A 72,089-nucleotide genomic window follows, 5' to 3' on the forward strand; every position below is an offset into this window, starting at 1 on the left:
CTGCAATCGGATCAATAGGAGGTAAGGTGATATTGTCTACATCATCATCCTTCATCAGGTAAGTCTGAGTTGAATTCTCGTTCTTCGATGGGGAAGCAAGTAGTAACTCATTCACCATCCAGTATCTAATCTCAGCATCTGAGAAAATGATACCTTCTTCCTCTGATGTAGGGTCACATGTCGGAGTCCTAGATCTGTAGGAAGATCTATGAGAGGACTGTGGTGAACGGACTGACTAGTGGCTAGTGTAAGGAGACCTTGGAGGAGACATCCTCGGCGAACGCTGGGGGCTTTGCGAAGCTCTTCTAAATCTTCTGGGCGAGGTAGATATGGAGCCACTTAGCCTTCGCGACCTTCGCGAATGTATCGAGTCAGTGTCCGAATCGACATATGAGCGCTTGCTTCGCGAACGACCTCTGTGTTCTACAGGGTGTGGGTTCGGCTAAGCTCTCCTTCTCCGCGATGTCCCTCGCAACTGGATAGGCTCTAGCTCCTTCGCAGAGGCGGCCTGGGACTTCCTATGCAAAGTGATCGCTACGGGCTGGGTTGCCCTTCGCGGAGGCGCGTTTGTGGGCTCTGGGGCCCTACGCGAAGCCAAGGCGGGCTCTGGGGCCCTGTATGACTTATTAAGAGTTGGGCTCTGGGGCCCGTGGCTCTGGGGCCTCTGTAAACCGTAACGGTCCTCCATCAGTCTCATGATTTGGTTAACCAGGTCGTCTGGGACGGTCTGCGCTGGTGTTGAGGGTGGCCTCTCTGTGAAAGTGACGGGACCGTCAATCGTGAAACTCAGGCCAGCGTAGGCATCTCTGGTTGCGTGTTTATCTGCGCTGTAGTGACGGTAGCAGATACTGGACGTTTCTTATGACGTACATCTGGAATGATAATCGGAATGTCATCATCATATAAACATAGTTCTGAGACAGGTAGAATATCGGAGGCAAAATTATTTGTAGCTTTCGTAGATTTCCCTTTTGACGAAGCTGTGGACCTGGGGGTTTGAAGCGTACTTTGAGATGATGTGGACGCTTTCCTAGTCTTAGACTGTGAAGACGGAATGTCTTGAGATGCAGGTCGCTTCTTGGACATAGCGGACTGCGTCCCACGCTTATCCCCTGAGGGAAACTCCGGCATGCCACCAGCCGGTGGCGGGTCATCAGTCAACAGTTGACAGGGTATAATAGCTTCCGATCTATTAGCCATGACTGAAGATTGTTTGCAAGATTTATCTGCCTTCCGTCTCAAAACGGAACATAAATATTTATCAAAGGCAGAAATTGGTAAATTAATACATAATTTACAACGAGAAACAATAGAACATGGAGTAATGCAACTAGGGCATTTTAAATGTGGATCGGCAGCGGAATAACGTAGTTTACAACCTGTGCAGATTCTCATTAACGTAAACTGCTGAACAAACACGAAAAACAGCAGAAACACGACTAATAATCAATGCAAGTTGAATAAGGATACTAGTTACACCTCTATAACTGAATATAAGAGGTACTAAACTAAATATAAATAAAGGATATAGTGTGTTGGGAGACACAGGCGCTCTCACGTCCAGCTCACTGGGCGAAGAAGGAGAGAGTGAGGCACATGGGTTCAGGTGGCGCCCTCGTTCCCGCGCTTGTGGAAGGGAGGTAACTCGTGGTGAGTACTAATTAGTGATTTTTTAATTGAAGGGAACTTCAATTGGGAGATACACGTGTTCCACTATGTTCGCAAGAAGAAGAAGACAAGCAATAAGCATGAGTCAGGATAAGGAAAAATAATATTGGCTTGCTATGCTCCTGGAGTCTGAATTGAGGACAGTTTTTGTGTGTTATTCCTTTTTGATTGGCATCAAATTTGTTCCAAATAAAATGTCTGAATTGGATACAGAGTGAGTGAGTGAGTGGGACGAGTGGATCACTTAACTATTTGGCAAACCCACCACCACTTTTATTGCTAGCTCAAAGTTTGCTCAGGATTCAATAATGGGATCTGCTATAGAAAGTTTAGTCAGATATTGACCAGTTCCTTTACACTGAAGTATCACTGAATACATACCATACTGTGTCACTGTAAAACAAATCTGGAAGGGCAAAAATACCTTGTCCTGTGTGTCGGATGGATGACATAGACTCCCTCCTCACACACACAGTCACTGCCGTCTCGGTCTAGGTTCAGCAGGGCTCGGCCAGCCAGTTGGGACAACATCAGATCCTTGTGGGACATCCACTGGGACAGTATTGGGACCCAGCCTGCAACACAAGGGATGGTTCAGTGACAGTCAGGAAAGGCAGGGCACTCGGGTCAGTGACAGTCAGGAAGGGCGGGGGACCCGGGTCAGTGACAGTCAGGAAGGAGGAGGGGACTCGGGTCAGTGACAGTCAGGAAGGAGGAGGGGACTCGGGTCAGTGACAGTCAGGAAGGACGGGGGACTCGGGTCAGTGACAGTCAGGAAGGAGGAGAGAACAGGGAAAAGGAACAGACGACAGAACTGGGAACATAGGAAAGAACAGGAGAAGGTTCAGGAACAGAGGCAACAGAGCAGGAACAGCGGAAGGATCAAGAATAGGAACAGGAACAATTAATAGAATGGGAACAGGAAGAGTATCAGGTATGGAGAACAGCAAATGGGACATGGGCAGATGACTGGGGTAAAGACAAAATATGGGGACCAGGAGACCGGCTAAAGCAAAGAGGACAGCTGGAGGGAGACAGGACAGAAAAGAGGACAGGGGACATGAGAGGGGATAGGACAGGGACAAGAAACAGGGACATATCACAGGGGCAGAGACATAAGTGGAGTGGAGAGAGATAGGTGGCAGTGGACAGGGAGGTACTCCAATATTCCCCTCATCTAAACACATCGTCATGAAAATGATAACTCTTCGTGAAGACAGTCCCATGGACTGAGATTACCATATCTCACCTGTTCTGATAATCTCCTCATGAAGACAGTCCCACAGACTGAGGTTGCCAATGATCTGTGCGACCAGGTGAGGAATATGGAGAGTGGAGTTCAATGGCAGTTCCTTCACCAGGTGCAGCAGGGCGGTGAGACCTTCTTCCTGTACAATCTGGACACACTGAGCCTTACTCTGGAAGAACACAACAATGTGCAAATGTATTGTGCCCCCATGGAGTTCACATGGTTAACAGTCCATGTACCTGTACTAGTATTTACAGTCAGCTGGCAGGATAAGTTTAGTTTGTGGCTTTATAAAGTGTTTATTGCCTTCAGTAAGCTGCGTGATGTATGGTGAATTGTGAAGACTGACTGACTGACTGAGTTTGGTTTTACGCCGCTTTTAGCAATATTCCAGCAACATCATGGCGGGGGACACCAGAAATGGGCTTCACACATTGTACCCATGTTGGGATTCGAACCCGGGTCTTCGGCGTGACGAGCCAACGCTTTAACCATTAGGCTACCCCACCGCCCCTGAATTGTGAAGAAGTAATGAGTGAGTGAGTGAGTATGGTTTTACGCCGCTTTTAGCAATATTCCAGCAATATCACGGCGGGAAGAAGTAACGAAGAAGACTGGAGTAATATCCCATTTATCTTATATCTTGCAGTATATCTATCACTATGTGAGTCCAGTTTGTTCAGCTTGACCTGATCAAGCGAATACTAATGCATTGAGTGACTGTGTCACAACCGAATGGGTCTGTTATTGTGAAGGAGAGCAATGTCCTAACTTTCTTTAAAAAGGAAGCTACAGATGGTCTAATGTTTCCGATTCGGGCTTTTAGGCATTAATCACATTAATCTGCTCCCTTATTTAATGAAGTTAACTCGACCTGCCATTTGTGCCATTTGACCTCCCGGGTCATGCATATGTAGTGTAACTCAGGTCAAGCTGAACAGGCTGTAACTCCTCAAGCTATATACAGTATATCTACCGACCTGTGTGTGATTCCATATCTTTTATCTTTGTGTGCAGGATATCTATCAATCTGTTAGTGACTCTCTAAGCTATATACAGTATATCTACCAACCTGTGAGTGACTTTCTAGGGCTTCCAGGTAGTACAAGTGCTGGATTTCTTCAGGGACGGGTCTGTCTGTTTGGTTGGTGTCGTAAGACGGATTTCCGAATGACCAGAGGACGCTCTAGACAAACAACAGATGTCTTTATCAAAGCATCATTATTTGCAAGTTATATACCAAACGAATATGATATTTCCAAATTAGGTTAAACCTAAATAGTACAATTTATGTGATTTAAAATATCCATACAATTTAAATGATGGTCTTGAAGTAATTCAATGTTTTTAATGACCCAACCACACCTTGACATGTATGTCTGTATCAGATCTTTGAACTACTTATGTAAAACCCCAACTTTCATATTTCAGTCCAATAATTTGGTAGAACAATCTGTTACTCCAAATACAGAGGGAATATTTATCATGTGCTGCAACAGCTCATTTCTTTCACTTAAAGATAACATAATGTTATCATTCATAGTTGTCACCAGTTGATCATGTGTGTGAGATATTTTCTTCTGGGGTAAACTCACCTTATCTTCTTGGACCTGTCCTTTCTCCAGTGCCAGGGATGTGAAGTACTCAACGCACTCACCGACGTTCTCCAGCGGCAATGACAACAGCAGGGACCGCAGCTCTGCAGCACAGCTCCTCTAACAGAAGCACACAATCAATGAGTGAGTGAGTGAGTGGGTTTTACGATGATTTGAACAGTATTTCAGTTCTTAACTGTGTGCCAGTTTGATGTGGAAGGTGAGGTGAGGTAGGTGAGGTGAGGTGAAATGTGGTTTGTTTAAATATGAGTTCAAGATTATTGCACTTATGGAGTGATATGCAAGCACAAGTGTGTTGCAAGTGTGAGTTTGTGTACTGGCAAACAAGGATAAGCACTGACCTGCCATTGTGAACGAAAGGGCCCCAGGTTGTCTGCGATCAAGTGTAGTGCGACCACGTGAGAGTCTTATCAGCAAGGCATGTGCAGCTACGCGCAGAAACAATTTCATCGTCATGCACTGCATGTGCACTAGCCTACATCTGCTCTAACTTTCACAAACCAAATGGGTTTGCTTATTCTACAGCTAGTAAGCGCGATCTCTGCGCCGGTCCAACTTATCCTTGTTTGCCAGTAGCAGTGTGTGTGAGTGCATGTTTGTGTGTGTGTGTTGTTGTTTTTTTTGTTGTTTTTTTTTGTGTGTGTGTGCGCGCGCACGCTCATGTGTGCGTGCGCGTGCATGCATGCATGAGTGCACTCGTATTTGCTTGTGCTAGTGTGAAGTAATTCAGTTTCAATATGCCAAGCTGACGGTACAGCCATGCCGTAATTTACCATGAACATCCCTCAAAGAAACAGTATACAAAATCCTAGCCAACCAGTTCCTTAATAAATCCCCTGAGATCATAGCTGGGGAACAATACGTGCCATGTTCTGGTAAGACAAAGCCAGGTATCAAACAACTGACCTCCCACACACAGTGCTTGTACATTCGCTTTTGTGAAACCAATAAGCATGGGTAAGAAGCTGACAAACCTCAAAACACAATCAGCAATACCATGTGATTGTCATCACATACAGACATTCCCCAACCAAGCAAGGCTTCATTGTACTAGTCAAACAACACTTACAACATGGCAGCCATTACCTTCAGGGGCACCAGCTTGGGTTGGGGCAGGAAGAAACGGTCCCCAACATCTGGTGACCGAGCCAACCCCACCAGAGTGCGGCCATCACATGCCTCTGCGATGTAGCGGTACTGGTAGTCTGGGCATATAACAAACACGTATCAAAATAGCACAGTTTCAGTGTTTATGCTGATATTTCACTGTAAATTGTCCTACTATCTCCTACATAGATTCACCTGCATTTAAAACTACAGTGGAAACCGCCTAAGTAAAGACCGCTTAACTAAACAGACCTGATAAGTAAACACTTTTCTTTGGTCCCGGCAAATTTCTTCATTAGTTATCACTATTACAGTCTGGTTAACTAAACTCGGATAAGTAAACAATACCGCTTAACTAAACGTCTTCTCACGGTCCCTGGAAGTAAATTACTTAACAAAAGAGACTGGATAACTAAATTAGTGATCACCACATAATCCGACATGTGGGGCAGTCGTGTCAGTCTCCAGTCAAACAAACATCCTACTTACAGCTCGCTGCCGTCAAGGGCTGGCAAGTTTTGGTCAGGGCAGGCAAGTTTTGGTCAGGGCGGGCAAGTTTTGGTCAGGGCTGGCAAGTTTTGGTCAGGGCAGGTAAGTTTTGGTCAGGGTAGGTAAGTTTTGGTCAGGGCTCGCAAGTTTTGGTCAGGGCAGGTAAGTTTTGGTCAGGGCTGGCAAGTTTTACATCTGACCAGTTGGCTGAAATTTTTGGGAGTTTCATACCCTGGCAACATGCTTCTTTCATTGTTTAACTTTCTAAAAATACACAAGCAGCCTCCTTCCAATCATTTTCTGAAAAACTCCTCTCAAACATTTTTGGAAAAACACATGGTCAATGTAGGATATTATTAAATATGTTCATCAGTGTATCCATGTTTTCATCTAGAGGACGAATGTCTGATTACCCTCCCAGTCTTCCATTTCGGCAATGGCCTTGACCCCCAGCCATCTTGTTTTTCTGTCTGCGGACTTGGTGAGTTTAAGCAAGGTCCAGGGATCTTGGCTGTAAGACTGTAACCATGGGAACCACGACTCTGCAACAAAAACACTATTCTTATTTTCCCCATATTTACTGCCAAGCTTTTTTATTAAATATGAATTAGGTATGTATGTGACAATGTTTTTTAAAGTAAAAATGGATTCTGTTAGATGGCTGAACCAGCTGAAAAACTGAATGCAGGGACAGGAGGAACCTCGGTACAGCTGACTATCCTGGTGTGTGAGCATTCTCCCCCATGTGTGAGCGTTCCCCAGTGTGTGCGAGTTATAACCTCTTGTGTGTGTCTCCCCCATTATGTGTGTGAATGTCCCAGCTTTAATGTAAATGTCCCCTCTCCTTCAGTGTGAGTCTCCCCTCTGTTGTGTGAGTCCTTTTGTGTGAGTGCACTCTCCCATGTGTGTGAATGTATGTGTGTGCCTTTGTATGTGTGTGACCACCCTTTTGTGTGAGTGTCCCTCATGTATCTAACAATGCAGTTAGTTAAGTCTGACTTACCCTGCTTTAATTTCTCTGGATCAAGATACTTCTTCCTGATGTCTGAAATACATAATGAAACATAAATGAATCATAAAAGCTTGTTCAGCATGCATTGTTCAACTCCTAAATCGTGCCTAAGTGATCTCTACTGAGAGAACAGATAATTTAGGGTAGTTGAGTACATGAGACAAAACCATCAATGACCATACCTTCTGACAGAGTCAGGCTCTCGAATGTATATTAATCATCTTTGGATCAAAAGAAGAATATATATTGACACAAGTATTGGAAAGGATGAATATTTTTGTGCGCCGTTTCCTACTTATACGGAGATCTAGATTTTACAACTGTTGCAAGTTTAAGCAAATATATAACTGTAACAAAGTTAGGTGGAGCATTATCAACCCTGACAATCTGCATATGACCTTCACCTTGAGACTTAGCTCTTAAGTCTCTCTGCCTGTCTTGGATGTAGATATACGGGTTGGTGGACTTGTCAAGGTCGAACACACTCAGCTGTGGGGATGAGGACAGTCTTCCTCTGATGGACTGTATCTCTATCCACAGGAGGGTGCCACTGTTTGGGGAAAAATATGGCACTGACACATGACATGTTAAAGGGGGACTATGCTCAGGCAAATTGGCAGTCCATGCCAGTTTGAATAAATAGACACATTGTTTCTTTGCTTGCTCAGTTGTTAGTGGGGGGAAGAAATTGTGAGGAGAAGGCATTATATCAGAGATGTATTGTTTCATCAGAGAAGTGTAATAACCATCCATGTCAGCCAATCCGTGTTAATACACTGACACGCCAATACCTACGTAGGTTGACCTCCGATGTCTCCTAGCAGCTACACTCACCTTGCTACCAAAGTCACAATGATAGAATAGGCTCCTGAAATCAGAAAAAATCACCTTTCAGGAAAATATAAGTGAAACCTTTCAGAATATGGACGTGATTAGGACATAATAACTCAAAAATATTTTAATACATTTTTAGAAAGAACAAATGTCTCATAACCATGAAAATCTCATTGGTAAGCCTGTCACTGAATCAATTTTCACTCACCTTAAAAAAACATGCATACACATTTTTAGACATCTGACATGTTTAAGGTAAATTTGACTGCTATGATAGGCTGGATTCCTCAAGTTTTGGCAACAACCATTCATACAATGTCACTAAAATATATTTCTGGTACAAATTTTGGATTGCTTTCTCATGTCTTTGCAGGACAGATTTGGAAACAATCTCCATGACAATGATCCTCATTTAGAAATGTTGACAGACAACATTATGTTGACAAACAAATATTATATATATTCCTGTCTTTGATGGAAGCAGGTGGCCCAGTTGACCTGTATAAAGGAAGCCAGACAGCTGTGATGATTGGTTTGAATTCTGATTATGTTTTGGGGTTTGTCAGGACCAAACTCAACTTCCATAAGTACGTCCATATGTCTCGTAAGTCCAGGTAGCTGACATGCTGTGACAACTGAAATACTGTTTAAAGCAGCATTGACCACAACTCATTCACTCGCTCATCATGGCTGAGAGAAGAAAATAGCATTTGGAAAAATACGAAATTGTCTGCGAGATTGTATGTTGTAATGTTCTCTGTCCAAAACCAAAATACAAAAGATGGCTCCTGGCTGGCCCTATCTAGTAATGGAGTACTGTTCTTTGTTTCAATTTTATGCAACAGGAGTGGGTGATTGTTGGGTGTATGACTGGTGCAATGAGTGAGTGAGTGAGTGAGTGAGTGAGTGAGGAGTGAGTGAGTGAGTGAGTGAGTGAGTGAGTGAGTGAGTGAGTGAGTGAGTGAGTGAGTGAGTGAGCGAGCAAATGAGTGGGTGTATGCATGGGTGTGTGCATGTGTGCGTGGGTGAGTTTTATGTTATTATTAGTCATATTCCAGCAATATCATGGTGGGGGACACCAGAAATAGGCTTTAAACATTGTACCCATTGCACCTGAGCCTTCTGCGTAAGGAGTGAAAACTAACCACTTGGCCACCTCACCACTCAGACTGAAGTGTAGAAATATGAATGTAGGTTTCAAGCAGTGAAACCAAGGTTGAAACCACAGTAAAAAAAATGAAATCTTCCTGTCTGAGGAAAATGGTTTCACCATTCACTGTGACCCAAACACTAGTACAGTGCTATGCTGCATTTTTCTCCGAGAGGAAGAGTGAACGTGTATCTCATAAGCAGCTTGAGTTGTATGCTCCCAAGGGAGCTGGGAATGAAAATCAAGTGCCATACTTCCCCTGATCATAACGTTAGTGCTTTGAGCATACACCCTGTGTTAGGGTCTATTAAAGGTCACATGCAACGTAAAACACAACTTTGCAGATTCTGATACCTTTCGATATGGACTTACCAAAACAAATCATCAAAAATGCAAATTCAACTTATAAAGTTGAAAAATAACGCGATGAAAAAATACCACGCGAAATCGTAGTTCAAACGATTCACTAACTTTCCCTGAGTGCTTGGGGGAATTGAAGTGGTTTCAACAGCTGGGCTGCGCTCATAGCACATGCGCAGTGAAATAGGTTCGCGGAGCTTGGAAGCAGGTTGTCCGGAGAATATTCGGTGAAGGCTTTGGTGTGAGCTATTTTTCTAATGTTTTGTTGATATTTCAAAGGCGCGAGCTTTTTATATGTTATAACAGTAGATTACTGATTTAACTGTTTATATAATTTCATTTGTCTATTTCACGTTCTTCTTACCGAGTCACTTTCTCAGTTCGATACTTAAAAGCAATGTCATTATTTAGCGTCAACAGATTTTCTAACCGTGATATAGATATGTTGTTGTCACAGACAAAACTCAATGTCTGTTTTATTGGCACCTATGTGTCTGCCTGCCCGTCTGCTAATGACAATATTCAATACACAATTTCAATCACTGACCACATGCAATTTGAACTTAACACCTATCAGGCTATACACCATAAACAAAACGCATTGATTTATGGCCCGAGTTCGGTCTCTGTCACATTATGTAATTACACAGACAGGCAGGTGTGATAATGACATGTTATGATGTCTGTTGATTGCAAAATGTTATACACAAAAAATGAGCAAAACCCAACATCTCTATATATACACACACACAATGAGCCGTGAGGGAGGCATCTGCAAAAATGAACCAGCCGTTACACTTGAGTGCACACCCACCCGCTCTGACTGGGTTCGGTATCCCGGCTGCTTCGTTTCTTGGGAAGTAAACCCAAGTACAAAATATTTCACTTTTGATTTGCGATTGTACGCTTATAATTTTGTTTTTATGTTTTTTCATAACCAGCAATGTATATTATATGTCATTAATAAGTGATAATTGTGTTTTAATTATGTTTGATTTTTTGGTTGCATGTGACCTTTAAACTTTATAAGTAGCTTCATATACAGGGATGCAGAAGATGTATTATTACCAATTTTCCTCACTGTGAATCTTGCTTTGTTGTGCGAGTTTCTGGGGTCATAGGAAGACATCCATCTTGTCACAGTCTGACATAACAGAGATGCCTGAGGACATGGTGGAAACTGTTTTATTGATTTGAAATAGAAAGTACTGACAAGGTGAGAGAGAATAACAGAATACTAATAAAAGTATATAGACATTATACAGATTGACCTGATCTTAAAAAGGTCTAATACAAAACTATATTATTTACATCTTTTTAACATAATTTAATCAGGTGAAGGAATGGCTGAGTATAATGACTAAAGGTAGAGAAAATTAGTTTCAGAACCACTAAAATGCCTGCAGAGTCTGATATTTATATCAGTTATACAATGTCTGAACCTGAATGACGCTCCCCTTGATCAATGTCTGGTGAATCGGACATTATTTCTCGCACTTTTGATGCCTGTCCTTATATGTGATAATGTGACTAATCATCCATATGTGTTGAGGAAAACCTTTCACTGGGATCATTGTTAGCCCAGATAGTACAAACTCCACCAACCACCATCGAAATTACATCAGACATTTTGCAGATTTGTTTATTTTTCGTGAAGTTTGTATCATCTGAAAAATCATAGCTTCCATATCATGAATTTGACAAGTGAAAATATATTCAAGAGTATGAATTGCATAGAGCTTTCACCATATTTCTGGTTCCACTAAAACTAGGAAGGAAACTGCTGGTGGACAAAGCAGATACATTCTCTGATGAGGTAAGGTGTATGAAAGGGAAAACTCATATACCTGTATCGCCTTCATTCAGATCTGGTGTTATGGTGGCTCACGACATGCTGGGGGACTTGGCAGGAACACGACGTTTAGCTTGCTGAACTAGAGGACTGAAAGGCAATAAAAAATTGCTTAATCTGATGTAATGATTCATCGCCCGATTATTTCTTTTCGGACGTCAAACGTTTTCGGACATTTTCGTGTATATCTCTCGCTACATAACCAGAGGGTTACGTCACACAAACATCGTATTATCGAATGATGGCTTGTGTTTGAGATACAGTTGTCCTTAATAAGTTAGCGACATGTTGTACAACTGTTCATATGATAATTAATAAAACAACGGATGTTCTTAAGCGTCCGAAACCCCACAAGACGAAGATATGAATGATAACGTACGAAAACTGGGGGACTGAAACTGAGCTGACACACATGTACGTTGTGTAAAGTCTCATGCACATTTTGACCTGACAATCGGCACATACCTCTCGACTAGTTCGTGATGACGACTACCAGGCACCTACCCTGTCACATGACAGGTTGGACATACACTTCGATGAAGAAACCGACGCTCACACACACGGAGGATTGTTTACAAAGGGAGGTAACAACAACGTCATAAGCAAATACACACCGCTAAATATTAAAGTAACCTAATTTCAGCGTGCTATTTATTTTTGGACGCTGAAGAAATATTCGTTGTTTTCTGGCTAATCATATGACTTCAAACTTCAAAACATCACAGAGGCTTGTAACGCAAAAGTTTGGCATCAAGGTACCATATTTCCTTTAATAAGCGCCGGATGTAAAGCAGCTCACTATCAGTTACGGTAATTACACCCAGTAAGCACAAAAGCGCCTGGCCTCTAATAAGTGCGGGGTCTGGAGGGTTTACTCCCATAACACAGACCTCCAAAACGCAGACCACCCAAAATGCAGATAAAAATAGCACACTTATTAATTGGGTCATGCTAGTCACCCCTAATTAATGAATGGCCTGGTCCACACTTTGATAAATATGGAGAACAAGGGACTAAGTGGACATCCTTGTCTAACATCAGTGGAACAATCAAAATAATCAGATAGTTTCTCCCTTCGCTGACAACTACAGCAGCCGTCACGTTGTCATAGAAATGCTGCAGAACACGAAATATGTTTCCATGGATACCATTTCTTATAGCCATGTCGAACGCTTTCTTGAAATCCACGAAAGCACAATAGAATCTGACTTTTCTTCGAGTTATATGCTTTTGAACAATAGATTGAACAATTACACCTTCATTCTCGACAAAGGTATTAATTATCTTGTTTATGATAGATGTTAATAATCTACACAAAGTGTTCAACAACGACAGCCCCTATAGTTACCAGGTTCATTATTACTTCCCTTGTTATATATAGGTATTATACTAGCAGTAGGCCATGCAGCTGGGAAATGACCTTTACACAAAACAATAAAGCAAGGTAAGGTGCAAGCTTATCCTTAGCTTTCTTTTAAAATTCTGTTGGAATACCGTCGTCTCCTTGTGATGTATTCAGTTTATCATCTTCTATTGCAGATATAATTTCTGCAATTGTTATATCATCATTTACACAACTAGTATAGTGTTCATAACTATGTTCAGTAATATACCGTAGTTTCCAATATAAGTATTACTTTCCTGGTCACAGTCGTCACGCGATACAGGATTGAATAAATCTTAAAAATATGTATGCCATCATTCTTATCAGATCGCCTAGATTTATAGTTTTTTATTGATTAAATAAATATTGATGAAATAAAGGATCACTTGCTACATTGTCAAAACTCGTTACATGGGTGATATCATTTTTCTTAATCAAGGGTACAGCCTACTAATCACGGGTGCAACCGACCGTAAAAAGTGTTGTTCTAACGGGTCTGCGTTTCGGGGGGTCTGCGTTTTGGGAGGATACCGTCTGGAGGTCCGTTGAAAAAATAAGCGCCCAGGCGCTTGTTAGAGGAAATACGGTGTATACTGTTACTGTATATACAGCATAGTACCTTGATGCCAGCTTTTTACATTACAAGCCCCTGTGGTGAGGTGAAACTTCTTATATTCTGTGGAGGCGACGTTTCGACATAGATTCTAATGTCGTTGTCAAACAAGTGATACATGAGTAACAAATTGAGAGACTATATACAGGAGTTGTCATTACAGTAGATAGGGAATGAGTTGTTTGTACAATTATAAATGAGGTTGATGTACAACGCTTGTATAAGAGATTGAGTAAGTTGATTGGAAGCCAGAAGGGTGAGATACAAGGACTGAATTAGAACTTATACAACTGATAGGAAGCCAGGTGGATGTATATACAATGGATGGGGTTGATGTACATAGTTGAATTGAAACAGATAATGTACACAAGAAATATTATTGATTACTTTATCAAGTGATGGTAGGCATTGGGAATGTAGTATCCTTCATCTCTGAAGATCCTATCTTCTTGATGTGTACTGCTTCCAATAGTTTACGAATTTTGTAGTCTGACTGGTTCTTTTCTATGGTTTTCTTTGAATTATGATATTGTGTGACAAATGTGTCGGAAGTGTCCGATGAAAGGGAGGGACCTATGACAAATAAGGCACTGTGACGAGTATCTTTTCATGGTGATTTCCATCACGAGTGGCCACCACTAAGACAATCAACCACATCCAAACCATCATCCTAAAATAAAATCACTGAGTGAGTGTGTGAATTGAAATATATGTCACCTAAGAGCAATATTCATGTTTTAGGTTCATTGTTGATGGTTTTGTGACGCCATATTTACGCCATCAGTTCAATTCCTACTTAATGGAATGGTGAGTTACACTTACATTTCAAACAAATTGGAACTTGCGTTTCTTTTGCAGCTCAGTTTATTACATATACGTCACATTCAGAGAGTTTTGAAGTATGTGACACTATAAATGAGCTGTATGTAGACAATTCTATAATAACTATCAGTTCTCGCTGTTTGGTTATAGGTGGAGGAATTAGAAATGAGGCATGGGAACTTAACCATTTATGTTTATGTCACTTTATTGTATTTCAGGGTGATCAAAATACAGCTGTGGTTTCTTTGAATCAATAAAGACGATGATATTTATTAACTGAAGATCTTCACCTACATGAACCTAAATCGCTCCTACCCAAAGATAGAGGAGACGCACGTGACAGTAAAGCACCTTGGTACCTTAATGTAGTAACAGAACCATTCCACAGTCAATGGTGTAATCTAAGCAAATAAAAGGATGCAGTCAAACGTTCGTCTAATCAAAGCTGAAAATAGTACGCAGTTAGACGCTGGTCTAGCCATATATAGTGAACTTCTTTGGATGGCATTTAGAAGTTGGTGTGCTGAACAACGGGGAAAGTTATATGGATATACAACTTCTTTATTATAATGTAAGCGACATTTTGGTCCGCCAATTTCAAACCCGTTCTGCCATCAAAATATCTATCAAAACCCATCTTTTCCCCCAAGTTTTCTTCTAACAAAAGTTAGATAATAGACATGTTTTACCAACAACTGATTTTCTACAATATATTGTTACACCCCGCCGCCATGTTGACTGTATGTAATAATTGATGTGTGTGATAGGTACTCTTATACCACTATTGGTGGTCTATCGAGAATAAAAGTAAAGTAAAGGTTACAGCTGGACGTGGTCGCACAGGTTTTGAAAAGCTGATTGGTGACACGTGTATCCAATTAACCTTTCGTAACATTCTCGTTTCCAGAGGAGGACTTTGAACTCGTTCCATATATGGAACTATCTACCTGTATCATCTTGTTTATAGCTTGGTCAACTCATGTCAAAACGATTCAAATCGAATGAGAGCAATAGGTGACATTCACTGGGATGCAGACAAATAAACATTCCTACACATCTACAAAACATTTATCATGTACTCACTGGAGTGAGTCACTCCCGTCCTTCTCTATCCCCAACTAAACTCCTTACAATATATAAAAAGAGGCCATAGGTGCAAAGACTAGTACCTACTACCTAGTAGTTACTAGAGGAAACCAAATTACTCAATAACTAGTATACTGGGTATGAAAACAAAATATCAAAACACAAAACAAAAAAAGGCACCCTTAAATTCAGAATAAACCCTTTAAAACATCCCTATCCAGCCACACATTACAGTGTAAACTCGATTATCCAGACTAACTCACAATGTCAAGGCCACACACCGCACGTTTCACAACCAAAACATAAACACAGTACCCTGCCTCCCCAGCCCTACTTTTAACATTTAACCCCTATACATATATTTAGTAGACTCCTTATTAGCTTACCAGAAACAGTTTAACTGTTCTGCACATTTAGTCACAATATACTTTACACCACCTACTTAGTTGAACTTATACGCAATCAACTTCCCAAACCTCTTACGGCCAACTTCTCAACTCCCAATCTAAACTAAATTATTTTCAATATACAGGTGTTTTATGATATAGTGCTTTATTCCCCAAGTAATAATTTTATTTCGTGTTTGTTAAACACACCTCGGTCGATGAATTGTGGCACTCTCTCAAGTCGATAGTTGGGATATGGGGACGGACAGACACATACGTATGTGCACAAGCCATTCTTGTTGAAGTATGAGAGACTATGGCACATACATTTAGAACAATACCTTTTTCACATAATAGTAGAAATATATATGTGTGAAAATATGCACACAGAAGAAGACCAGATGAAAGGCAAGGGATGTATAAAATTCCATCACTGATACAATAAAGCCCGACGGGGAGTTGGTTTGGTTGGTCTGTTGTTTAACACCGCACTAGGCAATATAACAACTATATGAAGGCGGTCTGTAAATAATCGAGTTTGTACCAGACAATCCAGTGATCAACATCATGAACATCGATCTACGCAGTTGGGTTACGATAACATTGTCAACCAAGTCAGCGAGCCTGACCACCCGATCCCGTCAGTCACCTTTTACGACAAGCATGAGTTGTTGAAGACCACTCCAATTAAAAAAATTGAAGAGGGTGACAACCATTATTGGCATGAGTATATAAGCCAGGAATTAATCCAGGCCTAATTAGTGATGTAATAATAAATTAAATGATTGTTATTCTTTTTACAGACTTTTTAAGAGCACTCATTTATTTCAACGAAAACACACTCGGTTTCTGGAGTTATTGTTGGATTATTGTTTGGACAAGTTAAAGGATTAATTACAAATTTGCCACAGAATTTGAAAGCATGTTCATTTTGTTTCTATAGGACTAAACCAAATGACAATAAAGCCTCCTGTTGGATTAAATCATACGGTGGCAAAAAGTCATGTGCAGACAGGGCAGAATTATGTGAAATATCGCTCTCTTGCTCCATCGCTCTCTCGCTTTCTCGCTCTATCGCGCTATCGCTTTCTTGCTCTATCGCTTTCTCGCTCCATCGCGCTATCGCTTTCTCGCTCTATCGCTTTCTCGCTCTATCGCTTTCTCGCCTCCGAACACAACGCCCGATCTCACACGGCAAAACGACGGAACTTGGAGGAACCAGAATATCCAAGTACTGCCATGGCACTCAAGGTCTCCTGATCCAAATAATATAATATCGAACATTTATGGGATGCTGAAATGACTGTAGATAAGATTCGGTTTATACTTATATCAGGGTCATTACTGATTAGTGGTCCCGCAGAAAACCCGACCAGGTGTGACCTTGACATTGGAATTGGAAGTGAAGTGTTTTCTGAAACAACGGTGTTTTGGTCGTCTCTCGTCATGGCGTGTATTGGCAACGATGACTGACTGAGTTTGGTTTTACGCCGCTTTTAGCAATATTCCAGCAACATCACGGCGGGGGGACACCAGAAATGGGCTTCACACATTGTACCCATGTGGGGATTCGAACCCGGGTCTTTGGCGCGACGAGCCAACACTTTAACCACTGGGCTACCCCACCGCCCCTATTGGCAACGATGATGGGGTGTGGGGTTGATAGTTGTTTTAAAAAGAAGACAGGATGTTCTCCTATGCGGGTGAGACCCGTGAAGATCCAGGTTAGAATTGATCTTCAGTAACCCATGCTTGTCGTAAGAGGCGACTAAAGGGATCGGGTGGTCAGGCTCGCTGACTTGGTTGACACATGTCATCGAATCCCAACTGCGTAGATCGATGCTCATGCTGTTGATCACTGAATTGTCTGGTCCACCCTCGATTATTTACAGACCGCCGCCATACAGCTGGAATATTGCTGAGTGCGGCTGAAACATTGAATTTTGACTTAATAGCTGTTAAAAGCACTCAAAAAGTGCACTTTCCTGAGTGAAAGGTGGCAGTACGTTCGAACATGTATGAATTTGACTATATTTGTAATATAAGCACGCGGAAGGAATGAAGCGAAATTTTGGGCATTCGCTGGTGGGCGCTGGCGATCTGCGATGACGTCAGCAACGGTGTATTCCCATACTGCCTACAGTTCCAAACTGCCTACAGGTTAAAACAACATGATACGGTCCAGTGATCGGGAAGTGGAGTTAATGGAAATACACCGATCTGACCTGTTCTACCCCTGCTAAAATGAACTTGACCAGTTAGTTGGTTAATGAACTGACCTGTTCTCTGGTGTCTTCCCACTCTGCTTACAGAAGTTTCAAAAAATGGCAAGTGTTGGTTGGTAAGACATCTTTATTAATTCTGAGAATTCTCAGTCTTTACATAGAGACATGGGTATATCATGAAAAATGTATAAGTTTTACAGTCTTTTACTGGTTTCACAATTACACACAACTGACAAGGATGTCTTTTTGGTCTTTTTGCTGTAGAGTAATTTCTGAGAGCCTGTATGGAGCTTAAGGAATCCGTAAAAATGCAGATGGTAGTGTTTGTTTGGTCAGATGCTGTTTGCAAGACCTGAACTATGGCTGCGAGTTCTGCTGTGAAGATACTGGAGTTTGCCGGGAGATTATAGGATTATTTAAGGCTTTTTGGGGTATGTACATACCAAAACAAGTAGTACTCTTCTGATTTCAAGCACATTCTAACAAATCCTAAATTAATTAAACCACTCACTAAATATCTCATTCATACAAAATTATACCAAACAATCTAGCAACAAAAACAATGATACCACTTTTTACCATTTTAAAAATTATTATAAATATGTATATACATGTATGTTCTTTTAACTTTTTAAATCAGTTCTCTCTTTTTATCAAGTTCATTTTTTAACCTTTTATATATTTATCATTATTCACTTAATAAATATGTTTTAAACATGGGTTGGTTAAAAAATACAATAACAATAACCATTTACTACTAATTTCTATTTTTCGTTCCCCTCATTCCTTAATAAGTGTACTATCCCGTCGCCGAAATACCTTAGTTGTGCGTGCCACATTAAATAAAGCAAATAACTACTACTACCTTACTCCAAACGACACACCCCTTCTTCATTGATAATTGGGCTGTTCCATTATTCTACAGGGCAAAAAATCATTCCCCACGCTGCCTACAATATTTTTGTTGGCAGTTTGGGATGTAGGCAATTTGGAACTGTAGGCAGTATGGGACCTAACCTCAGCAACAACCACAGAACCTCCAACAGTTTACACAAATACTGTAGGAATAGCCTTGAAATTGCTGGAATATTGCTAAAAGCGGTGTAAAACTAAACTCATTTAAAGCTACAATCGCTTTAAGGGGCGGTGGGGTAGCCTTATGGTTAAAGCGTTCGCTCGTCACACCGAAGACCCGGATTCGATTCCCCACATGGGTACAATGTGTGAAGCCCATTTCAGGTGTCCCCCGTCATGATGTTGCTGGAATATTGCTAGATGGGGCGTAACACCATACTCACTCACTCAGCCACGATCGCTGTGGTGAATGGCGCGTATATGTACAGGTTCAGTAGCCTGTTTTTTGCATGTGAACAGGCGGGACTATGTTCATTATATCAACCACTGGTTTGTTCGGACGTTATTCTGTAGGAGGCGCTGTAGTTTATCTGCTGAACTGCGCACACTCGTGCAGTGAATAGCTAAAATATTGCCGAGTGCAGTGTTAATCGACAAACAAACGAACAAACATGTTTCAACAAATTCATAATTTCAGTTGGGGCTTTGGTGTAGCCTCGAGTTTAAAACATTCGTTTGACATTTATGCGCTCCTGTAAAACCATAATTATCATACGTATATACGTTTGTGGGCCTTTGCAACGTGAACCTTGGCACGAACCTTGGGAACTGGCACTCCGATGGGAATAAGCCAGGTAAAGTCATTCACCCAGAGGTCACGCAAAGTCCTTGGTCGAGTGACCGCGATCGGCAGCTGGGTTCCTGAAAGGTTTTAGGTCACCTTGCAGAGAAAACAAATTGTCTCTTTCTTTGTATATAAAACCCATTTATCTATTTAATCTGTACCTTTTTATACTTTATACCATCGCCATCGTATATTAAAGTGCTATATCAGATATATTTTGTCTTTCAGTCATAAAATATGGCAAATTGCCATGTCAGCTCATGCATTTTGGATACATATAAAAATCCAGGGAAGACAAATGAGCACTTTCCATTGATCAGGTGTTTTGTTTTAAATATTCATCAGAAAAAGCTTGTAGCCACGACAACCCATGTCAGTTATTCGTGTGTGAAAACCATCAGTGACAGTCTCAGTGACGGTGCGGCTAACGAGCTGTCTTTGAGTTGGACATTTGTATTTCTAAAATGCAGTATATTAAAATGCCAACCTTCTAACAATTTCCACTGATATTAATATATTATATGTCTGTAAAGTGGACTGTATACACTATACAGTATTTAATATCCGAATCAGCCTCACAAACAAGCCAATAGTGATACCTATTATCTATATATGTGATATACTTTAAACATATCTTTAATCCACCCATAAAGATCGGGCTTGACTTGATCTTTAGCAACTATTTAACAAACGCCTGTTTCATTTGGACATTGAATTTGACACAATTATTTGCTATATCAACATATAAGATGTTGCTATATTCGTATTCTGTGTAAAATGTTGCATGCATGATAATTACAAATCGATGCTTGTGGTAAAACACAACTAGCAGGATCGGGTTCTCAGGTTCGCTGACTTGGTTGACACATCGTATCTCAATTGTGTATATCGATGTTTATGATGTTGATCCCTGGATTGTCTTCACAGACATGGGTACGATGTGTGAAGCCCATTTGTGGTGTCCCCAGCCGTGGTATTGCTGGAATATTGCTAAAAGCGGCTTAAAACTAAACTCACTCACTCACTATTTACAAGATTCAATGTCTAAGAACCGTACTCCCACAACGACCTTTGTCTTAGCTTATCATGAATTATTCAGTGTTCCCTTTTCTTGAATAATTAAAACAACATTCCCTTGAACGACATGCCAACAAAAACCGACCACACTAACATTTGACTATATTTCGCTATTGACTGTATTAGTTGTTTTTGTACACACTGTTTAAAATGAATATTTCAGAAGTGGAATGTGATGTATTCATGTTGTTTTAGATTGATCTAAACGTGCTCTCAATGGTAGAAGTTATTGTCACATACAAACTTCTAATAGAATCAGTGCTGGACCTTTACTGCCAAATGAAATGTTATTACTTGGAAAGAATTCTTCAAGGTAGGTTATCGTTCAACAGTCCATAAGAGTGAGTGAGTTAAAGTTTACAGTAACATCCGCAATATTTCAGCCATATTGTGACTGTACTATTATTACTCATTAAGAACACAATTTCAGACTATATATAACCTCTCAGTATCACAGATATACAACTAGTATCTAACAGTAAAATATTACCACTAATAACTGTACAGTATAAATATGGGCTGTAGATCGCCAGCTCCTAAAGATATCCCACTATAGTGGGGAGTTAAGCCAAACAGTTAAAAGTAGCACATATACTGCTTTTAAAACCACGTAAAATGAGAAATACTTTGAATGAAATTGGACTTACGTACCCTCTCAGTATGACAATTATTTTACGCTACTTCAACAACCGTTGAAGGTACAGCCACTAACGATGACAGTTATTTAATTATTGTACCAAATTAAAATCACTGACTAAACATTCCACAAGAACAGCACATGTACAACGACATGGATTGAACCTAAACACTGCGAATCATTTTGGCCATTAACAGTGCAGACATCCAAGCAGACATCCAAACGTTCAAGTGCAACCTCACATATATAATCTGTTGTGAAATACATTTCGGGAAGGGAGAACGGTATGCTTGGTCCTTTTCCAGCACCATTCCTGGAAGAACGTATGCGACTCGAGTTCCATACTCTCTGGACTTCTGTCAACCTAGCGACCCGTGAAGGTCCCGGGTTAGAATTGGTCTTCAGTAACCCATGCTTGTCGTACAAGGCGACTATGCTTGTCGTAAGAGGCGACTAACGGGATCGGGTGGTCAGGCTCGCTGACTTGGCTGACACATGTCATCGGTTCCCAATTGCGCAGATCGATGCTCATGCTGTTGATCACTGGATTGTCTGGTCCAGACTCGATTATTTACAGACCGCCGCCATATAGCTGGAATATTGCTGAGTGCGGCGTAAAACTAAACTCACTCACTCACTGTCAACCTAGCCTGCTCAACAGCAACATTAAAGTGAAAGTGGCAAACTAAGAGTAGTAATTTGGGTTGTGATGCTTTTTTTAAAAAAAACGAGACAATTAATTCCGGCATGCAAGCTGTTGTAAAGACAATTTCCACCAATAAACTTTATGGATTTTGTCACATTACAATTATTATCAAATTAGTCAGATAAACCATTTCAAAGGTCTTGTGAATAGGATGAATACCATGTCACTTATATTTACTTTCAGGATATGAAGAAACAGAATTGAATCAAACTTATGTCCAACACATCTCCCGTGAAATGCCGCTCAGCTTTCATCTATTCAAACGCACAGGTTCACCCAAAACTCTATATTCTCAACTGTCGTCTCAGAATGCCCACCAACAGCCAACTCCTTGCATGTCGAATTGTTTCAAAGAGGTAGCTCAGGTAACAATCACATGTAGTTTCGAGGAGGAATTCTGTAAATCGGCGACTCTTCGCTTTTCAGTCCCCATGTCACTGCGCACGCATGCATGAGCTCCTTCAGCATCAGTTATGGCCTGTAGGTCATATCCGGCAATACCAGGTGGGTCACTGTTTGTTTTAGCAACTTCCAGCCAGATGATTTTGCCGGAATATCCATCGATACAGACACTAATTCACAAACCATACTCTTGTTAGTTTGTCAGTGTATATGGCTAAGAAGGAAATAGAACAGGTGCCCCTTGGGCCATTGTGTATGGCTAAGTAGGAAAGAAAACAGGTACCCCTTGGGCCATTGTGTATGACTAAGAAGGAAAGCAAACAGGTGCCCCTTGGGCCATTGTGTATGACTAAGAAGGAAAGAGAACAGGTACCCCTTTGGTCATTGTGTATGACTAAGTAGGAAAGAGAACAGGTGCCCCTTGGGCCATTGTGTATGACTAAGTAGGAAAGAAAACAGGTACCCTTTGGTCATTGTGTATGACTAAGTAGGAAAGAGAACAGGTGCCCCTTGGGCCATTGTGTATGACTAAGAAGGAAAGAGAACAGGTGCCCCTTGGGCCATTTTGTATGACTAAGTAGGAAAGAGAACAGGTGCCCCTTGGACCATTGTGTATGACTAAGTAGGAAAGAGAACAGGTGCCCCTTGGGCCATTGTGTATGACTAAGTAGGAAATAGAACAGGTGCCCCTTGGGCCATTTTGTATGACTAAGAAGGAAATAGAACAGGTGCCCCTTGGACCATTGTGTATGACGAAGTAGGAAAGAAAACAGGTGCCCCTCGGTCATTGTGTATGACTAAGAAGGAAAGAGAACAGGTACCCCTTGGACCATTGTGTATGACGAAGTAGGAAATAGAACAGGTACCCCTTTGGTCATTGTGTAAGACTAAGTAGGAAAGAGAACAGGTGCCCCTTTGGCCATTGTGTATGACTAAGTAGGAAAGAAAACAGGTGCCCCTTTGGTCATTGTGTATGACTAAGTAGGAAAGAGAACAGGTGCCCTTTGGGCCATTGTGTATGACTAAGTAGGAAAGAAAACAGGTGCCCCTTTGGTCATTGTGTATGACTAAGTAGGAAAGAGAACAGGTGCCCCTTGCGCCATTTTGTATGACTAAGTAGGAAAGAGAACAGGTGCCCCTTGGGCCATTGTGTATGACTAAGTAGGAAAGAGAACAGGTGCCCCTTGGGCCATTGTGTATGACGAAGTAGGAAAGAAAACAGGTGCCCCTCGGTCATTGTGTATGACTAAGAAGGAAAGAGAACAGGTACCCCTTGGACCATTGTGTATGACGAAGTAGGAAATAGAACAGGTACCCCTTTGGTCATTGTGTATGACTAAGTAGGAAAGAGAACAGGTGCCCCTTGGGCCATTGTGTATGACTAAGTAGGAAAGAAAACAGGAGCCCCTTTGGTCATTGTGTATGACTAAGTAGGAAAGAGAACAGGTGCCCCTTGGGCCATTGTGTATGACTAAGAAGGAAAGAGAACAGGTGCCCCTTGCGCCATTTTGTATGACTAAGTAGGAAAGAAAACAGGTGCCCCTTTGGTCATTGTGTATGACTAAGTAGGAAAGAGAACAGGTGCCCCTTGGGCCATTGTGTATGACTAAGAAGGAAAGAGAACAGGTGCCCCTTGCGCCATTTTGTATGACTAAGTAGGAAAGAGAACAGGTGCCCCTTGGGCCATTGTGTATGACTAAGTAGGAAAGAGAACAGGTGCCCCTTTGGCCATTGTGTATGACTAAGTAGGAAAGAGAACAGGTGCCCCTTGCGCCATTTTGTATGACTAAGTAGGAAAGAGAACAGGTGCTCCTTTGGCCATTGTGTATGACTAAGCAGGAAAGAAGGTGCCCCTTTGGTCATTTTGTATGACTAAGTAGGAAAGAGAACAGGTACCCCTTGGGCCATTGTGTATGACTAAGAAGGAAAGAAAACAGGTGCCCCTTGGGCCATTGTGTATGACTAAGAAGGAAAGAGAACAGGTACCCCTTTGGTCATTGTGTATGACTAAGTAGGAAAGAGAACAGGTGCCCCTTGGGCCATTGTGTATGACTAAGTAGGAAAAAAAACAGGTGCCCTTTGGTCATTGTGTATGACTAAGTAGGAAAGAGAACAGGTGCCCCTTGGGCCATTGTGTATGACTAAGAAGGAAGAGAACAGGTGCCCCTTGCGCCATTTTGTATGACTAAGTAGGAAGAGAACAGGTGCCCCTTGGGCCATTGTGTATGACTAAGTAGGAAAGAAAACAGGTGCCCCTTTGGTCATTGTGTATGACTAAGTAGGAAAGAGAACAGGTGCCCCTTGGGCCATTGTGTATGACTAAGAAGGAAAGAGAACAGGTGCCCCTTGCGCCATTTTGTATGACTAAGTAGGAAAGAAAACAGGTGCCCCTTGGGCCATTGTGTATGACTAAGTAGGAAAGAGAACAGGTGCCCCTTTGGTCATTGTGTATGACTAAGTAGGAAAGAGAACAGGTGCCCCTTGGGCCATTGTGTATGACTAAGTAGGAAAGAAAACAGGTGCCCCTTTGGTCATTGTGTATGACTAAGTAGGAAAGAGAACAGGTGCCCCTTGGGCCATTGTGTATGACTAAGTAGGAAAGAGAACAGGTGCCCCTTGGACCATTGTGTATGACTAAGTAGGAAAGAGAACAGGTGCCCCTTGGGCCATTGTGTATGACTAAGTAGGAAATAGAACAGGTACCCCTTGGGCCATTTTGTATGACTAAGAAGGAAATAGAACAGGTGCCCCTTGGACCATTGTGTATGACGAAGTAGGAAAGAAAACAGGTGCCCCTCGGTCATTGTGTATGACTAAGAAGGAAGAGAACAGGTACCCTTGGACCATTGTGTATGACGAAGTAGGAAATAGAACAGGTACCCCTTTGGTCATTGTATGACTAAGTAGGAAAGAACAGGTGCCCCTTGGGCCATTGTGTATGACTAAGTAGGAAAGAAAACAGGTGCCTTTGGTCATTGTGTATGACGAAGTAGGAAAGAGAACAGGTGCCCTTAGGCCATTGTGTATGACTAGAAGGAAGAGAACAGGTGCCTTGCGCCATTTTGTATGACTAAGTAGGAAGAGAACAGGTGCCTTGGGCCATTGTGTATGACTAAGTAGGAAAGAGAACAGGTACCCCTTGGGCCATTTTCTATGACTAAGAAGGAAATAGAACAGGTGCCCCTTGGGCCATTGTGTATGACTAAGTAGGAAAGAAAACAGGTGCCCCTCGGTCATTGTGTATGACTAAGAAGGAAAGAGAACAGGTACCCCTTGGGCCATTGTGTATGACGAAGTAGGAAATAGAACAGGTGCCCCTTGGGCCATTGTTTATGACTAAGTAGGAAAGAGAACAGGTGCCCCTCGCGCCATTGTGTATGATTAAGTAGAAAAGAGAACAGGTGCCCCTTGCGCCATTGTGTATGACGAAGTAGGAAATAGAACAGGTGCCCCTTGGACCATTGTGTATGACTAAGTAGGAAAGAAAACAGGTGCCCCTTGGGCCATTGTGTATGACTAAGTAGGAAAGAAAACAGGTGCCCCTTGGGCCATTGTGTATGGCTAAGTAGAAGGGAGAACAGGTGCCCCATTGTTCTGGGCCAGTGTAAATGACTAAGAAAGAAAAAGAACAGGTGCCCCTTGGGCCATCGTGTATAACTAAGTAGGAAAGAGAACAGGTGCCCCTAGGGCCATTGTGTATGCCTAAGTAGAAAAATGAACAGGTGCCCCTCTGTGCCTATTTGGTTCAGCGGGAAACTGTACAAGAGTCCGTTATCCTACGCCACTGATTCAGTTATGCATCTATGAAGAACCTATTTATTATATCCAGCTGGATACTTGAGATTGGGCCTCCAGGACGCTCCACTCATTCTCGTATGAAATGGCAACGCTGATCAATACTATACACTAGACAGGAAAGTCTGCGCAGCACTGTGTAGCAAAGTGTAGAAGAGTGTGCATCGTTAATCATGTTGGCTCTCATCGGAGGTTGTTTACAGCTGTTCATGGTGACAGAAATCTTTGCAGGTAGTGTTGAACAATTTAATGATGATGATGATAATGACAATGATGATGTTTTATTTGGTATAGTAGTATACACAATGGAGGTACGGGACCGGGTCCCTCCCAAGGGCTCAATTTAAAAATAATAATTGAGCCCTTGGGAAGTCCCTAATCCCGTAGCCCCATTGTGTATACTACTACTGAGGTGCATGCAAAATTGGATGAAAATCGGTCGAATAGTTTCTGAAATATTTGACTTTTAAGTGAGCATGGGGTCGGTCGGGAAAAGGCAAAATGTCCAACTTTTTGTCGTAATTAAGTCTTAATTAATCTAATGAAGTCATCGAGAGTATTCCCAGTGCCGTTTTGCTATAGCGTAACCATCTGCCGAGATGCATGCAAAATTTCACGAAAATCGGTCAAATAGTTTAGGAAATAATCACTTTTTAGTGAGCATGGGGTCGGTCTGGCGAAAGGCTAACAATCCAACATATACTTGTTATATATTATCGAGGCGAGAGGTGTTTTTAGCTGAATGAAATGCAGGTCTCGGAAGTCATCACCTCGCTACCGTCTCGGGGGCTGCTTTGAGTGAGCGCCGTGGACGAGTATAAGTGTGTGTGTCTCTCGGCTCGGCTATGATGATGCACGACATGCTGACTATCGAGGCTACAGATGTCTGAAAGTGAATGAAACGCATTTCTCGGCAGTTTCCAGTGTTTTTGCTACTTCATCCACAACTGGGTACAGTCCCATCCTGTGTGTGTATATATATATTTTTTATAAAATAGTATTTAATTGGTTTTCCGTTAATATCCTATCGATGTATTTCAGGCTGATAAGGTTTAGATTATCGTACACATAAATATTCGAGACATGAATCGAACACGCACTCCATCGAAGCTTATTAAGGGTGTTGATCCCGGTCTTATGACGATACGACACAGTTGGTGATTGTGTCTGGTGAACCAGCGTATTATCAACCCAGTCAAAAGTGTTCATTCTGACCCACGAGCGTCAGCGAGATAGACATCTACTACGAGCGTGGTGTGTGATTTGATAGTCAAATTTGAATTTAAAAAATCCCGTTGGTAATTACGTCAAACCGTAAATATGAAGCCACATCGTTTGAAGCTAACATGTTGCCCGTGTGACCCGGTATTCGTAAAACTTGTACATCAAACTCTGGTGTGAAAGACGTGAGAAGGATCCCGTTGTTCGTAATTTTGGAGACGTAACCATTGTTTTTAAAAGATATGTGGGGTGAGGTGAGGGTCATGTTGATCAACCAGTCTGGCTGTTTGAAGTCTGCTAGTGACACCCACTCGTATAGGTTGTCTTTTATGTGCAGGACATACAAGGTGTTTCCTCGCCGGCAGATCGAATCCCAGCGTGTCCCCGAGATCGGCTAGCATTACGTTGGGATGATGGTTGTTCATCGGTTTTTTTATACAAAATTACGAAATGGTTTTCAATTGGATATCGGATAATTCCTTGGACGTGCACTTTAAACCCATGAAATGTACACTGAGTCAAAAAAGAAACTTCACAAAATGTAATTTGAAAAATAATGAATAATTTTTCTCTGATGATACATCTATGTATCCGAAATGGGATCCCCTATCTTTCCACTCTAGAAAAACATTAGCAAAACCCACTCAAACCCATCCATTCGTCGTGCAAATGACGTTAGTGCCAAATCAGCTTTTGCATGTGCAGTCGATCACGTGATCTTCGCATCGAAGTTTTCTTCATATCCCTCCTCAATGTTGAAACTTGCCCCATATTTAAGAAATTGTTTGACAAAAGTTAGATGTGATAATCTTAAACTTAGTTCTGAGACCAGTAGATATAACAATGTCCCTTATGATTCAAGATTTTGTCCTTTTTGCCAAAAACTTAATCTTAATTTGATTGAAGATGATATACATGTTTTACTTTATTGTAAAGCATACCTAGATACAAAGAATATATTTCTCGATAAATATGTAAAACATACTCGATCACAACACAGTTTGTCAACAAACATAAATGTTATAAATAATGTATGCCTATTTTTATATAATTTTGGGAAAATAAAAAAATCTAATGTTTTTTCTGTAAAACGCTTGTGACTTGTACTTTAGGCCAGTGGCTTATTACTGCAAATCACAGACTGAAACTTGAACATGCTGGCCCCTGCCTGCAGACTTCTACCAGTTTCCAGCAACCAATAGTCTGTAGACGTTCCGCATGTTGCAGCCTCCGGGTCGCTTAATGGATGTTACGTGTTATACCGTTTTAGCAATGTTCAAGTACTATCACGGCAGGGACACTAGAAAGGGCTTCAAACATTTTAACCACGTGTGAATCGAACCCGAGAGTTCAGCGTGACGAGCGAACTATTTAACCACAAGGCTAGCCTGTTACGTGTTACAGACATAAAGGTGCTTGCATGCATGTCGAAGCAACCCAGATGCTGGAACATTGTAGGAGGAAACTCCAAATGCAGGTGCTGGATGTTTACCATTTGGTGGATTCCTCATGGACAGGTATTATGCTGATAACCCTTGATACAACATATTGGGGAATTTGGGGTTCAGTTTTCTGGCACGCCAATGGGACGCGACATTGGATGTAGTTGGAATATTAAACAACAAACAAATACACAACCAGAAGAGAAATGTCCATGTGTCAACATCTTTATTATAGGGAACGCAGGTTTTCAGTATATGCTTAATATTTCTTCAAGCCATTGACAAGTCACTGTGGACAATGACCCCTAGTAGACAAGGTACTTCAATCTGGCATGGAGTTGTAATAGGCGTGCTTTTCTCAAAACGAGAGTGAGTGTTTACATGTCATCAACCCATGTTTGTCGAGAGAGGCGACTGACGGGATCGGGTGTTCAGGCTCGCTGGCTTGGTTGACATGTCATCGTATCCCGATTGCTTAGATACTGTTGATCACTGGATTGTGTTGTCGAGATTGGATTATTTAACTACTCCAGCTGGGATATTGCTGAGTGCGGCGTAAAACAACAACCTAACATACCTGCACGTACATCATACGTTATCACCATAACTCAGGTTTCCGACTGACTGACTGACTGAGTTTAGTTTTACGCGTTTTAGCAATATTCTAGCAATATCATGGCGGGGAACATCTGAAATGGACTTCACATTGTACCCATGTGGGGAATCGAACCCGGGACTTCGGCGTGACGAGCGAACGCTTTAACCACTAGGCTACCCCACCGCCTGTCTTAAAACGAGAGAAAATAATAACAGAAGGCTTTGTGTTTTCTATGAGGAAATATCATGCTAGAAATGTGCCGTGGTGAGCGCAGGTTTGGTGGGTCTTTCAGAAATGTCAGTAAAGGCGTTGCTTCAGGATCAAGAATTTGTGAACTCGTTTCCATTTGCTTTCCCAGCAGACAAGGTACTTTAATCTGCCATGAGGATGTAATTGGCGTGCATTTCTCAAAACGAAAGAAATTAATAACAGAAGGCTTTTTGATTTCTACGAGAAAATATGTTGGAAATGCGACGTGGTATGCGAAAATTTGCCGGGCCTTTTAGAAATGTCAGTAAAGGCGTTGCTTCAGGATCAAGAATTTGTGAACTCGTTTCCATTTACCTGTATTTCTTTTTCTTAAAAGCTAAGTCTGCAGGGATCTACAGAAACCTTGCACTGCGTAAAACTGTGAAAATGAGCAGTGTATGGAAAGACCATCTACACAAACCAGCGATGACAGTGGATGGTCGAGACAAGCTGCAGGCGACGGGGCAATGTACGTGGGCTGGAACAGTGTACGTTGAAAAGGATCCGTGGTGGTTCGTGGATCTGGGACGAATATGCCAAGTCCATGGTGTTCGACTAATACATCATCCACTTTATGGTACGTCACGTAACCTCGTTGTATGACAACAGAAAACCAATGATTCTCGTAAGTGCGACTAACGGGATCGGTTGGTCAGGCTCGCTGACTTGGTTGACACATGTCATCGTATTCCAATTGCCTAGATCGATGCTCATGCTGTTGATCACTGGATTGTGTTGTCCAGACTCGATTATTTACACACCGCCGTCATATAGCTGGAATATGGCTCTTTGTGGCATTAAAAAACAAACAAACAAACAAATCAGAGTGAAGAATAATTGTAATGTGAAATTCTTCACAGGCATTTAGAACTTGGTGTAGTAATACAAGACAAATCTTATGGATAACAACTTCTTGGTTTATTTTTCACAACGTTTCTGGGCTAGTTCTTGCCCCTTCTTTCACTTAAAGAAGGGGCAAGAACTAGCCCAGAAACGTGAAAAATACACCAAGAAGTTGTTATCCATAAGATTTGTCTGAATTGTAATATGTGCTGAAAGTTAAAGGGATGTAATGCGTTGTTAAATGGGGTTGGAATTTGAAAATCTAAGTCAGAGAGTGTTTACCCCTTTTTTAAGTAATTTGTTCTTAAGCCAAGTTTGATAAATGTGTTTTGGAATGGATGGCCCTTGAATTAAATGTTAAGTTTGATTGGTATTGTTGGACTAGTCTGCAACAGACATTCACATTATGCAATCATATTTGTCATCATTTAAGGAAATATCTTCTTTCTATGTGTTTTGATCTACGGATAACAGTCACAAGTGGTATAAAATCGTGTAGCTAAATTTATGACAAAACTTAAAAACAATATTTATGATTTTCATCTCTTAGTGTGGCAGTAAAATTTAAGAAACAACGAGGCCTTCCGTTTGCTTTTAATCGATTTGACATCGTTTATGAAACGAGTTTTTAATCGTTATGGTTATGATTGTTAACAGAACTTAAAAAACAATATTTATGATTTACATCTTTATAAGTTTAGCAGTGAAATTTAGGAAACGACGAGGCCTTCCGATTATTATTGAAACGAGTTTTTAATCATCATGTTTAAGGGTAAGGCCATAATTTATCTGTATCAAACGTCGCATCACCTGAATAAAGAAGTTGTTCACCAATAAAGTTTGGCCTTATCTAACTCTCAAACTTCTAAAAATGCCATTCACAGAAGCCATGTTTATGATTGTTAACAGGCCAGATTCATGACACAACGATTGAGGTAGTGAGTCACAACCCTAAAGACATTTCGCGACCGGGATTGTTGTGTTTTTTCCTGAAAAGAGCCGTCTCTCGAAATGTTGAAGTGGACTGCCTGTCCCCAGTAATTGGAAGATACGTCCGCCTGAGGAAAAAGACAAACCCAAGAGTACCGGGTGACACTTTGTCCCTGTGTGAAGTTTATGTTTTCGGACTCCCATACAAAGGTGAGATGCCTAGAAAACGTATCCATTGTCAATCTAAATTGTTTTAGGATAGTGTGTATTGGGTCCAGATGTATTAGTGTCTTTGCGAGATGTCTTGTTGGTTTGGTTGTTGTTTAACGCCGCACTCAGCAATATCCCAGCTGGACCAGACAATCCAGTGATTAACAGCATGAGTATCGATCTACGTTACTGGGATACGATGTGCAAACCAAGTCTGCGAGCCTGACTACCTGGTCCACTTAATCGCCTCTTACGACAATCGGGGGTTGTTGAAGACCAATTCTAACCCAGATCTTTCCCGGTGCCAGATGTCTTAACTTCCCATGAGCAGTACTGCAGCTATTTGCGGCGATTTAAAGTCTGAATGCTAAAGGGTATTCCTTCTGTCCTCCTGGAATGGAAAACAGAAAATAATGCAATGACTCTGTAGGTCACCCATATATGTGTGTTTGGTTTGTTTTTGTTTGTTCGTTGCTTAACGCCACACTGAATATCCACGCTGTGTGGCAGTGGGCCGTATGTAATCTGGACCAGACAATCCTGTGATTGACATCACATCCATTGCTGAGTGCAGCTTTAAACAAAATTAAACCAATTTGTTTACTAAATATAATTTTTGTGCTTCCGGTCAGTAACTTCCAATCAGAAGGGAGATGTGACTTTAAAACGGGATCGTCAAACAAGAACAAGACCGGCGCTCGATTCCACCAAACATAGTAAGAGTTTCGGTATGTACTTACATGAACGATTCTTATATTGATCATACCCGTGAATATCCGGGCTAGAATTGAACTTCAGTAGCCGAAGCTTGTCGTAAGAGGCGACTAACGGGATCGGGTGGTCAGTTTCGCTGACTTGGTTGACACACGTCATCGTAGATCGATGTTCATGCTGTTGATCCCTGGAGTTTCTGGTCCAGACTCGATTATTACAGAAGGCCGCCATATAGCTGGAATATTGCCAAGTGCGGGGTAAAACTAAACTCACTCACTTATATTGATCGAATAATGTCTTCAGTTCGTGCAAACCCTGCAAGTGAATGACCTGTAAATCCACTGGAAGTAATCCGACCTTGACCTTGACAGTATCCTTGACCTACCTGAACTTATTTAAATGCTGCAATAGGATAGTTCACTGCTTCTGGAAATCGTACAATTCGTGATGCCACATTTGATTGACCTTGAACTTTTTGACAGGGGACAAACCATGTGCCCCTTCGTGCATTGTATATGACAAAGATGGACAGTGAACAGTTTACCCTTGGGAACACCTCAAATTTGTCACGAGGTCACACGTGAAACAGACCCTTTTTTTCGACTTTGCATGGTCACATCTATCAAGGGGTGGTAGGGAAACATTTGAAACTATGAGATGTGACCAGGAACGATAACCCACTTTTGACATTTAGTACACTATTCATGTCTATTGGCACTTTGACGACATGTAAGGAGCTGCACAAGCCGTTGTCGTTGAGCACAGGTATGAGCTGAACGTAGACGATTTCTAATCGCCTGACTCGTACTACGCTGAAGAAAGTTTTGCAGTATTTTCTTTGTCAGTACCTGGTTTTGGATCTGTGATCATACACTCTTGTCTTTAACCTCTGACGCCTTAAACAGGGTCGATCGTCAAGAGTTTTGGTTTGTTTGTACCAGTTCGCAGTGCAGTCTGCAAATCACAGATTGAAACATGGACATACTGGCCCCTGTATGCAGATTTATCCGACCAACAGCAACCAACAGTCCGTAGATGTTCCGCACGTAACAGACTCCGGCTCGCTTAATTGATGTTACGTGTTACAGCTTGTATGGTCTTATGCCATTTTCACCAATGTCGGTATGTTTTCTATCGACTGTGGAACATGAACATATTGGCCCCTGCATGCAGACCTCTACCAGTTTCCAGCAACCAATAGTCCGTAGATGTTCCGCACGTTGCAGAATCCGGGTTGCTTAATGGATGTTACAAGTTACAGTCAGTGAGTGAGTGTGTATGGTTTTAAGAGGTTTTCTTAGCAATGCTCCAGCGGGGAATCCCGAAATGGGCATGGCATATTGTTCCCATGTCGGGAATCGAACCTGGGCCTTCAGCGTGACGAGCGAACTATTTAACCACAAGGCTACCCCGTAAATTAGATGGTTACCATTTGGTGAATTCATCATGGACGGGTATTATGCTGATAATCCTTGAAACAAAATATTGGTGAATCTGAGATTCTCAAAACGAAAGAAATTAATAACAGAAGGCTTTTTGATTTCTACGAGAAAATATCATGTTGGAAATGCGACGTGGTATGCGAAAATTTGCCGGGCCTTTTAGAAATGTCAGTAAAGGCGTTGCTTCAGGATCAAGAATTTGTGAACTCGTTTCCATTTACCTGTATTTCTTTTTCTTTAAAAGCTAAGTCTGCAGGGATCTACAGAAACCTTGCACTGCGTAAAACTGTGAAAATGAGCAGTGTATGGAAAGACCATCTACACAAACCAGCGATGACAGTGGATGGTCGAGACAAGCTGCAGGCAACTGGGCAATGTACGTGGGCTGGAACAGTGTACGTTGAAAAGGATCCGTGGTGGTTCGTGGATCTGGGACGAATATGCCAAGTCCATGGTGTTCGAATAATACATCATCCACTTTATGGTACGTCACGTAACCTCGTTGTATGACAACAGAAAACCAATGATTCTCGTAAGAAGCGACTAACGGGATGGGTTGGTCAGGCTCGCTGACTTGGTTGACACATGTCATCGTATTCCAATTGCCTAGATCGATGCTCATGCTGTTGATCACTGGAGTGGGTTGTCCAGACTCGATTATTTACAGACCACCGTCATATAGCTGGAATATGGCTCTTTGTGGCATTAAAAAACAAACAAACAAACAAACAAACAAATCAGAGTGAAGAATAATTGTAATGTGAAATTCTTCACAGGCATTTAGAACTTGGGGTAGTAATACAAGATTAAATCTTATGGATAAGAACTTCTTGGTTTATTATTGTCGTTTCTTTGTTAGTTCTTGCCCCTTCTTTCACTTAAAGAAGGGGCAAGAACTAGCCCAGAAACGTGAAAAATACACCAAGAAGTTGTTATCCATAAGATTTGTCTTGAATTGTAATATGTGCTGAAAGTTAAAGGGATGTAATGCGTTGTTAAATGGGGTTGGAATTTGAAAATCTAAGTCAGTGAGTGTTTACCCCTTTTTTAAGTAATTTGTTCTTAAGCCAAGTTTGATAAATGTGTTTTGGAATGGATGGCCCTTGAATTAAATGCTAAGTTTGATTGGTATTGTTGGACTAGTCTACAACAGACATTCACATTAAGCAATCATATTTGTCATCATTTAAGGAAATATCTTCTTTCTATGTGTTTAAATCGACGGATAACGGTCACAAGTGGTCTAAAATCGTGAAGCTAACTTTATGACAAAACTTAAAAACAATATTTATGATTTTCATCTCTTAGTGTGGCAGTAAAATTTAAGAAACAACGAGGCCTTCCGTTTGCTATTAAACGATTTGACATCGTTTATGAAACGAGTTTTTAATCGTTATGGTTATGATTGTTAACAGAACTTAAAAACAATATTTATGATTTACATCTTTATAAGTTTAGCAGTGAAATTTAGGAAACGACGAGGCCTTCCGATTATTATTGAAACGAGTTTTTAATCATCATGTTTATGGTAAGGCCATACTTTATCTGTATCAAACGTCGCATCACCTGAATAAAGAAGTTGTTCACCAATAAAGTTTGGCCTTATCTAACTCTCAAACTTCTAAAAATGCCATTCACAGAAGCCATGTTTATGATTGTTAACAGGCCAGATTCATGACACAACGATTGAGGTAGTGAGTCACAACCCTAAAGACATTTCGCGACCGGGATTGTTGTGTTTTTTCCTGAAAAGAGCCGTCTCTCGAAAGATTGAAGTGGACTGCCTGTCACCAGTAATTGGAAGATACGTCCGCCTGAGGAAAAAGACAAACCCAAAAGTACCGGGTGACACTTTGTCCCTGTGTGAAGTCTATGTTTTCGGACTCCCATACAAAGGTGAGATGCCTAGAAAACGTATCCATTGTGAATCTAAATTGTTTTAGGATAGTGTGTATTGGGTCCAGATGTATTAGTGTCTTTGCGAGATGTCTTGTTGGTTTGGTTGTTGTGTAACGCCGCACTCAGCAATATCCCAGCTGGACCAGACAATCCAGTGATTAACAGCATGAGTATCGATCTACGTTACTGGGATACGATGTGCAAACCAAGTCTGCGAGCCTGACTACCTGGTCCACTTAATCGCCTCTTACGACAATCGGGGGTTGTTGAAGACCAATTCTAACCCAGATCTTTCCCGGTGCCAGATGTCTTAACTTCCCATGAGCAGTACTGCAGCTATTTGCGTCGATTTAAAGTCTGAATGCTAAAGGGTATTCCTTCTGTCCTCCTGGAATGGAAAACAGAAAATAATGCAATGACTCTGTAGGTCACCCATATATGTGTGTTTGGTTTGTTTTTGTTTGTTCGTTTCTTAACGCCACACTGAATATCCCAGCTGTGTGGAAGTGGGCCGTATGTAATCTGGACCAGACAATCCTGTGATTGACATCACATCCATTGCTGAGTGCAGCTTTAAACAAAACCAACCAATTTGTTTACTAAATATATATTTTGTGCTTCCGGTCAGTAACTTCCAATCAGAAGGGAGACGTGACTTTAAAACGGGATCGTCAAACAAGAACAAGACCGGCGCTCGATTCCACCAAACATAGTAAGAGTTTCGGTATGTACTTACATGAACGATTCTTATATTGATCATACCCGTGAATATCCGAGCTAGAATTGAACTTCAGTAGCCGAAGCTTGTCGTAAGAGGCGACTAACGGGATCGGGTGGTCAGGCTCGCTGACTTGGTTGACACACGTCATCGTAGATCGATGTTGATGCTGTTGAACCCTGGATTTTCTGGTCCAGACTCGATTATTACAGAAGGCCGCCATATAGCTGGAACATTGCCAAGTGCGGGGTAAAACTAAACTCACTCACTTATATTGATCGAATAATGTCTTCAGTTCGTGCAAACCCTGCAAGTGAATGACCTGTAAATCCACTGGAAGTAATCCGACCTTGACCTTGACAGTATCCTTGACCTACCTAAACTTATTTAAATGCTGCAATAGGATAGTTCACTGCTTCTGGAAATCGTACAATTCGTGATGCCACATTTGATTGACCTTGAACTTTTGATAGGGGACAAACCATGGCCCCTCCGTGCATTGTATATGACAAAGATGGACAGTGAACAGTTACCCCTTGGGAACACCTCAAATTTGTCACGAGGTCACACGTGAAACAGACCCTTTTTTCGACTTTGCATGGTCACATCTATCAAGGGGTGGTAGGGAAACATTTGAAATTATGAGATGTGACCAGGAACGATAACCCACTTTTGACAGTGAGTACACTATTCATGTCTGTTTGCACTTTGACGACATGTAAGGAGCTGCACAAGCCGTTGTCCTTGAGCACAGGTATGAGCTGAACGTAGACGATTTCTAATCGTCTGACACCTACTAGGCTGAAGAAAGTCTTGCAGTATTTTCTTTGTCAGTACCTGGTTTTGGATCTGTGATCATACACTCTTGTCTTTAACCTCTGACGCCTTAAACAGGATCGATCATCAAGAGTTTTGGTTTATTTGTACCTGTTCGCAGTCCAGTCTGCAAATCACAGATTGAAACATGGACATACTGGCCCCTGTATGCAGATTTATCCGACCAACAGCAACCAACAGTCCGTAGATGTTCCGCACGTTACAGACTCCGGCTCGCATAATTGATGTTACGTGTTACAGCTTGTATGGTTTTATGCCATTTTCACCAATGTCGGTATGTTTTCTATCGACTGTGGAACATGAACATATTGGCCCCTGCATGCAGACCTCTACCAGTTTCCAGCAACCAATAGTCCGTAGATGTTCCGCACGTTGCAGAATCCGGGTTGCTTAATGGATGTTACAAGTTACAGTCAGTGAGTGAGTGTGTATGGTTTTAAGAGGTTTTCTTAGCAATGCTGTAGCGGAGGATTCCCGAAATGGGCATGGCATATTGTTCCCATGTCGGGAATCGAACCTGGGTCTTCAGCGTGACGAGCGAGCTATTTAACCACAAGGCTGCCCGGTAAATTAGATGTTTACCATTTGGTTAATTCATCATGGACGGGTATTATGTTGATAATCCTTGAAACAAGATATTGGTGAATCTGAGATTCTCAAAACGAAAGAAATTAATAACAGAAGGCTTTTTGATTTCTACGAGAAAATATCATGTTGGAAATGCGACGTAGTATGCGAAAATTTGCCGGGCCTTATAGAAATGTCAGTAAAGGCGTTGCTTCAGGATAAAAAATTTGTGAACTCGTTTCCATTTACCTGTATTTCTTTTTCTTTAAAAGCTAAGTCTGCAGGGATCTACAGAAACCTTGCACTGCGTAAAACTGTGAAAATGAGCAGTGTATGGCAAAACCATCTACACAAACCAGCGATGACAGTGGATGGTCGAGACAAGCTGCAGGCGACGGGGCAATGTACGTGGGCTGGAACAGTGTACGTTGAAAAGGATCCGTGGTGGTTCGTGGATCTGGGACGAATATGCCAAGTCCATGGTGTTCGACTAATACATCATCCACTTTATGGTACGTCAAGTAACCTCGTTGTATGACAACAGGAAACCAATGATTCTCGTAAGAGGCGACTAACGGGATCGGTTGGTCAGGCTCGCTGACTTGGTTGACACATGTCATCGTATTTCAATTGCCTAGATCGATGCTCATGCTGTTGATCACTGGATTGTGTTGTCCAGACTCGATTATTTACAGACCACCGTCATATAGCTGGAATATGGCTCTTTGTGGCATTAAAAAACAAACAAACAAACAAACAAACAAATCAGAGTGAAGAATAATTGTAATGTGAAATTCTTCACAGGCATTTAGAACTTGGTGTAGTAATACAAGACAAATCTTATGGATAAGAACTTTTTTGTTTATTTTTCACAAACGTTTCTGGGCTAGTTCTTGTCCCTTCTTTCTAAAGAAGGGGCAAGAACTAGCCCAGAAACGTGAAAAAATACACCAAGAAGTTGTTATCCATAAGATTTGTCTTGAATTGTAATATGTGCTGAAAGTTAAAGGGATGTAATGCGTTGTTAAATGGGGTTGGAATTTGAAAATCTAAGTCAGTGAGTGTTTACCCCTTTTTTAAGTAATTTGTTCTTAAGCCAAATTTGATAAATGTGTTTTGGAATGGATGGCCCTTGAATTAAATGTTAAGGTTGATTGGTATTGTTGGACTAGTCTACAACAGACATTCACATTATGCAATCATATTTGTCATCATTTAAGGAAATATCTTCTTTCTATGTGTTTTGATCGACGGATAACAGTCACAAGTGGTATAAAATCGTGAAGCTAAATTTATGACAAAACTTAAAAACAATATTTATGATTTTCATCATCTTAGTGTGGCAGTAAAATTTAAGAAACAACGAGGCCTTCCGTTTGCTATTAAACGATTTGACATCGTTTATGAAACGAGTTTTTAATCGTTATGGTTATGATTGTTAACAGAACTTAAAAATACAATATTTATGATTTACATCTTTATAAGTTTAGCAGTGAACTTTAAGAAACGACGAGGCCTTCCGATTATTATTGAAACGAGTTTTTAATCATCATGTTTATGGTAAGGCCATACTTTATCTGTATCAAACGTCGCATCACCTGAAGAAAGAAGTTGTTCACCCATAAAGTTTGGCCTTATCTAACTCTCCAACTTCTAAAAATGCCATTCACAGAAGCCATGTTTATGATTGTTAACAGGCCAGATTCATGACACAACGATTGAGGTAGTGAGTCACAACCCTAAAGACATTTCGCGACCGGGATTGTTGTGTTTTTTCCTGAAAAGAGCCGTCTCTCGAAAGATTGAAGTGGACTGCCTGTCCCCAGTAATTGGAAGATACGTCCGCCTGAGGAAAAAGATAAACCCAAGAGTACGGGGTGACACTTTGTCCCTGTGTGAAGTTTATGTTTTCGGACTCCCATACAAAGGTGAGATGCCTAGAAAACGTATCCATTGTCAATCTAAATTGTTTTAGGATAGTGTGTATTGGGTCCAGATGTATTAGTGTCCTTACCGAGATGATTATTTGTTTGTTGTTTAACGTCGCACTCAGCAATATTCCAGCTATGTGGCAGCGGTCTGTAAAAATAAATCATGTCTGGACCAGACAATCCAGTGATCAACAGCGGGGACATCGATCTACGCTACTTGGATACGATGTGTCAACCAAGTCAGTGAGCCTGACCACCTGATCCCGTTAGTCGCCTTTCACAACAAGCATGGATTTGTATTTATCGTGTATTTTTACACACAATACGAATATAGCAAAGTCTTATGAACTTAGATGTTGATATAGCAAATACTTGTGTCAAATTCAATGTCCAACTAAAATAGGCGTTTGTTAAAAGGTCTGTCCTCATCTTCCAGGAAAGACTACAAGTGGAAACCAACACAAGAAAACGGCTCACAATCCTTCTCCAACTACAATTCGAAACCCAAACAGGAAAAAGGTTCACAATCCTTCTCCTACTATAATTCGAAACCCAAACAGGAAAACAGTTCACAATCCTTCTCCTACTATAATTCGAAACCAAAACAGGAAAACGGTACACAATCCTTCTCCAACTATTCGAAACCAACACAAGAAAACGGTTCAGAATCCTTCTCCAACTATAATTCGAAACCTAAACAGGAAAACGGTTCACAATCCTTCTCCTACTATAATTCGAAACAAAAACAGGAAAACGGTACACAATCCTTCTCCAACTATTCAAAACAAAAACAGGAAAACGGTTCACAATCCTTCTCCAACTATAATTCGAAACCCAAACAGGAAAACGGTTCACAATCCTTCTCCAACTATTCGAAACCAACACAAGAAAACGGCTCACAATCCTTCTCCAACTATAATTCGAAACCCAAACAGGAAAACGGTTCACAATCCTTCTCCAACTATAATTCTAAACCAAAATAGGAAAACGGTACACAATCCTTCTCCAACTTTTCGGAACCAACACAAGAAAACGGTTCACAATCCTTCTCCAACTATAATTCGAAACCCAAACAGGAAAACGGTTCACAATCCTTCTCCTACTATAATTCGAAACCAAAACAGGAAAACGGTACACAATCCTTCTCCAAATATTCGAAACAAAAACAAGAAAACGGTTCAGAATCCTTCTCCAGCTATGATTCAAAACCAAAACAGGAAAACGGTTCACAATCCTTCTCCAACTATAATTCTAAACCAAAACAGGAAAACGGTTCACAATCCTTCTCCAACTATAATTCTAAACCAAAACAGGAAAACGGTACACAATCCTTCTCCAACTATTCGAAACAAAAACAAGAAAACGGTTCAGAATCCTTCTCCAGCTATGATTCAAAACCAAAACGAGGAAACGGCTCACAATCCTTCTCCAACTATTCGAAACCCAAACGGGGAAACAGTTCACAATATTTCTCCAACTGTTCAGAGTCCGCGCGCAAGATGTCCCTGTAGAGATGCCCCTGGTGTTCCTGCAGGAGGAAGCGACATGAGAGCTACCCAGACCAGACTTTGCAGGCATCTCTGTCGCTTGCAGGCGTCTTCTGGATACCAGATTATCGAACAGCAACTCAAGGCCATGCCAACGCACTGTTGGGTACATTAGTAACCATTCGCTCATTTCCATAACCTCCGAGAAAACTAGAACCTCTAAATAAAGTATGTTATATTTGGGATTACACTTTCTTAGTAAAGTACAGATTCTATTACTTTTGGGGAGTTGAGTCCCATCCGGGATTCGAACCCACACCCTCAGAGTCATGCACCTAATCGCCAGCACACAAAGTCAGACGCCTAGACCGCTCAGCCACCGCGGCTTCCACAAAACTGGAGCCGTGCCAATTTACACTTATCAGAGGGGTACATAAAGTCCGCAGTCTAGACTATCAGTTGTCCCACTTCCATTACATACGTTACATTTGACCGTTTTCTAAAATGGCATTGTGTATTTCATAGACCCTCTATTGCTGAATGTTAGGTGTGTAAATACAGCCAGCCATTTACAATGCGTATTGGGTACTTTGATAAAATAACCCCGCTTTAGTTGGTTATGGCACCATGTTAATGTATTGAAAAACGTGAAAAACATAAATAATGTTTGTTGACATTACAACAACCTTGGACAGGGCAATGAAAGGTGAGCTATTCAAATACACACACGTGCGTTCTTTTGACTTAATAGCTCTCATGTTTCCAAATGAATGTTTTCCCTAACGATCTTCCCACGACAACCACATTCGGCTGGTCCATCTAAAGAATCGATTCCAGACTGCTAGTTTGACTGCTCGGACCATTCCTCGCTTACGTCCAATCAGGTCCAGGACTGTACGGAACCAACTGAGCACAACATCCGGCCCCAACGGCTTGCAACACGTCCAATTTTGCTCCAACGTCACCGACAGGCACGTCTTGATGCAGGAAGCATATAGGGTACAGGAGACAAGATTGGGATAGTGTTTTATTCACTGACGAGTTGAAATTTCATCTGGACAACTCAAATGGCAGGGCGAGGGTGTACAGACGGCGAGTTGAACGGTATACTGACGCGTGCGTTGTTCAACGTGGACAGTTTGGTGACGGAAGCGTTATGGTACGGGGATTAATCACATCTCATGGTCGGACACAATGTGTTTTTGTTAATGGCCATCTGAGAGGTCTGCGATACAGGAATGATATCACTGGGCCTTATTTTTGCAGCCGTTCATTCAAGGACAGAGGCGTAACTTCACGCTTCAGCAAGATAATGCCCGTCTTCATGTTGCTCGTGTTGTGACAGACCTCCTGAGACAGCAGAGCATTCCGGTACTCCCTGGCCAGCTGTTTCTCCGGACCTGTTCCATTTCCAGCACGATTGGAATGAAATGCAACCCCAGAATCAGCCATTAACGTCAGCTGAAATGTTAGGAAAACACCACAAATCGTATTATTATCCTTTTGCATTACAAAATGGCATAACATCAAATAATGCACAGTTACTTTATTCCAGTAGTATGAGTGGTCCGAGTCGCTTTTCGGCTTGTCCCTGCATAACACGTGTAGATCTCGAATGTTTTGGGTAGAAGAATAACGACCCCGCGTGTTCTATACTACACAGACACGTAGGGAGTATGATGTTTTGAGGTGAAAGTACAAGAACGTTTCCGACACTCATGTAGACACTGTAATGACCTGTAACATTGACAATGTTGGTAACGTCACTGGCAGACGTGCACATCAACGTCAAAATCCACCTACAATCGAAATTAACTGGTTACTACTCTAATAGGCACTGGAACGAGTTCAAAATGACATTGGTGACATTAACAGAAGCACGCCTGGAGGAATCCGTGTATGTTTGGCAAACAGATGGCTTTACCCCATAATAGAGATGTGAGCTGCAAAATGCACACTTTAGATTGTACATGTAAATTATATTACGTACAGTGGTTAATGCATTCGCTCGTGACACCAAAGGCCCGGGTTCGATTCCCCAAATGGGTACATTGTGTGAAGCCGCCGTGATATTGCTGGAATATTGCTAAAAGTAGGGTAAAACACAACTCACACACTCACGATGATCGTAACTGTTATCCTCTAACAAGGACTTGAAATGTGTGTGAGCATAGGTGATAAAAGGGTATTGGCGTTGAGCCAAACAGTATTTTTTAACAACAAGAATGGTTGAATAGATGGTCCTCAATGCACAACGACATAATTGTTTTTCCAATTAACATGTATTTGTTTGCTTGTTTGATGTTTAACTCAGCACTGTTCCAGCTATATGGCGACCGTATGTAAATAATTGAGTCTGGACCAGACAATCGAGTAATCAACAACATGAACACTGATCTACGCCATTGGCATATGATGACATGTGTCAACCGAGTCAGCGAGCCTGACCACCCGATCCCGTTAGTCGCCTCTTACGGTAGGCATGGGTTATTGAAGACTAATTCCAACCTGGATCTGTTCGGGTTATTGAAGACTAATTCCATCCTGGATCTGTTCGGGTTATTGAAGACTAATTCCATCCTGGATCTGTTCGAGTTATTGAAGACTAATTCCAACCTGGATCTGTTCGGGTTATTGAAGACTAATTCCATCCTGGATCTGTTCTGGTTATTGAAGACTAATTCCAACCTGGATCTGTTCGGGTTATTGAAGACTAATTCCATCCTGGATCTGTTCGGGTTATTGAAGACTAATTCCATCCTGGATCTGTTCGAGTTATTGAAGACTAATTCCATCCTGGATCTGTTCGAGTTATTGAAGACTAATTCCATCCTGGATCTGTTCGGGTTATTGAAGACTAATTCCATCCTGGATCTGTTCGGGTTATTGAAGACTAATTCCATCCTGGATCTGTTCGAGTTATTGAAGACTAATTCCATCCTGGATCTGTTCGAGTTATTGAAGACTAATTCCATCCTGGATCTGTTCGTGTTATTGAAGACTAATTCCATCCTGGATCTGTTCGAGTTATTGAAGACTAATTCCATCCTGGATCTGTTCGGGTTATTGAAGACTAATTCCAACCTGAATCTGTTCGGGTTATTGAAGACTAATTCCATCCTGGATCTGTTCGGGTTATTGAAGACTAATTCCATCCTGGATCTGTTCTGGTTATTGAAGACTAATTCCATCCTGGATCAGTTCTGGTTATTGAAGACTAATTCCAACCTGGATCTGTTCGAGTTATTGAAGACTAATTCCAACCTGGATCTGTTCGGGTTATTGAAGACTAATTCCATCCTGGATCTGTTCGGGTTATTGAAGACTAATTCCATCCTGGATCTGTTCGGGTTATTGAAGACTAATTCCATCCTGGATCTGTTCGGGTTATTGAAGACTAATTCCAACCTGGATCTGTTCTGGTTATTGAAGACTAATTCCATCCTGGATCTGTTCGAGTTATTGAAGACTAATTCCAACCTGGATCTGTTCTGGTTATTGAAGACTAATTCCAACCTGGATCTGTTCGAGTTATTGAAGACTAATTCCAACCTGGATCTGTTCTGGTTATTGAAGACTAATTCCATCCTGGATCTGTTCGAGTTATTGAAGACTAATTCCAACCTGGATCTGTTCGGGTTATTGAAGACTAATTCCATCCTGGATCTGTTCTGGTTATTGAAGACTAATTCCATCCTGGATCTGTTCGGGTTATTGAAGACTAATTCCATCCTGGATCTGTTCGGGTTATTGAAGACTAATTCCACCCTGGATCTGTTCGGGTTATTGACATGTCTTCAGTTCACTATTTAGTATCAATATGATTCTCACAGTTTCGTAAACAGTCGATTAACATTTCAATTCACTCGAATCCTAACTGAAACCTCGAATGACGGTGGGATGGTCGTATAGCAAACAAGAAACATCACTAATAAAATGATGTGACAATTCCCAATTGGGCGAGTGTGAGTGAGTGAGTTTAGCGTTACGCCGCTGTTAGCAATATTCATGGCGGGGGACACCAGAAATAGGATTCACACATTGTACCCATGTGGGGAATCGGGCATTCCCAACATGGGTACAATGTGTGAAGACAATTTCTGGTGTCCCCGCCGAAAATATAACGTTTCAACCTTTGTTTTGAACAATAAGAGTTTGGGCTTGAAGTGAAGGACGGGATTGCTTTTAGTTAGTGTACTTTTTATATTTCTGAACAGCTTTTGTTAACGAGAAATATATTGAATTTCTTTTTATCTGTGGGTAAGTCCAAATCAATAGGTTAGTGCTCTAATGTTTGATAGGCTAGCAAATCATACCTTGATTAGAAAAACCATTCAATCAGGGAGTTTTACTATAGTTAATGTTTTTCATGTTCCATACAACGTATTAAAATCAAGTACAAAAAGAATTTGAAGTAAGAGATCACCTGATCTTTTAGGAAACCGTAGATGACATTAAATTATCTGATGAAACGTTATTAACAGTCATATAACAACTGTTTTAATTTCTTCAATCTTAAAAATACAAAACAGAATAAGCAGTTTATCTGACGAAACAGATTTCATTGCCATTTCGGCTCATTAAAAATAGAACTTTTGCGTGAAAGTTTAAGAAATTATTTTGTTCAGGCAATCACAGGTTGATGCAGGTTTAATAAACATGGATATTATCTGATTTATTACAACATCCGCTTCGAGAGATTACTGCAAGTCTTTAAAAGAAAAGAAATGTAATGGTAATTTCCTAAAAGAATCCGGCACATAATGTCTCGCTTTTGATAATAACAATTCAGAAACCTGAGTTATGGTGATAACGTATGGTGTACGTGCAGGTATGTTAGTTTGTTGTTTTACGCCGCACTCAGCAATATCCCAGCTGGAGTAGTTAAATAATCCAATCTCGACAACACAATCCAGTGATCAACAGTATCTAAGCAATCGGGATACGATGACATGTCAACCAAGCCAGCGAGCCTGACCACCCGATCCCGTCAGTCGCCTCTTACGAGAAACATGGGTTGATGAAGACCAGTTCTAACCCAGATCTTCACGGGTCCAGGAAAATGCATACAAACGTGTTGAAGCAGGGTGGAAATCATTCTCTTCCCACTTGTGTTACTTGCCATATCTTTCCACGAACCTCTGTTCTAATACGGCCATATTTCCCGGTTCTTGTAAAATCTCCTAGCGGCAAAAAATCGCAACACGAATTATCTCTTCCTTGAGTGGCATTTTAGAAGTTTGGAAGTACAATATAGAACAAACTTTATGGATAACAACTTCTTTTGCACTCAAGAATAAAAAGAAGTTGTTATCCATAAAGTTTGTTCTATATTACAACGAATTATCTGGAAAGTAAACTAAACAAGTGTGCACACAAGTATGATGATGATAAATGCCAAATAACACTACAGAAACACTTGAAAAAGGGAATGTAACTTTTGTCCAACCTGGAAAATGTCAACATTTGGTCGAGACTTCCTCTTCCATGTGCGCATGCGCAAAATTGAAGTTGCTGGCTCTTCGTTTTTTTATCCAGTTGTAGCGATTTAAAGCTGCCGTTTTTACTGTTTCAGTAGCGAGGTATTATGTTTATAAAAACTATGTCTGGTTGTATATTTTGCATTGTAATGTACTATAAGCCTGTGGCCTTATTAAGTACTGAAAATGAACATATCCACTTTTGACAAAGAATTATAAAGTTCTTGACTGGGTCAATAGACGAAACAAGAAGCGAACAACCTCAATCCGCTCACAAAGTATCACGAACAGTTTTATAAATTCATCGACCAATCATTAAGCATTAAGCAGTATGCAAACATCTCATAGGATATCCTCGTCGGACTTTGGTGTGACTCTTGAGGTCGAGATAGCAACGAAATTTGAGCAACAGTACGCTTGCACACATGGACTGAGTATTGTTTTGTGTCCACACGTTCTCCGTAATCAGGTTATATGAAGTTGTGGTCCATCTTTTAGTATGAGTCCACATACGTACTTGGCGCAACCTGCATCAGAAGTTGAAGATACATCTCTATCTTTTCTGTGGACAAGAATGGGGTATGTTTTGAGATTTGAAGATAATGAACTGCATCATGAATTATATGTACTTAATCGTACTTATAGTACGATTATCGTTGTCTTTATATGACGCACGTAAAACCTGAAAACAAAATTTTTGGGGTGTGAAAAAGTGTGATGAGTCAATATTTTCAGGCACAAATTGTACTTCCGGTCTTACTTGTCCGCTTCTTAACATGTCCGTTTCTTAATATATAACATGCACGTCAATCAGAATATCTGCCGGGATTGAAAAAAACAAAGTTAGAGAATTTGCACATGGCGTTGAAATATAGTTCAGGTATGTTGATGATTTCACATCGGTCAATAATGATCAAATAGCCCTTCCACTAAGTTACCGACCTGAACTAGAAGCATAAGATTCCCGTACAACTGTTTCAACTGTGTTGTATTTAGACGTAAGGATTTTCAGTGACAAAACGTCTTCACAAGACTGTGGCAATGGGGATGACTTCAACTTTTCAATAGTTCTTGTTATGAGGAGCTATAGCCAGCACCCAAGCCATTTGGTGTCGATATATTTATTTCATCAGTGTGTATTTGTATCTGTAGAGGTTTTTGCATATTAACCTTGTTCCTGTTATTATCTTGTGGGTGTTGGTATGATAGAATGCGTAAAATTGGTTTTGCCATCTGAATATCATGGACACCAATGAATTACATTGCATCAATCAATTCCAAGAATATCATACCATGTGAAGAACATAGATACCGTTATATACTTACCAAACCATTTTGGTTTTAAGTTGAAGTGGATGTGTGGGAAATAGACAACGAGACGCCCAGCAATGAATATGGTGGCATACAGCACCTCAATCTGTGGATTCTGTGCAATAGGTGCAACAATGAAGAACAAACAACACAGCATGAAACTGATATGGATGAGGAGGGGAACCTGAAAGAGTGAGTGAGTGAGTTTGGTTTTACGCCGCTTTTAGCAATATTCGAGAAATAACACGGCGGGGAAAACCAGAAATGGGCTTAACACATTGTACCCATGTGGGGAATCGAACCCAGGTCTTCGGCGTGACGAACGAACGCCTTAACCACTAGGCTACCCCACCGCCCCACCTGAAAGAAGAAGGCAAAATAAGGCTTACATATGCCTGCAACGTCGAATATGTCGCAGCTTGACAGCGTAACTTCTGTAGTCGAACTTTTCGCGTCTTGACAACCTAACTTATATAGTCGAATATGTTGCAACTTGTCAGCCTAACTTACATAGTCGAACATGTCGCATCTTGACAGCGTAACGAATGCGGTTGGAGGAGATAGAGGTTTAGATATTTTCCACTTTGGCGATACACATTAGGGTGCCATCAAACCTAGAAACATAATCCTGTCGTACTGGGATTTGAACCAATTATCAGGTACAGTACCTTTATTCGTTTCGGGTCGTCCTTTATTTTAAACCTCAGTACAATATAACATAGAGCACAGGCAAAGGAGATGACCCATCCGGTGAAGCCGAGGAAGTTGATGAGTCTGGTGATGGTCCCCTGTAGTACCATGAATACAGTGAGCAACACCTGCAGGGAAGCAGCAACACATGGGCATCAGCTGAGATTAGAGGAGTTTAGTAGACAATGGCATCGGTAATATTTTGGATTTTGAGAGCAGAATTTAAATATTTTGTAAAATGTTAATGTGCATATGTCATAAATACAATACAAATCTCAATGTGTGATTAGCAGTAAGACTTGCTGCTTCATAAATCCATACATCTCTCTCTCTCTCCCAAATGCTATGCTTTGGAAAAGAGCACCATCAAGAGTCAGAGCTGTGAACCTGAGTTGGTGTAAGTCTGTCATATCATTTGTTTACATCACGAGGCGGGCATTATCATCTGCTCAGGGGGGCAAATCCTGGGCCTAGATTTCGAAGCTCTCTTAGCACAAAGATAGTCGTAAGTGCCATACATTAACATTAACCTACGACTATCTTAGCGCTAAGAGAGCTTCGAAAATATAGACCCAGGTCTCTATCGATGTCATCACGGTAGCGCGTGTCATTCAAGTTTCCATAAACAAAGATGATTTTTCATCCCACGGAATACCATTAAACATTCTTCCCAAAATGACGACGTGGATTAACGTCGTCTTGACGGCTGATCACCACTGGGCGGCAATCAGAGGTCAACAAACCTCAACTCATCTGCGAATTGTATTGTAACCTACTGCTGTCTTCGGCCAACCTGATACCAAGCTTGGTCACAAAGAAAGAAGCAGCCTAGAGCGTAGTGCCCAGATGTTGTGTTCCTTTAAAGGCTTGCACAGTTTGCCACAGACTGGTCTCAACCCAGTAATTCTCCGATTCTGAAGATGCATCTTTCCATTTTTCCCAGTCGCATTAACATGCATGTGCAAATTGTGACTCATCTCAAAGTCGGGAAGATACCTACATGAAATCGTATTGAACATTGCAAAAATTGAAGCGTAAAGGTATTTGTATTCAACTTCATATCGAGTTATATTTATCCGTTGGTATATATCATACAGTGGCATTATTGGTGATTTATATAATTATACAATACAGGATACACTCACTTGACAAAAGATTGATGGAATGGGTGTGTACGTCTTCACATTGACATAGGACAGGAAGTCCCACCAGTTCCTATCACGGGCTGCAGCAAACTGTATTCTAAGAGATAGGAAGAGCAGAGGTGGACGCGTGATTCTGTTCTGTAAGTTTACTGTTGACAGCTAGGTATTCCCTGTCCTGAAAAATCTGGCAGTAACTAACACACATAGCGTTCACTTTGAATAGTGAACGTGATGTATCTTAGCTGACTCGGCAGTAAAGCAACAATTGCACACATCTTCGTCAAACCTGGCCTTTTCTATCATTCTTGCGTTGTGAAAACAGCTAGAATGAGCGAAAAACAACGTTGCAATGTTGCACAAAGCTCTAAACATGAGCAAGTACGTGGTTCAAGATTTCCTATTACCATATCTTTGTCCTGGGATTGGTGTACAGGTCGAGTGAAAGCTTTGACCGCTATGCTACCCCTCTACCGATAATGTCGATTAAGATGCATATTCCACATATTTCATCAAAAGTGTATGGAATTGTTCGCCAGTTTAGTTCTAATGTAAGAATATTTAAGAATTATCCAAGAGCATATCTTTGTATTTGTTATGGTTGTCATTGGCTTACATCTTCGAAGGGAAACGTTAATCATTAAACTCTATTGTTCTTAGGGAGAATTTGTAATATTGATTCAGCGTTGCCCTTTTTATGCTTCCAAAGAGTTCTAATTGCCAAAATTACTGAGGAGGAACCTGATACTCCGGAATATTGAATGGTTAAACGTTAATTCTCATTTGTTGATACACTCGAGTTAATACGACCTAAATAGTGACACATATGTCTAATAGTCCAGGCCCGTGTTTGTCAGTATGAAAGGATGGCCAAACGACACGAGAAGTATGAAACAGAATATTAGACCTCATGTTCAACCTTTTCACTGAATGAATTTGTATATTTGAACCAGCGAAAGACTGAATTAAAATGGTCGAAGAAACACAACCATACCGTTGTTGCTCGAATTGCACGAAATTGGCAAGAAACATGACGTATTCCAGAAATGTTCACTGTGAAACCAACCACGTATCGTTTCCGCTCATGCTGTCTTAAGAAGTGCAGAAGTCACAGAAAACACATCGCTTCATCGTTAATGGAACACGTTCGACATTCCTCGAGGAAATGGCAGATGCAGAGCTATAGGTATGCTTTAGTCTGGAACCTCGCAGTGTGATGATTCCCGTCTATTTAAGGTCCATAGACACCGCATTTGGCACTTCTGGCGACATTTTGAGGAAAACAATCAAGTTATAGACCGTCTCCTTAGTCGCCGACCACAAGTAACGACCACACATTAAGAGCGATGAATTCAAACTATGTACTTTCGACACAGGTTCCAGCCAGAAACCTTTACAGTACGTACAGAGGTGTATCGGCCTAGACCGACCGAAACATTCTGACGCCAGAAAATCGACGTGGATCATAATCCGTGGAAGCATATTAGTGGAGAAGAGTTGTACAGCATTTGTTTAAAAATTCATGCTTGTCGCAAGACATGACTAACGGGATCGGTGACTTGGCTGACACATGTCTTCGCATCCCAATTGCGTAGATCGATTCTCATGATGTTGATCACTAGATTGTCTGGTCCAGTCTCGAATATTTACAGACCGCCGCAAAAAAGCTGGAATATATTGCTGGGTGCGGCGTTAAACAACAACCAAGTAAGTCTGTAAAACTTATAATTTCTGGAATATTCTCTGTTATATCTTCAGAACTTGGGGAATAAATATTGTCATCATCTGATAATTGCTCCTTGTAGAGCAAGACTGTTGACCTCCCTACACAGCAAGAATGCCAAGGTTAACGACGCAACAGAGGGAACAAGCCATCGGCCGTCTTAAAGCTGGACACAGTGTTGCAGATGTTGCCAATGCATTCCATGTGAACATAACGACAATCTACCGTCTTCAGGAACGTTTTGCTGCTACACAGACCACTGCTGACCGCCAACGTCCTGGACGTCCGAGAGTCACAACACCAAGGCAAGATCGACACATTCAACGTTCGCACATCGGGGATCGATTCTTATCTGCCAACGAGACAGCCCGGCAGACTATAGGACATCACAACCGAGCAATAAGCGGAGATACAGTTCTGCGCAGACTCAGAGCAGTCCACCTCCGTTGTCGTCGTCCAGCTCGACGTCCTATCCTCACACCGAGACATCGTCAGAATCGTCTGCAGTGGGCTACGTTGCATCGAAACTAGCGTCAACAACAGTGGAGACTAGTATTGTTCTCTGATGAAAGTCGGTTTTGCATTTCTCATGCTGACGGCCGAGTTCGAATATGGCGAAGACGAGGTGAACGCTATGCTGACGAATGTGTAATGGAAGATGATGCATGGGGAGGTCCAAGCGTTATGGTATGGGCAGCGATTGGCCTGAATCAGAGATTAGGGCCAGTATTCTTCCAGAATATTTGGCCAGGTCGGGGAAATGGAGTCACTGCCCAACGTTATATCGACCAGATCCTCCGACCCCAGGTTGTGCCATTTTTCGTCCGACACCAGCAACACATTTTCCAGCAAGATAATGCCAGGCCCCACACTGCTAGAGTCACTCAGGGATTTTTCCAGCAGCATAACATCCGACTACTGCCATGGCCTGCTGTCAGTCCCGATTTAAACCCGATCGAACAGTTTTGGGACGAGCTGCAGAGACGACTGAATGAAGTCCGACCACGTCCGACAACTGCAGCAGAACTCCAGGCAGCCATCATCCGGACAGGTGCGGCAATCCCTAGGGCCTTTGTCAACTGTCTGATTCACTCCGTGTTCAGGCGGTGCACAGCTGTAGTGAATGTACGAGGTGGACATACGCGCTGCTGACTTGTTGGATCAATTTCGATTTTGTCTTCAATGCAAAGTAAACCAACAATGTTTCCATGCATTGACTTACATGTCCCAATCATCATGCAATAAGTGTTGATTGTTATTATGTACCTGTTTTCATGTATTATCTGTCAAAAGTAAAGTTTTTCAAAATCTGGATTTTGACTTGCGTTTATTTTGCGGTTCAGTATATGTAAGGGAAGGTGCAAGAGGTGGCACATATATAGTATTAATTATGTGAAATTTTACTTGGAGAATTGAATTAAAATTAAAATGTATAATTAAGCACCGTACACTTTACACGAACGACCGATTTCCTTATGTGGTAAGATTTTTTCCAAGGTACACACTGAGTGCTGTGAACGTAATATTATTAGACGTAACATGTGTATGCAAAGTTTCCAGATACCATTGACATATTTGGTACGACATTATGCCTTAGCAAGGCCACCCATTTTGATTTTCTTTACATTCATACTTTTTAGACAGGTGAAATTCTAGGTTAGAAACCCTGTGCAGACTTCTTATGATTATTGCAAATCCAGGGAAGGTGTTAATTGGGATAGAATATTTAAAGAGCTGATAATTTTGACGCACCTTAAGAATGGCCCGCTTAATAAACGAATGAAATATAACAAGAAGACAAAGTCATCAATATCCCCCGCAATGGCACAATACTCTTCATGATTATGTCTACGAGTTATGATTATGTCAAATATTTAGGTGTGTATATAGACATTTGGAAGGAGAGTATAGAAAGATTTTTAGAGTTCTGTTCCAGAAAGGAGCACTATCACCAATCTCAGTCTATGTCAAACTTGTTGCCACGGAAATGCCAAAAATATTTTATTCAGATTTCCAAAACTACTAAAAAGGAACCAGTGCACCACCAGATCTATGTATGTGCCAAGTTTGGAGAAGAAATAAGGAACGGTTTTAGAGTTCAGCTCCGGAAAAGAGCACTATCACCAATTTCAGGATAAGTCAAACTTGTTGCCACGGAAAGGACAAAAATATTTTATTCAGAATTCCAAAACTACCAAAAGGCATCAGTACACCACCAGATCTATCTATGTGCCAAATTTGGTGAAGAAATAGTGAACGGTTTTAGGTGGACTGCTCTGAGTCTGTGCCCAACTGTATCTCCGCTTATTGCTCGGTTGTGATGTCCTATAGTCTGCCGGGCAGTCTCGTTGGCAGATAAGAATCGATCCCCGATGTGCGAACGTTGAATGTGTCGATCTTGCCTTGGTGTTGTGACTCTCGGACGTCCAGGACGTTGGCGGTCAGCAGTGGTCTGTGTAGCAGCAAAACGTTCCTGAAGACGGTAGATGGTCGTTATGTGCACATGGAATGCATTGGCAACATCTGCAACACTTTGTCCAGCTTTAAGACGGCCGATGGCTTGTTTCCTCTGTTGCGTCGTTAACCTTGGCATTCATGGTGGGCGTTTGTCGGGAGTGATTTCAAACTGATTTGAGGGCATTTTTATACCCCTATGTGTCCGTGACATAATGCGCATCATGATTTTCATGAAGAACTTCTGGAACCACATCCCACGGCCAATTCAATTGCTGCATTTTGGCGATGTACAATATCCAAGAGAAATCACCAAACAGAACCTGAACATTAACAAACTGTTTTTTCACGACAAAAGTAACCAATGTGTAGTTACACTATAATATTTAACAATGATCTGTCGAATATTTATTCATTTTGAAAAACTTTCGTTTTTTATGCGGTTCAGTATATATATGTAATAAATTATTATGTTTAAATTTATACATATGCTTACACACACATTTTACGGATTGTCCTTGCGTTCGTTAACCTAAAATATGTCGTCACTCTTTCAAGCGGCAGAGTATTATCTACCTGAAATTAACACGTCCCCGTTGTTTTGGTAGTCACTTTAATCCTTACGTTTATGTTAGGTACATGAACAATGCGAAAGCGTGCATCACATCAGAACTGTTTCTTAACTGGGTGCTAACATTTCACACACATCACATTTAGTCGCCAACTCCCCCACCCGTGTCTCACAAGGAAGCTTGTGTCTGCATTCACCAGTTTATCAGCTTCTGTGAGTGTGCAGGCGTCTTATGTCTTTTTACATATGGTCCGTGGTTCAGATATCCTGTAATTTGTTTCTCCGTACAATTTCAACAAAAACACAAGTGTCCGTATAAATAGGGCACTGCTGTACATGCCATATACAAATACACCACCAACATAAATGCAATGGACATGTCTTAATTATGTTTGAAACTCCTTTCCAAATCGCTTATTGCAAGTGAAATATACTGAGAACTACATGCATGTTAAATGTGTTATACAATGTCATTAACAGGTAACAATTTTGGTACCATTTATGGGTCATTCTCAAAATATGACGAAGTTTTGAACAGTAGCACATTGCGACGAAAATATTATTTCAATAATTTTTTAAATAAAATCATATTATCAGGGTTAGGGTATTTGCTAATATTTAATTATTTCAAAAGAAGAATTTAACCGTTACACTCATATTTTATAACTGAGAGCAGTTTTAATGTCAATGTATACATAACACATGTTCAGTCTTAAGTATACAAGTTATATCAGAAAAAATACCATACGTTACCATTTCATTTTTCTCACACCAAGACATTTTTGCCAAAGTTACATAACCCTTTGTGGAAATAATGACACAATGTAATTTAAATTTGAACAAAAGAAATAATTTGTAAACAATAACTAAAGTGTGAAACTAAACTAAACTAAAGTGTGAAAAAAATTACTTTTATGCTTGTTACACCACTGACATAATTTTTTCCAGTGCATAGTTTAAAAAGTTTATTTTAAAAATATTTTATTACTTTCCTGAGTGAGTGAGTGAGTGAGTTAATATTTAACGTCACATCGGCAATATTTCAGCCATATCGTGACGAGAACATTCGATATTGAAATGTAATATATGTATATTATAAAAAACCTGCCAACGAAGGGCAGTAAAACAACTAGAATATCACAGATATATATGTAAAACTAGTAATAGAGTCTAAAACATTTTAACCATAGGGGACAACACAATCTAAAAATGGGCTATAGATGGCTAACAACTGAAGGTAGATCACCATACTAGGGACCATGGGGACTTACAGTACATTGCTTCCTGCATGGGCCTAGCTGGATTTTATATCATCCCCTCAGCCGTTAGCAAGTAAGACATATCTAGCCATACATTAAAATTACAAATATTCTCTACGATTAAAAAGCGGAAAGTTGAAATTTACTTTGAATGTTTTTTGGACTTATGTACCCTCTCAGGAGGACAATAATTTTACAGTACTTTAACCCCCTCGGGGATACAGCCACTAACAATCTATGTGACTAATTCAGACTTCCAATCATAAAATATTTAGCTATTTACAAATCTGTTAACAAATTTAATTCTTTTAAAAGGCAATAATTAAATGATGACTTATATTAGTAAAAAGATCCTTCATAGTTCGGGATTTGAAATAGATATCCCTTGTGATGGAGTACTCAACACAGTCAAACAAGACATGCTTGACGGATTGATTCGTTCATCACAAGGGATACAAAGCGGAGAGATCCTCACCTTTTAATAGGTACTCATGAGTATATCTAGTGTGGCCAATCGACATCGTGTCATATGTGACCTCTTCAAATCTGGACTGACAACCCAAGTAAGTGTAACCCGATATAGGGTTTTATTGCATGTAATTTATTGATACCTACTTAGGTGTCCCACTTCTTTTGCATCAGATCACGGATATAAGATCTTATAGCAGCTTTGTAATCAGAGTATGGGAGCAAAAGTGGTGTCACAGAATTTGTTGAGTGCTGCCTGCAGCAGCAATATCAGCCATTGTGTTCCCAGAAATGCCAACGTGGCTGGGTAACCAACAAAAGGCGATGTCGCATTGGCCCAGTAGCAAGTTCATTGTACAATTCAATAATTTCTAATAAAAGTGGATGTCTGCAAGAAAGATTTTAATGGCCTGAGAGACACGAAAGAGAATCTGAAAAGATGATATATTGTCTATACTTACGGTGTTTGTTTGCAAACCGGAAGCTGTCAATATAAGTACGTGCAATAACTTCTTTCATCTGAGTTGTCGATCGAATTTGAAGAATAAATATCGCGACGATATTAAACATTAATACGCACTAGATATACTCATGATGCTATTAGATCTCATCCTTGTGATGAGCGATCGCGATCAGCATGTCTTCTTGATACTCCATCTGAGGATGTCTTCCAAATCGAACTATAGAGGATCACTATTATAAGTCATCATTTAATCGGCCTTTAAAAATGAAATTTGTTAACATATTTGTAAATAACTAAATATTTTATGATTGGAGAGAGATGAATAGTCACATAGTGGTGTGGCTGTATCCTCGAGAGAAGGTTAAAAAGAAATTATGTAAAAATTATTGTCCTCTGGAAGACACATAAGTCCAAGAGCATTCAAAAGTAGATTCGGCTTTCGTTTTTAATCAAGTAGAATATTTCAGCAATTTTTAATGTGACTGAATATGTCTTACTGCTTACTAGCGACTGAATGATAAACGCTGGGCCCATGCGAAGGGCTTTAAATGTACCACTGTAGTCTATGGTCACAACCGCTGGACGTTCAGTTGTTAGCGTCTATTCAACCCGATACCGAATTGTGTTGTCCTATGGGCAAAATGTTTAACTCACTAGTTTTACTGTCTGTGATATTCTAGTTGTTTGGCTATAATACATATTACATTTCAGCAATAAATGTTCAAATCGCGATATGGCTGAAACCGATGTGGCGTTAAATATTCGCTCGCACCTTTCACTTTCCTCGAAAATAATAAATAACACCGTCAAAACTTATGCGCCGAAAGAAATTGCTGTCGTGATTATTTCTTTTATAAAGTATTTTTCGCGGTACGGCACGGGTTATTGTTTACAAATTGTTTGTTCGGTAAGTACGACCCGACAGGCGAGCTTCCGCAAAGCGGCAAAACATGTTGTGTGAAAGTATTTAACGTATATTTTTCTGATAACACAACATGTAAAGACTTTGAACATCGTTATGTTAGCTGCATTAACATTAAACTGCTCTCGATATAAAGTATGGTGTAACGATTAAGCTGGCTTTTGAAATAATTAAATATTGGCAATGCCTGACACCGATAATATGTTTGTTAAAAATTATTGAAATAATATTTTCGTGTAATGTACTGATTCAGCTCGGTCATCTTCGAATGACTTCCATAAAACGCAGGTATTACTGTTATGACATTGTACTCTTTTACATTTAACATGCGTAACCAGTTCTCGGTATATTCACTAATAAGCGCGATTTGAAAGGAGTTTCAAACATAATTAGGTATATTCGTGCGTTATCGACGGTGATGTATTTATGGCATCAACCGCAGCAGTGCCCTATTGCTACCGGACACTATCGAGGCGTACCGTGTTTCACAATAACACTCACAGAAGCGATCTTCGGTGATCAATTTCTATCGTTTTGACCGCTTTTCGGATAAAACGATTCTGTGCACGCTCGCATTGTTCTTCTTTGTGAAATTAGTGAACTACCAAAACAACGGTGTCTTCGGTGAATACTCTGCCGCTTAATATTTTAAGGTTAACGCGAACACGGAACAATCCGTAAATAATGGTATGCTTATGTATGGTTAAACGCTATCGGATATTACATATGCTGAACATCGCGAGGATTTTCAAAATGAATAAATATTCGTCGTTGTTAGATATTATGGTAACTGCATTGATTTGCTTTTGATGAGTAACGGTTTGTGGGTTGAACTTCGGTGACTGTAACCCCAGTTATTGCATCGCGAAATGCGGTAACGGTGATTCGTCGCGGACATCAAACTGTTTGACTGGCATACACCATGCCGGGTGTGACTGGACGAAGTGTTGCGGTGTTGCCGGTTCGTATTAGCATAACGACCGTCTGCGAATATTTCAGAACGTTTTGCTGCACTGGCGATTTTCAACCGAACACCGAACAGATCATTTTGCATTCTATACATCGGATCATTATCTGCCGAACTTTACCCGGCGAACCTCAGGTTTTTGTCTGTTTCGAGCGCAATAACGGAGACCAGTTGAACTTTGATGACCCGATCACTAAACCGTTGTATTTCGCTAAAATTTGGCGCATGGAATGAATGCTGATGATTATTTAACGATACTGCTGCTGGCTGGTTTTCGAATTCACCGAATGCTTTTGATACTTCCGTGACGAAGTTTGACTATCTGAAATTGACGATATCTTTTTCAGGCTGAACTCTGAAAACGGATAAACTTATTCTTCTCCGAAGCTTGGCTTTTGCTCACCTCTGGTGATTCGCTGATTTCCTTTTGAACAGTTTTGGAAATCTGTGAATAAATATTTTGGCATTCCGTATTGCAGCTGGTTATAGACCTGAATTGATAGTCTTTCACGAACGTAAAATATACTCTCGCTCAATGCACACTAAATATTTGACATAATCGTAACAGACATAATCGTAATTGATGCCATTGCGGATATTGATGACTTTTGTCTTCTTCGGTATATTTCATTCGTTTTGTTAAGCGGGCCGTTAATAGTTAACGTCAAAATTATCAAATATTCTGTCCCCGGTGTACCTTCCTGGTTCGCAATAATCAGGAAATTCTGCGCAGGGTTTCTGAAACACCAAATTTCACCTGAAAAGTATGAATGTAAAGAAAATCCGAAATGAATGACACCTGTAAAAGGCATAATGTCGTGCCGTATCAGTAATCTGGAAACTTTGCGTACGTACGTCTAATATTGCGTTCGTCATTAACCTTGGAAAATCTTACTACGCATAAGGAAATCGGAATAGGTTCGATGAGTGTGCGATTGGCAATATACGTTTTTATTTGTTCAATTACCGATAAATTGCATGATCAACTGCTATATGTGCTGCATGCCAAAATAAACGCGAAGTCGAGATTTTGAGAAAAACTGCTGTTGAATGTACATGGCTGGGCCGCATAACGTCGGCACTTATTATGATATTGGACGTAAAGTCTCGTGAAACGTGTTGATTTTACTTTGCGTGAACAAAATCGAGAGTGATCAACAAGTCGGCAGCGCGTATCGTCACCTCGTACGTACTACGGCTGTGCGCCTGGTACGGAGCTCGAACGGATGACAAAGGCCACAGAATTGCTTGCACCTCTTCGAGATGATAGCCTGGAGATTCTGTGATCGGTGGTCGGGCTTCATTCAGTCGTCTCGCTCGTCCCAAACTGTTCGATCGAGGTTTAAATCGGGACGGCAACGAGCCGCTGGCAATGGTGGATGTTATGCTGCTGAAAAATCACAATGACAGCAGTGAAGCTGGCGACAGCGGAAAATGTGTTTGCTGTTCGTCGGACGAAAAATGGCGCAACGGTCGGAGGATCTGGTCGATAACGTTGGGCGGTGACTCCATTTCGCTTGCGTATTCTGGAAGAATACTGGCCACAATGGTGTCGCTGCTTACCGCTGGATAATCTTCCGTACGTTAAATCGCGCCAGCATTCACCTCGTCTTTAGCGTATTCGAGCTCGACCGTCAACATGAAACCGACTTCATCGAGAAAACATGCTGGTATCACGCTGTTGTTGACTTGCGCTGGTTTCGATGCTGCGTAACGTACTGCGGTATTCTGAAAATGAACGTCGGCATTGGCGAATGATTTTATACTATTCTGCTGGTAGCAATGCTCGCTTATTGCTCGTGATGTATAGTCTGCGGGCTGTCGTGAATGAAATCGATGCAACGTTGAATGTGTCGATCTTTGCCCAGCTGATGTTGTGTTCTCGGCGTCCGGAACGACGTCGATGATACTGATGGCGTTCTGAACGACGGTGCGTCGTTGTATTCCGTGAATGCGTTGGCAACATCTGCGGCTGCTGATGATACGGCGATGGCATTTCGCGTCGTTGGCCTTGACATTCTTTGCGTGACGGAGGTCGCTGCGAATCGGGTGATGACATGTTATTCCCCGGATCTGGTGCGGCGAGAATATTCGAGAGTATAAGTTTTACAGGCAACGCGCCGCTGATATATTCCCGGCTGCCAATGATAGGACTGAGCTGGTGATACTGAGCGGTCGGCATCATCGTCTGCAGTGAGATGCGGCGTCGGCAATCGTCCGACCAGTCATGTCTTTGCGACAACATGAATGCTGCAACTTCTTCTTCACTAACTTCTTTCACGGCGTTTCTGGCGTCGAAAGTGTTTCGACCGTGGAACATTCTTATTTTATTGCCAATAGGGACTCTTGGCGAACCTGTGTCGTTAATTCATCGCTCTTCCGTTGCGGCGACTGGGGAAGACGTCTATAACTTGATTTGTTTTCTCAAATGTCTTGGTGCGGAAATAGGTGTCTATGGACGCTAATGAGCGGGAATCATCACTGCGGAGTTCGAACTAAACATGCCTGTAATGTAAAACTGCCATTTCTCAGAGAATGTCGGCGTGTTCCGTCAACGATGAAGCGATATTGTTTTCTGTGACTTCACCATGTAAGACAGCATGAGCGAGCGATGCGTGATTTGGTTTCACAGTGGTACGACTGGAATACTCTTGCCAATTCATGCGAATTCGGCAACAACGGTATGAACAATTCGACCGTTTTAATTCGTCTTTCGCTGGTTCAAATATACAAATTCATTCAGTGAAAGGTTGAACATGAAGATCTAATATTCTGTTTTCGCCAGCATTCATGCTTGTTACCAGACTGAACTGATATGATCGCTATTTATGGCTTCGGTGTAATCGGCACCAAATCGGTAACGTTTAACCATTCAATGTTCGGGTATCGGTTCCTCTCGGCTGGTACGGCGGAATGAGCTCTTTGAGCGCAAAGAGACGGCGGCGAATCAATATTACTAATTCTCCCCAGAGCTGACCAGGTAGCGTTTCCTTCGAAGATGAGCGGCAACCATAACAATACTGAATGACTAAATATTCTTACGTAGAACTGACTGACGTATATTCATAAAATGAATGTGCATCTTAATCGACAGAGAAATTGACATAGCGATCCTTTCGTTACTGGCCTCCGGGATTAGTCATCGGTAATATTGCTCATGTTCAAACGATACGGCATTTGCGACGTTGATTTTTCATTCGCTGTTTCCTGGCTTGCAGAGGCGGAAAAGGCGGGTTTGACGAATGTTTTACACTGCCGGTCGGCTTCAAATTACGTCACTACGCTGTTCAAAGTGTTTATGTCGGCTGAATTTTCGGGACGGGAGACTCTTACGGCAATCATGATAAACTTACCGGAACGAATCGCGCGTCCACTAACTCTATTGATGCCTTTCATTGACGACACCCGATTCAATGGTATATGAAATGCAATATCTGCGCTGTGTGTTCGCTGACGGATAAATATGGCTTCGATATGTTGAATACCGTATTTTGCGGTGTTCTGCGATTTCATAATTCTTCCCGACTTTTGAACTGCATCTCGATGCGACTTTCGGAAAAATGGTAAATATTTCGGGAATCGAGGAGGAATACGAGTTCGGTCTGTCGGCAACAATGCCGAAGCGAGAACGGCATCTGGTACTTCGCTTTCAGGCTCTTTCTTTGTGACAACGACATCGCTGACCGTTTAACGGAACTGGCTGATGCGAATGGTTGAAGGTTTCTTGTTTCTGATTATCGGTATCAAAGCCGTCAGACGTTAATCCTGCGTCTTGAATGTTTGATGTTCGTGGGATGAAAAATAAATACTGTTTATGGAAGCAATACCTGGGCGTCGATGAACCTGGGCCTGTATTTTCGGCTCTTTGGCGCTGAGATGAGATCGTGGGTTGTCGACCAATGTGACTTTACGACTATCTTTGAAGCTTCGAAATCTGGGCCCGAGATTGCCCTGACGAATGTTAATGTACTTCGTGATCTGAAGCAAATGGTATGACGAACTACGCCAACTCCGGGTTCACAGCTCTGACGATATCTTTTCAAAGCATGGCGACGGAGGAGGAGAAAGAGAGGATGGTTAATGAAACGACAGTCTTACTGCTAATCTGCATTGGTTGCTAATTGTATTTATGACAATAGCACGTTAACGTTGCAAAATGTTGAAATTCTTATATCAAATCAGAGCTATTACCGATATGCATTAATCAAATTTTCGCGACTAAATGATTTTACAGCAGACTCATCAAATACCGGATGAGTCGTCGCTCTATGTTATTGTGCTGAGGGTTTTAAAGGCGACGGCGATGATTGGTTCGGAAATCCCCATTTGACGGACAGGTTTGATAATATTATTGTCGCCAAAGTGGAAAATATCTGAAGCACTATCTCAACCGCATTCGTCTTTTCGAATGCGACATGTTCATTTATCAGCCCAGGCTGACGAGTTACAACATATTCGACTCGGACCAGGTTGTCAGACGTTGAAACAAATCCACGAAGAGATTACGCTGTCCTTTGCGTTGCCGACGTTGCCGCGAACATATCAACTATTTTGCCTTCTTCTTCGAATTGAACGCGATGGTAACCCCCCAGATTTCGTTCAGATAAGCCGATTCCACCGCATGGTACGATGTTAAGCCGTTCACGGTGTTCCATTTCTCGATATTGTAAAGCGACGCTCAAACTCGCTCACTCCTCTTTCGAGTTCCCCTCCTCATCCATGTCGGACACAAGTAACATTGTTGTTGGACCCCCAGCTTCGTGTTACGCCTGTTGCACGGAATCTGAACCGGATAACTGCCATATTCGCGAATGCTCGTATTTCCGCATCCCTTCGACGAACCAAAATGATTTGACAGTATACAACGTGTCTATGTTCTTCACGTGGTGTGATGATTCGAATTGATGCCAATAGGTGGTCGCCATTCATTCAGGATGACAATTTCAACCGGCACCCACTGGATAATAACGGGGAACAGACGAAAACCTCTGCGAATAAGTACCGCTGTTCAATCATTCATATCGACCGGCAAACGAGGTGCTGACTATAACTCCTAGACGACCGAAAGGATCTCGACATACGATCCTTGCGTCAAATACAACGCGGTTAACGGTTGACAGGAATCTATGCTGGTTGGATCGGTGGCATGAATGGAAGGACTGTTGATCGTTATTGACCGATGATGAATCATCAACATACTGAACTTATATTTCGGCGCCATGTGTTTTCAATCGACAGATATTCTGGAACCGATATGTTATATCGTCAAGAACGGACATGTTAAAGAAGCGGACGAGTGAACCGGAAGTTTTAATTTGATAACATATCGCATACGCCCCAAAATTTTCGTTTTCGTTACGTGCGTCATCATGAACGACGTCGATAAATGCTATGATGCGGTGGTACCATAATTCGTGATTGCGGTTCGATATTCGAATCTCGAGCATGCCGATTCTTGATCGCGAAAGACAAGGAGATAATATATTTCGACTGCGAGTTGCGCCAATACGTCGTGGACTCGCTAAAGATGGATACAACTCATATTACGATTGGAACTGCAAAACAATATAAGTCATGATGATGCTGGCTTCGAATTTCGTTGCTATCTCGACACTCAGAATCACGCAAAATCCGGATATCTATCGGATGTTTGCATCGCGAAATGGCAATGATGGTCGATGAACTATGAGCTGTTCGTGATACTTTATTGAGCGGACCAGTTGTTCGCTTTAACTGTTTCGTCTATTGATGATCCAGAACTTTATAATTCTTTGTCAAAGAATGGATATGTTCGTTTTCGGTGTAAGGGCAAACATAATTACGTTACAATGCGAATATCTGACCGAACATGGATTTTATAAACATAATATAAGCTGCTGAACGATAAAACTGACGACATCGCTGCAACTGGATAAAGGAAGCGAAGCCAACGACTTCGATTTTGCGCGTGCTGTGGAAGGAAGTCTCGACCGAATGTTGACATTTCGGGTTGGACAAGGATACGTTCCTTTTCGAAGTGTTTCTGTCGTGGCATTTATCGTCGTCATGCTGATATTGCGCGCTTCGTTTGGTTTGCACCGGATAATTCGTTGTATAGAACAGGCTGTGGATGGCAATTTGGCGGTGCCGAAAAGTTATCCATAAGTTTGTTATATTGTATGAACTTCTGAAATGCCGCTCCAGAGATAATTCGTCGTTGCATTTTTATATCAGAACCGTATGACAGAACGGAGGTTCGTGAAGAATGACAATGACGGAGTGGGGAAGAAGTTTCACCCTAACTTCAACTGGTACTAAATAGAAGATCTGGAGTTAGAACTTCTAAATCAACGAAGACGACTGACTTGAGATCGAATTGACGTGTCATCGTATGTTGTCGAATTGATTGTTAACTACTCCGGCTGAGAACAAACTAACATACTATGCGCGTACGCCATACGTTATCACCGTAACTCGGGTTTCTGGTGTTATTGATACATCGAAAGCGGGCATTATGTTCGAATTCTTTGAAATTACCGTGCATTTCTTTTCTTTTAAAGACGCGTGTCGAAGCGGATGTTAATAAATCGAATGTCTATCCGTAATTTGTCAAACGCAAATCGATTATAATATGTTCTTAAACTTTCGCCAAAGGATTCTATTTTAATGGTGAAATGTTTTGATGAAGATGTTTCGTCGAATGGGCTGTGTGCAGATGAAGAAGTGAAAACAGTTGTTATATGACTGTTAACGTTTCATCAATGATAATCTACGGACTCTCTGAATCGGGTGATCTCTTCAAAATTCTTTGTCGCGATTTTAACCGTTGTATGGAACATGGCATTGACTATAGTAAAACTCCTGATGAATGGTTTTTCTAATCAGGCATGATTCCTTTAGCCAACGATAGAGCACTAACCTGTTGTTGGACTTACCACGAATAAAGAAATTCAATATGTTCTATAGTATGTTCGAGAATATAAAAGTGCACCAACTAAAGCTGTCCGGTCGCTTCATCTTAAACTCTTATTGTTCGAAACAAAGGTTAACGATTATATTTCGGCGGGGACACCGGGGGTGATGTTTTGCGCATTGTGCCGTGTTTGAGATGCGATTCCCAATGAATCTGACTGCTATTGATGCTATAACGATGTTGCTAACGGCACGGCGTAACGCCAAACTCGCTCGCTCACGCTCGCCCAGTGGTCGCATCATTTTATTGATTGATGTTCTGTTTTGCTGCGCGACCGTCGCAGATCGTCGGGTTTCGGTTGAGATTCGAGTGGTGAAATGTTGTCGGCACGGGCTGTGATCATGTTGATACTTCATCAGTGAGCTGGTGTAGTCATAACCGAACGAATCGGGGTGAACAGTCTTCAATAACGAACGTTCGAGATTGACACGATAGCGAACGTCAGGTGGTCGGCTTCAACCAACCGGGGCGAATCGGGATGGTGATGTTCAGCAACCCGAACGAATCCGGGTTGATGAACGGCTTCGGCTTCTTTCGAACTGAATCCCGAGATGAGTAATCTTCAACAAACGAATCCGGAACTGAAATTGATGTTCAACGTCGGGTTAATTGATATTCAGTAACGAGAACGAATCCGAGGACGGAGCCGGTGTTTCGACTAACTCGAACAGTCGGGATGATTATCTTCAATAACCAGAACAGTCGGGTTGGAATTGATCTTCAGCTTAGCGAATCAGTAGTGTTGGTGAATCCAGGATGAATTAGTCTTCGATAACGAACGAATCAGGATGGAATGAATATTCAATAACCCGAACGGATCAGGTTGGAATTGAATATTCGATAACTCGGTGCGAATCGGGACGGAATTAGTCAATAACCGGGAGCTGATCCGGGATGAATGTCTTCAATAACAGAACAGATCGAGATGAATTGATCATTCGAACAGTCGAGATGGTCAGCTAATAACCCGGAACGAATTCGGGTTGAGTCAGTCTTCGGCGGCGGGCGGTCGGATGAATTGATATTTCGTAACAGAACGATCGGATGAATTGATCTTCGGCGTAACACGAACGGAGAATCGGATCAGTATTTCGGCTGCTCGAACGAATCGAGATGGAGATATTAACTCGAACGAATCAGAGATAATTATTCAATGGCCGGTGAATCCGGATAGACCGGTATTAACGAACGATCCGGAGACCAGTGTAACTCGAACGAATCGAAGTTGAATTGATCTTCAATAACTCGGCGAATCATGGAGGCAGTCTTCAATAACCGAACGAATCGGACGAACCGGTCTTTCGAATCGGAGTTGAGCCAGTCGTAACAGAACGAATCGAGTGGAATGACGAACCGATCGCTTCAACCGGTACGAATCGAGATGGTGCTCAACCCGAACAATTCGGGTCTTCGATAACGGCAGTCGAGTTGGAATTATTTCAATATTACATGCCCAGAAGAACGACTAACGAAGATGTCGGGCTGCGGTGACATGTCATCATGCCGATAACAATCAGTGTTCGTTGATTGACCACTCGTGTCTGGTCGGGTACATGCGATCGCCATATAACTGGAACGATAACCAGTTAAACGTCAAACAACGAATAATGCATGTTAATTGAACAGTATCGTTATTACGATGATTAATCGGCCATTCTTTGAACGTTAAAAATGCTGTTTGACTCAACGTAATAACATCACCTGTCACGCACGTTTCCAGTCTTCGACCAGGATAACGGTTACGTCATCGTGATGGTTGTTTTACCCTGCTTTGGCAATATTCCAGCAATCTTCGACGACTTCACAATGTCATTTGAGTCGAAAACCGACTGATGTCGCGGCAGTGCATTAACTGCTATTTTGCGTATGGTACATGTGCAATCTGAAATTGCGCATTGCAGCTCATGACATGGTGAAATGTTTAGCGAAGGCGACAACTTTCTGTTAATGCCAATGTCGTGCGAACTTTCGTTCCGGTATAACTACAAATGATAACAGTTAATTCGATTGTGGAATAGTTTGACGTTGATGTGCATCTTAAATGACATTACCAACGTTATCGTTACCGAGTCGTACGTGTCTGCATGATGATGGAAGCATTCTTACTCGAGCATCATGCTGCGTCATGATGACCGGTATGAAGACGCGCGGCGTCATTCTTCTGCCTAGAATCTACATTCGTTATCGAGGAACGGCACCAGCGATCCGGTACTTCATACTACGAATAAAGCCAAACTGATAGGTATTGTAATGCGCGAAAATTCAATAATACGATGATGTTTACAACATTTCGGCGACGTTAATGACTTTGATTCTGAGGGTGCATTCGTCAATCGTCTTTGAAACGGAACGAAATCGGAAGGCTTTGTGCGAAGGCCATCTTCGCCAATGCTTCGAAATGCTGCGGCGCAATATCTTTATGGTGAGCGTTATTTCTTTGAAGCGTGAAATTCGCCTCTATCGCCGAAGCTTCAGGCCCGGCGTGTCGATGCTGTCTCAATTCGAACGGCATTAAAACGCGTTGTCAATCGACTTCGTAATTGATTAATCTTATCGCCTGAATGCCGACTGTCACGTCCCGTTCGGCTTCATATATAACCACGCCCTGCTGCTAGAACAATAATCTACTGTACTATAATAACTTTCTGCATCGGGCACCGTGCCTGTCGTGACGTTGAGCTGAAATTGAACTGAAGCAGATGTTGATATCAGTTCCGTACGATCTGGACGGACATCGACGATCAGCGGTCTGGAATCGATTAACGATGAACCGGCGATATTGTTGTCGGAAGACCGAAAGAGCATTCATTTGAAGCATGAGCTATTGGTGAAACGCGACATTGATATTTGAATGGCTCTGCTTTGTTGCCTGATCAGGTGTTGGCAATGATATCGGCTGAAACGTGTTATGTTTTCGCGTTTTCACGTCAACATGGTGCCGTAACCGGCTAAGCAGTTATTTAATCGAAATTGCTTATTACGCATTGTATGAAACGACAATACACCCTGGCATTCGGCAATAAATGTAATACGCAATGCCATTTTAGAAACGATCGATGGCGGCATTATGTAATGGAGTGAACGCTGACTCGAATACGAACGCGGTTTTATATGCCCTCTGATAGTGAAATTGGCACCGACGTCTGACTTTTGATATTGTGATAGTGTATTCTGAAGGTGGTTCGAATCGAGATGAACTCAGCTCCCAAAGCAATAGAATCTGTACTTTACTGAAAGTGGCAATCTAATATGGCATGCTGTTGAAGATTTGTACTATAAATTATGAAATGACGATGATTTTAATAACGTGATAACGGCATGACGCTACAGTTGCTGTTCATCTCGAAGGTGGTTTCACGTGGGAATGCCTGCCGAAAGTATGTTTTAATGCTTTCTGAAATATTCTACGAGAACATCTTGTATCGAAAACTCTATTGGTTGAATATTGTGAACTTTCTTCCCCGTTTGAACTCGATAGTTGGAGAAAGGATTGATGACCCATTCTCGTTTTATTTTGGTCAGCAGCTTTGAAGAAAGGATACCGAGCAGTTTTCGGTTTCGAACTGAACGGTATGGTTGAAGAAGAAGACGATGAACCATTTTCTGTTTTTGGTTTAGGGCTTATGGTTGGAAGACCCACGTGTTTCATTTTCTTTCGGACGCATTCATGGCTGGAACTGTTTCGAAATGTTGGAGAAGAATTGATAATGCCATTTTCTGTTTTGATTTCTAGAATTATGAGCGGGAAGAAAGTTAATGAACAACACTGATTTTCGATTATAGTTGGAGAAGATGATGTTTCGTTTATGTTGATTCGAAGACGGAATTGCCCACGGTTTAAATGTTGGAAGCGGACGGAAAGTTGTGTTTCAAATTTTCATGTTCGGTATGGTTGGAGAAGAGACATTGAACCGTTTTCTGTTTTGTTTTTGAATAGTTGGAGAAGACCGGTATGCCGTTTTCCTGTTTGTTTCTGATTATGGTGGGGAAAGGATTGTTTTCTGGCTTTGGAACGCCAGTATAGTTGAAGAAGACTACATTCCGTTACTACCGGTGGTTCGGCCTCGAACGGGCTTTGAACTCTGCTGAACGGGAAGAATTGTGAGCTTCCTGTTTGGAGACTTTCAGTACGAAAGGCAGGAAAAGGATGTGAACCTTTCACGAGTTTCAATTATGGTTGAAGGATTTATTGAGCCGTTTTCTTTATTGTTGATTTCCGCTGCCAGTCTTTCCTGTGGAATGGAACGAACAACAACAAACGCTATTTTCCGGACCCGGACATTGACGACTGGTGACACAACTATATCGGCATCTGAATTCATAATTTTCTTCGACTAACGATGATAATACCACGATATAATCATGCTATTGAACGTCTTTGAGATTTGATGATTAAAACTCACTGGACGACACATCATCAACAGCGTAGATCGATAATACCCATGACCGATCACTGAATTATGGTCGGAGCATGTTGACTTTTACGAACCTCTATACCATAGCCAGACGGCTGCTGATCGCGACGTAAACATGGCTGAGCAAATAATCATCGTGAGAACGCCTAATACATCGGACTGACTACACACTATCTAAAACAATGTTGAATTGACAATGGTCCGTTTTCTGGCATCTCACCGTATGAGTCGAAAACATAAACTCGCGAGGACACAATGTTTGCCCGTACTCTTCGGGTTTATCTTTTCTCGACGAACGTATCTTCAATTACATGAACGAGCGCGATCCTGTCTTTTCGAAGACACGGCTCTTTCGAAAAATACGGCGCAGTCGGTCGCGAAATATTTGAGTTGTGACTCTACCTCAATCGAACCGCTGTCGCCAAACGTAATGTGATGGCATTTTGTTGGAGACCAGACTGGAGCCCGGCTTGTGAATGAACAACTATTTCGGTGATCATTTGCGTTGATACGGTAAAGGCTAATGACGCTACCGTAAGCATGATGATAAAAACTTTCGTTTCAACAACAATCGGGCAATGGAATTTCTTGAAGTTAACAAACTTTTTATAGATGTGGAAATCATGAAATATTGTTTTTGCTACTGTTAACAATCGCCAATATAACGATGAAACTTTCGTTTCATGGCGCGATGTCAAAATCGTTGACGGCGAAGGACACTAGATGTTTCTTATTTACTGCTAGATCATAAAATGTGTTTTTAGTTGTCATAAATTCAACTGCGATTACCGCTTTATTAATCCGTCGATCAAAATGCATATGAAAGAAGATATTTCAGCAAATGATGACGAAATATGATTGCGCTCTGTTGTGAACTTCAGTCAACTGTATCAACAACATTTGTCAAGAATATCCATTCAAAACATTTATCGAAATTTGTGCGTGGGAAAAATTGCGGCCTCTAACTAGACACAAAATTCCCAACCGCGTCCACATCCTTTAACTTTCGGCGCATATTACGGTGGAACAGAGCATGGATAACGGCACAGGGTGTATTTTCACGTTTCGGGCTGGTTCGCGCGCTGGCACGAAAGAGGACGAGGCAACTGAAAACGTTGTGAAAAATAAACCAAAAATTTAACATCGCCAAGATTTGTCTTCAGCTATTACTGCGCCGGATTCTGGCTCGCTGAAAAATTTTCGCATTATTCAATACGCTTCTGTTGTTTGTTTTGTTTGTTTGTTGTTTTTAACGCAGAAACCGCTGTTCGGCCTATGACATTGATGCTGCCGAGGAATACAGTAACAATCGATCGGCATGACATCGACCAGGCGCAGTGGCTGCATTGACGTAATCGCCAGAATAAACGACCTGACAACCGTCCGACCAGTCTTATCTTACGAAGAATCATGATTTCCTGTTGTCATACAACGAGGTTATGACGTGCCATAGTGATATTGATCGGTACCATGGACATTCGTCGAATCACGAACCACCGCAGACGTGCGCGTTTCGTACGTATTCTTGCGTCGCTACCCGGCTTGTCTCGACCCATCACTGTCATCGCTGGTTTGTGGCAGATGGTTTTGCCACCACTGCTCATTTTCACGGTTTACGCGGTACCGGGACTCGTCCTGCTGAACGGCTTTGAAAGAAGAAATGCAGGTAAATGAGCGAGGTTACAGAACACTGTCTGAAGCTTAACGCTACTGACATTTCTAAGGTGACAGGTACTGCGCTCCCCGTCGCATTTCAACATGATATTTTCTCGTGAAATCAAAACGCTGTTATTATTTCTTTCGTTTGAAGATTCGCAATATCTTCGTTTTCGAGAGATTATCGGCTTTATGCCGTCATGATGAATGAAAATGAAATGGCATCTGGTACCGGGCAACGCTATGATTAAATAATAACCGTCACGCTGAAGACTTCCGGAGTTCGATTCCCGGCATGGGAACAATATGCCATGCCTGAATCCTCCGCTGCATTAACTGAAAACATAAAACCATGCCTC

At 41.4% G+C, this 72,089-nt stretch overlaps 1 protein-coding gene and 1 long non-coding RNA gene across 2 annotated transcripts in view; one reads left to right on the top strand and one right to left on the bottom strand.

Annotated features, from left to right (window-relative positions):
* Positions 1-11,346, bottom strand: part of LOC124262221 (protein SERAC1-like) — a 20,704-nt gene extending 9,358 nt beyond the window's left edge. Inside the window, 11 exon segments of the mRNA XM_046696693.1 lie at positions 2,093-2,243; positions 2,918-3,086; positions 3,990-4,103; positions 4,513-4,632; positions 5,620-5,738; positions 6,543-6,671; positions 7,133-7,174; positions 7,546-7,691; positions 7,976-8,009; positions 10,554-10,647; positions 11,333-11,346. Of these exon segments, the coding sequence (XP_046552649.1) occupies positions 2,093-2,243; positions 2,918-3,086; positions 3,990-4,103; positions 4,513-4,632; positions 5,620-5,738; positions 6,543-6,671; positions 7,133-7,174; positions 7,546-7,691; positions 7,976-8,009; positions 10,554-10,614 (1,085 nt within the window). The 5' untranslated portion in view covers positions 10,615-10,647; positions 11,333-11,346.
* Positions 11,347-31,961: 20,615 nt separating this feature from the next.
* LOC124262230 lies at positions 31,962-52,610 on the top strand. The gene is made up of 3 exons (XR_006894525.1): positions 31,962-31,972; positions 44,459-44,463; positions 52,504-52,610. It is a non-coding gene; the product is annotated as an uncharacterized LOC124262230 (long non-coding RNA).
* Positions 52,611-72,089: the final 19,479 nt, after the last annotated feature.

The sequence above is a fragment of the Haliotis rubra genome, unplaced genomic scaffold (assembly GCF_003918875.1).
Source record: "Haliotis rubra isolate DU_JTF1 unplaced genomic scaffold, ASM391887v1 Scf828, whole genome shotgun sequence".
NCBI lineage: Eukaryota > Metazoa > Mollusca > Gastropoda > Lepetellida > Haliotidae > Haliotis > Haliotis rubra.